Source organism: Lontra canadensis, unplaced genomic scaffold, assembly GCF_010015895.1.
Source record: "Lontra canadensis isolate GAN:19392208 unplaced genomic scaffold, GSC_riverotter_1.0 scaffold110, whole genome shotgun sequence".
Classification (NCBI taxonomy): Eukaryota; Metazoa; Chordata; class Mammalia; order Carnivora; family Mustelidae; genus Lontra; species Lontra canadensis.
This window is the reverse complement of record NW_022631104.1, coordinates 676,938-737,451: the sequence shown is the minus strand read 5'-3', so window position 1 is coordinate 737,451 and position 60,514 is coordinate 676,938. Positions and strand designations below refer to the sequence as shown.

The window sequence follows — 60,514 nt, the reverse complement described above, 5'->3', positions numbered from 1 at the left end:
GCGCCGCACGCTTCCGAGGGGAGGCCGCGTCCTGAATCCAAATTACTCAGACGCCGGGGACCCCGCAGCCCCCAGAGCGCACTCCCGATGCCTTGCGGGCAGTGCGCGGTCTGCGGCCAGGGGCGCGGTCGGGCGCTGTGTGCAGCCTCCAGAAGCGGCCGGGGCAGCGGGGTCCTCGTGTAGGCGGCTCCGTGTGGGCTGCCGCCCACGGCACGGTTCACGTGTCTCCACGCCCTGATGTTTCCACACTCTGGGAACAAGAACACTGTGATCATCAGAGTTCGAACTCCCATTCGAGCTGTCGGAAATAAAACTCGCAAGCCCCTCTCCGGCCCCTCCTCCCGCCTCCACCTCGGATGCCAGGAGCCTCCGCTGCCTCTTCCCCAGCCTTACTCAGTTCTGCAAATCCTGGGGCAGGACCTGACAGGGGCAGCACCATCTGCAGGGTCGGGGGATAGCAGGTGCGCACCAGACCCGGGACTCTGGGTGCAGAGCCGCTGACCCTGGTGACCCTGGTGACCCCAGTGACCCCGGTGAGACCCACCCCTGCTCTGCAGGAAAGGGGGCAGCAGACCTTCCTCCGTCCACTCTGGAGGAAGATGAGAGCAAGCCCCCTGCGGGGTCCCGCTCGGCCAACAGGCCGGGGAGCGCTATGGGGAGGGGCCTTCCCTCACCGGGCTTCCTGCCTCCCTGGGTCCACGGATTGTGAGCTGCTGAAACTGGAGCCCCATGCATATGTGTGCGTGCGTGTGTGTGCATGTGGTGTGTGTACATGTGTGTACGTGTGTGTACGTGTTTTCCTTCTGACCCCCAGGAGGCTCCGCACATCTCCCATCGCATGGAGCAGGTACACAGTCGTCACTGGAAGCTGACAGGGCCAGGAGGCCGCCGTGGACGGAGCTGGCCTCCAAGACCGTGCCCGCAGGGCCCTCAGCCTCCCACAGCCTCAGCCTCAGGATGCACCGTCCCGTGAGCCTCACGGTCCCCTCTGGGCCCTGGTCCTTGCTGGAGCCGCGATCCTGACCCACCCCTGCATCCCTCGCACACGTGTCACCGGCCGGCTTTCGTGAGCATGGACCGGGGGTGGCCGGCGTGCGGCAGGACCTCCCCGCGCAGATACGGAGGGAAGACCTGGATGCCGGAGCAGGGCTGAGTCTGGGGCTGATCACACTTCCCAGGGAGAGCAGACGTGGCCAGGGAATAGCGTGTCTGGGGCCTTACCGGTGCCGAGGGGACCATGGGGGTGGGGTCCTCCCACTCCATCACCCACACTAACCACACCACCTGTACCACATGGCCTGTGCACGTGTCCACGGCGGGCCTTGCCACGCTGCCCTCTCCTTCCCTCACCGCAGCCCCACCCATCTGTCAAGGTCTGGTTCCAAGGCTGCCTCCTCCATGAAGACCACCAAAATTGCAGCCCAGGCTCAGGAAAGAAGAATCAGCCCCTCGGCCCCCACCACAGCCCGTTCCCCTCTCTCGCCTTTGTGCTCAGGCCTCAAGGAGGGACAGCCTGTGCCCTCCCTGGGTCGCTGTGGCCGGCAGGGAGTTTGCAGGAACTGCCCGGTCTCGGGAGACACGGGGCTTTGGAGGCGTCCACGGGCAGGTCTGCCCCGGCCGCCAGCTGGTCCCGCAGCTCAGGCAGCAGAGCCTCGATGCCCCTTTCCCCTGGTCCATCCATGTGGCTGCAGGGGCCCGTGGCTGAGACCTGGCTGCCCAGAGCCCAGGGTTAAGTCAGGACAGGCTGGTTACAGACCAGGGAGCTGCCCCAAGTGGAAAGGAAGCTTTCAGGAGAAGGAAACCAGGGCAGGGCTCGGGGTGCAGCTGAGGCATGGGGCCACGGTGGGGTTGCAGCCCGGCACAGGGGGCAAGGCCACGGGGTGCCCGTTCCGGGGACACCAGGGCCCCGTGGACCACTGCATGCACCGCAGACGGTCACCTTCGGCTGCCCAGTCCCCATCCCACCCATGAAGGGGTCCACAGCCTCTGCTTCAGTGTTGGGCATGAGCCCCCAGGCACCCAGAGCACAGTGGGCACTCAGTGGCGGACAGTGGCTGCTGTTGTGGGTGGCTGCTGGGTCCAGCCCTGGTAGAGGGGCGGGGACAGGGCGGGGCCTGTCGGGAGGCCCAGGACGGAGCGGGGTGCCCAGCGCGGGGCAGGACCACCGTCAGCGATGATGGAGGCTCTGTTCGTAAGTGATGTCTGCTACGGTCTGTAGACCGTCCCCGCGTCATCTACTCGACAGTCAATCACAGGACACAGAACACACTGCCGCGGTGCCCGTAAGACCCCAGCAGGCCTCTCCCTGGTTCCGCGGCTCTGAAGCCTCCCGCACACAGTGGGACTGGCAGTATTTCCTCTCCTGCCCCGAGGATGTGGCCAGCACGGGAAGGCCTGCCAGCTTACAGAAACAGTGTACAGGGGCCCCGAGGGACGTCCGTCTGCAGCGGTTGGAGCCACCCCGTGCTGGCCTTGGGATCACAGGCAGGAAGAGCCCCTGGGGACAGAGGCCAGGAGACCAGCCCCAGGACAAGACGTTTGCATGGCTCACTTCCCCCAATCCTCCAGTAACCGGTGTCACAGACTGGGAAACCGAGGCACGGAGGTCCCATGGGACCTCACCTCTTGGCCCCCCACCCCCAGCCAACCGGTCCCCGCTGGCACACAGGGCCAGGTGGAGAGAGAGACACTCAGCGGGGTGGGGCAGCGGGGAGGGGGTTGAGGACCGCCTTCTCCCCTTCCCAGCCTCAGGGGGCCCTTCTCGACTTCTGCCTTCTTCAAGGGGCCAGGAAGGGGGACCCAGACCTCTGGGCCTGAGGGTCCCACCCAATGGGGCAGGGGCTTCTGAGGCCCACCCATGGCTCTGCGGCCCAGCCCCCGCCAAGGCCGAGGGAAGAGCCAGGCAGTATGGGAGGGGCAGGGGGCGGGTGGACTGGGGGTGGGAGGAGACCAGGGCTCACTCGGGTCCCCACAGGGGATTCCCGGGACCCTCACCAAGGACGCTTGGTCACACTCCTGAGGTCTGGAGGAAGCCCCACAGCCCAGCTCTAACCGGATCCCACGTCCGCCACGAGCAGGCCAGCCCCGGCAAGGGGACCCACCTGCCACTCACTGCCTTCCTGCTGCCAGAAAGGCTGGAAACTCACTGCCCCCGTCCCGAGGCCCTTCCTGTCCCACTGGCCCCGAGGGCTTCCCTGAGACCTTTCTTCCTCCTCGGCCCCTCGCAGGCGGGGACGAAGAAGACCCCCATCCCCTTCCCTCTGGGGCCCCAGTGCCGCCGGCAGAGGGAGGAGGAGGGTCCCGTCGGCTGCCGCATGCGGCACTTCTCCGACCACCCGGCATTCCCAGGGCAGCAGCGCCTCAGACGTGGCATCCTGCGTCGGGCCACCGAGGAGATGGGCTAGGCCCCCCGCCCCCGTACGAGCCCGTCCCGGGAGAGCGGTGCCACCCTCCACGCAGGAGTTCAGGACACACGGAGCGCCCAGCACACGGGAGGCAGGCGCGCGGGAGCAAACAGACCAGGGGCAGGTACGCGGGCAGGACGCACGGAGCGTATGTCCAACCCTCGCGTCACTACCGTTCCTTTCCACGGCCCTGCGCCCCATGAGACGCGGTCGGTTGGCGGCGTCTGCCGTGGGTGAGAGGGGGCATGGCCCATTTCAGACAGACACGCACGTACTGGAAAATCCTGAGTTTATTTCAAAATCAGCACAGTACAAACTGCCCCACAGACGAGTTCGAGCCACCGAGGCCACCGCCTGCTGACGTGGGCGCACGCGCGTGCCCCGCACGGGGACGACCTTTGGCCTCAGAGCCTTCTCGGTCCCGAGGCCACGCGAAATCGAGCAGAAGGCCAGCACCACCCCGGCCTAGGTGTGCGCGCAGCAGTGTGGCCAAGCCGCTCCCGCGGTCGCCTCAAACACACTCGCGCCGGAGAAAGTCCAGCTGTGACACCGACCGCGTCCTAAGGAGTCACATCATCCGCGGCGGAGCCAAGCCCAAGCCAGCCGGCGGAAGAACCTTCTTCCAGGAAGTGGCCTTATTTTCACGCACATTCCTTTTTTTCTGAAAAGCCAGAGGCACTTCTCGGTAAAACACAGCTTGGAGAGGACCAAACGAAAAGGCTGTGGCTCTCGGGTGTCTTCCTCTCCCGGGGGACCCGCCAGGCTTCCCGCATCCAGGAAGGTCCTCTGCTCTGGCCCAGTCCTCTCCTCCCGCCCGGTCTTCTGTGGGTCCACAGGCGTGGAATATGCGGGCCCAGAGAACAGGGATGCCAGCCAGGGACCCTCCCAACGGCCTCCGATGGCCCCCACGTGCTGACACAGTCTGGACATCAGAACACGGCCGCCAGGGCGAGACAAGGCTGCGGACCACGGTGCAGAGGACCGCCGGGGTGAGAACCGGCTGGCAGGACGCGGAGGGCTGGTGGGCTCCGTCTGCATGGCGTGGCGTCACGGGGACCAACAGAAGGGAGCTCTGGATGACGGGAGCACAGGAGCCACGGGCGCAGGTGGCTAGGCAGCAACGTGGACCCTCGGGAAATACACCTGCCAACACCTTTCCCGACGCTCCTGTCACCAGATTCAGTGGCAAAACAAACATGGGATTTCAATAGAGAAACTACACATTGAGAAACTATTATATTGTCATAATTCACAATTTCTGGGGGCTGAGAAACACCTTGCCCTTGGTCATTAACCACCAGAGCCATCACCACGACCATGAGAGGATGGAAAGGGGGCCCCCCCTCCGTGGGAGGCACCCAGGAGGCACAGAAGGGCAGCCGGGCTCAGGGGCTCCCGTGCACCCCAGGGAGGAGGTCCACTGCAGATGGAGCCCTCAGGTCGCAGCCTCCAGGAACTCCGAGGTGAACACAGCTTCTGCGTAGTCCTCGCACGCATCCTCCAGCTCCGCGGCCACAGCCCCCAGAGCTTCATCCACTAGCTCGTCGGAGAAGCTGAAGACAAACAACACAACTGTAGGGCACGGCCATGAGCACAGCCACGGGAGCCGGGACTCACCCAGCAGGCGGCCCCACTTGCCCGGACCCCACACCAGGCTGGGGCGGGGCCTGGTATCCACACGGATGCCCCACCACTGCCCGCCCCCACCCCCCGGGTACCTCCTCTGGGACAGTCACCCCCACACTGCCACTGACAGGACATGGGCTCACAGCCTCCAGGTTCCACACACCATCTACTCTGGGGCAGGATCCAACCCAGGCCAGCGCTGTTCTCCCCAAAATGTGCCCGAGCCCCTCGGGGAAATGGCCGGGTCTGGGTGCGGGGCTCGGAGTGGGCACGACAGCCGAACTGTCCCCCTGAGCTGCTGCCCGCTGCTTCTCCAGCTCCCCCGCAAGTCTGCGGCCAACCCCAGCCTCTCTCTCATAACCTGGACATTCTCCAAAAGAGCAAGGCCTTTATTCGTGGAATGTCCCCCAGTCCAGGCCTGTCTGATATTTCCTCGGGGCCCCTCGGGTCACACACCTGTGGAACCGAGGCCACAGAAGGGACACCGTGTCCCTCAGTGCATCCAGCCATCCCACGTGGCTTCCTGGGGTGCTGCGGGGACACGGCCAGCTCCCTGGCCGTGCCAGTCCCCCCCGGCAGGGGTGCCTCGCCGCAGGACTCGGGCACAGGTGCAGGACTGGCCACTGTCGGATCACTGCAGGGGGGCTCCCCTTCCCGGACTGACTTGCGTGCTCACCCCTCCTTCCCTCCTTCATTCCCAGCAGCGGGGCCTCGCAGGCCCTGACTGGCCCCGTCTGTAATCGATCCCAGGCATTTGTGCACACACTGCCCCTCTGATATCCGTGCCCCACACAGCCACGGGCGCCCACCCCCCAGCTGCTCCTGGGTCCCCCAGCTGCCCCCTGGTCCTCTGACCCCTCCTTCCTGGCTCAGGGGACAGTTCGGCTGTCGTGCCCACTCCAAGCCCCGCACACAGACCCGGCCATTTCCCCGAGGGGCTTGGGCACATTTTGGGGAGAATAGCACTCAGGAGCTGGGTGCTCTGTGTTCCTGGGGCTGCAGCATGGAGGCTCTCTCAGCAGACGGGCCAGACGGACACATGGACACCTGCCGCGTCCATCCCGTATCCGGCCTCCCCGTGTGGCACGCAGACGCACGCACTAATCTGATCGGCCCTCCTGAGTCCGCGCCAGACGCCCACCGAGCAGAAACACGTGTGGCCATGGCTCTCCGGGCTTCACTGAGGGCGCACAGGCCATGTCCAAGCTGCTCGGACCGAATGCTGTCTGCCCCTTTCCCTAGATCGTGTTACTGGTGGGAAATACTGGGAGGTTCGAGTTTCTGCACATTCCAAGCTGGGGGGCTTGGGGGGACAGGTGAGAAACATGAACGCGGGTCCCCCCAGCCGAGCCACAGCGCATGGCCGCCCCCACCAGGACGTGTGGAGCTTCTGTAGCTCTGACCGTCCTCCCCCAATGCATATGGTCTTCTCCACTCAACGCAACCCCGATGCATCAGAGCCCCTTGCTGCCAGCGAAGCGGGTACTTGCTCCTCGTCTGCTGGCTCCCTCCCCTCTCCTGCTCCACTCCGTGGGGATCTGTGGTATTTTTTCCTCTCTGCTCCCGTGGACATTGCACACACTGCTCCCACGTGCCCGAATGCTAAGCCTGACCGCGGACATTCTCGCCGTCTCCCCGGTGGCTCCCAGAGGCTCTGGAGCAGCCGTCATGCTGGTCTTGCCGTGACGTGGGCGGGCATCATCGTGTCCACGGACACCCACTGCCGCACGCGTCTGAGCTCCCCTCTCCTCTGGCCCTGCTCCTGATCTGCCCCAGAAACGCGCATTTGCCATTTCTCATGGCGAAGCGGCCGGTGACAAGCGTCCTCACTTTGCTTGTCGGAACCCCTCACCTCCGCGACGCACCCGTGCCAGAGTGGCAGCCCTCTCCCCTCTGCCCTAATGGGACGCTGCACACCCCAGCCTCTAGCGCTCTGCTTCCCGCTCTGCCCTTCTCCGAGTGATTTCCACTTTTCCTGTTATTTTTCAAGAAAACTGCGACATGCGCCTATGCGTGGATTTCTTCTCACTTTCTGTGTTTGGGGCTTGTAGACCTTCTGGAACTCACGGTCCGAGGCTCCAGCAGTGTGGACAGCACGCCCAGCCCCGTCCTGACACCCGGAGCGCTGCCCACAGGGTCCCAGTCCCTGCAAGGAGCGTTCCCAGGCTGCCGCGGCACATCCTGGGCTCTCACCCCTGGGCTCCATGTCCAAAGGTCCTCAAAAGGCCCCCGTGCCCCCTGGGCTGACCATCAGCTGGTGGCTTGTGGAGGCTCCGTCTGTCCTGAGCGGGAGGTGGTCCAGATTCCAGGGCCACCATGACCAGAATCACCCACTATGCTCTTGACATTCCTGGCCCTCACCACCCCAAACTACGAGACAGATGCAAAGGTGCCCCGGTGCCCTGGGTTAACAGCCCATTTCCTTCCTGTCTCCACCTTCCCACCGACCCTCCGTGGCCCTCCGTCCTCCCTCCACCAGGGCGGGTGCCCCCCACACCCACTCAATCGTTCCCCTCGTGTGATGGCTTCCCACGCCGGGGTCTCACTTCCTAAGTCCTGTCTTGCTTTCCTTGATGCCCACGCTGTTTTGGTGCCCCACGCCCCCAGGAACTCACTGAGCGCCACTGCCCGGCCACCGGGTTTCCGGGCGCTGCGTGTCACGGCAGAATTCCAGATGGCACCTTCACTCTGCCGTCTGGTTCAACAGCTTCGCCGAGCTCTGAGCTTGAGAGACTGCGGGACACTCGGACATCTTCTAGCAGAGTCGAGCTGAAAATGACATGCTGTTCTCCTGTCGGGTTCTTAAAGGGGCCTGCTGGACTCCCCGGGACCGTCTGTTGCCTGCCCCCCACACAGGACACCCACATGGCTTCCTGCAGTGACGGCCGAGGTATGTTCCGCCTGGTCTGTGCCGTTGCTCCTTGCGTACCCACTCGCCGCGGGCGGGCGGCCTCCGGGGCATCTCCCACGGCCCCTCCCCTGTTCTCACAGACACGGCTCCCACTGCCAGAGGCTGCTGCCACGGCCCAAACCTCCGTGTCCCCACAACAGAAGCCTGTCAAAGCCTCAGTCCCAGGGGGCGGACGGGCGCTCAGGCCCTGCAGGAAGGGGCCCCGGGGCCAGCCGCCATCTCCCCAGAGAGCAGACAGCTCGCACACAGGCCTCAGATGTCCCCGCCTCCAGAGCACGACCCACGGTCCAGCTGCTGAACCCACAGCTCCGGGACGTCTCCTAGACTCGTGACTCCTAGAACCAGCGGCGGATCTGTGAAGTCCTGTCTCTCCTGCCGTCTGCTCGCTCTGCTGCCCGCCTCGGGGGGGTCTGGCTTGGCTCTTGAACTCTCCGGTGACTCTGGCCTCGTAATTTCTGAGAACTCACTTCTCCTCCTCAGGAGCTCCTCTTTCAGTGTCCCGAGCTTGTGTCCCCGTGTGTCCGTGTCCTTCACTCCCGAGGACACGCATCCTGGTTGGTCCAGCTTGGGCCCTGCTCAGAGTCCACCCACCCCTCCCACTCACCCGCACCCACGCCTCCGCCCGCCGGCGCCCAGCTCCCCTCACCCCTGGCCTCCACGGCGCTCCCAGCGGCTGGGTCTCCTGCCGCCGGTCTGCGGCTCGACAGCCCCCCGATGCTCCAGCTCGTCCCCGCTGGCCGTCATCTACGGCTTCACACAGCCTTCAGGTGACATGGAGCACGACAGGGGTTCACGAAGGACGGGTAAGTTCGCGGCTCGCCCCGCCCATCCGGCCACAGGTCTCCGGGACCCCGTGAGTCTGCTCCCGCCAAGCGCGACACCGCCCCGGCCGCTGCCGCCAGCACCCTCCCGCCCGACTGCGCGTCGGCTCCTTTCCCACGTGGGAACGGCGCTGTTCTCGGGGCGGGCAGCAGAGGCGTGAAAAGCACGAGTAAAGCAGAGTGCACTCCCTTCTCCCCAGGGCTACTCCAGGACGTGGTGGACACGACCCTCGGCTCCGGAAGCCCGCAAGAGAACAAGACCGGAGCGGGAGCCCTTGGAGCTGGACGGCAGACGGAAGGCATCACGGGTCACGGGAAGACCGCTCGACGGACGGTCTGTCCTCGGCTCGTTCCAGATGTGCCGCAGGCCCATCAGCCTAACCGACCCAGGCAGGTCTGGGAGGAGGGAGCGTCCCACCGCGCGTGCGAGGGAACACACGAGGCCAGCAGGCTTCCCCGTCCTCCTCCCCAGAAAACAAACGGGCAGCGCACACAGAACAATCAAGAGGCCTGAGGGCACGGGAAAGGGAAGGCTCGGGGCGATGCAGGGGATGGACATGAGCCACCATCCTGGTCCCACTTCAGAGCAAGACAAGGAAATGGATCACAGACCTCGGCAGGAGACCGCGCACGACGTTAGTGCAGGAGAAACGCCGGAGACTGGGGAGGGCAAAGGGCAGGTACTGGAACCCCAAGGGGCCGCGTGAAGAAGGGAGAAACCCAGGGTCGGGGGGGAGAGGCCCACCGATGGACCCACTGAGCACAAAGGCCACCCCGGGTAGAGGTGGTTGGAGGGGAGGGCCAAGTGGGCAGGCGGGGCCCCCTGCACCCCCGCCAGGGAAGGAAGCTGCGAGCTCGGAACCAAGACACCCGTGATGGAAATGCAGCAGCCGCGAGTCTGCGGGGCAGACGGCACGAAGGGGCACAAATGCGGAGGGTCAGCCTGGCCTCCCTGCATGGGGCAGCACGTGCTCAGCAAACCAGAGAGGAGACCCCTGGGGAGGTGGGGTGGGGGCTGCTCGCACAGGTGCTGAGAGAGGGACGGCCCCGGACAAGAGCCGCCCCGCAGATCCGGAAAGCAGTCGGGCCCATTTGGGGGGGTGGAAGGAAAGAGGGTCTCAGGGGACAAGTGGGGCGTGGAGGCCAGAGACCCAACCTGAGGGGACAGTCTGTGCGGGCGAATGGGTGTGTTGGGCGAGCGTGCAGGGCAGGCGTGCAGGGCGTGGCGGGAAGGATTTCTTGGCACCGGCCCACAGTGGCCAGAGGAAGGGCCGGCCACAGCCCGGCACCCATTCAGGGACAGGGACGGCAGCCATCCGCAGGGCTGCGTCAGGTGCCAGCCAGGATCCCCATGTGCACCATAGTTCAAAGGAGCAAAGTTACACGTGCCTTTCAACGCACGGTTTACACTCCTTCTCCAAGTACCAGTAGCAGGAGGAACCCCAGGCAGCCACCGCTCTCGGGAGACACCGGCCCAGCTGGCTCTGGTCACGGGCCCGACAGGGAGGCCGCCCGGGGCTCCTGACACAGCGACAGGCACCTGCTTCGCCAGCTCCTCTGCCTGAGAAGGCAGGTTGCAGAGAAAGTCCGCCTAGGGAGCCCACATGCCGGCCTGTCCCTCTGCCAGCCTTCTGGGCACTCCTGCTCGGCGCCTGGCCCCGCCGCGCGGCCACGACATCAACATCGTACTGACCTCTCGGCCAACAGCCACGGGTTGAAGGCGCCCACAGCCTCGTGCGCGACCAGGCGGAGGTACCGCTCGAAGCGGCTACAGTAGTCGCCAATGCTGTGCCGCAGGCCTGGGGGGACGTGCAGCGTGGTCTGGCCGTCCTTCTGCGGACACTCTTCCGGGAGGCGCGCAAGGGGGGCCCTGCTCTTCTCAGACCTCTCATCCGTCCCCACGCTTTCGTCCAGGGAACTGAGGGAAGAAGGTGGTCAGGAAAGCGTCCAGCGCACCGTAGCAAGGCTGAATGGTTCCCTCCACCCGCCACGTGGATGGGCGAAGATCTCCCTCCCACCTAAACAGAGCCAGCACCCCCCCACTGCGCCCTGCTTGCCCTGCCTGTGGCGGGAGCCCCTGCGCTGGAGGCCAGAGTGCGCGCTCGAAGCAGGTCTGTCACAGAGATGAGCCGGGACAGTGGCGCTGCCCTCGGAGGCCTGCCTGCCCCGCGAGCATGCTACTTCCTGGGGCCTTCCCGGAGCTTCCCAGGGGCAAGCCAGCAGCCGGACGCAGGTCTGACGCAGGTCTCAGCGCCACTCACTTGGCATTCCTGGGTTCTTCCAACACGATGTTCACGTCGTGGTCTCTGCGAGCTGGAGTCTTTGTGATCCTGATTGGATGAGGAGAAAGAGGCCTTTCACTTACTGCTGGGGGTGCCTGCCCTAGAAGAGGAGAAGCAGACAGTGACTGAGCGGAGACACGCCGGTGGGCTTCCCAGAGCCGTCCTCGCAGCCGGGCTCGCGGCGAGGCCACACGCCCATCTCTCAAACCTAACCGGGGTCCGGCAGGGCAAGAATGCTCCGGTTTGCAAAGAAAAGGCGAACTTAAAGTCACAACGAGGCCTCAGCATTAAGACACGACGAGCCCGCTCAGGAGCCTCGGGAACCTGGAGGACGCTCCGCCAGAGGCTTGTGCGAAGCCCCAGGAGAGGCAGGCTCCTGTCGGGGCCAGCACTCGAGGAGGCTTGAGCACCTGGGTTCGTTGTTAACCTTGAGATGGTCTGATTACTGGGGAAGGAAAGAAGCACTCCCGTCGGAACGCTTAATTAGCTGGTTCAGTCTGTCTCTCGGCATCGCTGGGAGAGAGCTGCGACGGCGGTCAGGACACGGACTTACTAACGAGCCTGGAGCTTGACAGCCCTCTGAGCTCTGGGTCACTTGAAACTTGAAGAGTGTTTCACGTAGAGGCAGAAAACGTGTGCTGCTCTCTGGGAAGGAGCCCTGTGAGCCAGATTCACGCCGACACGCCTACAGCGTCCTTGTTGGAGACGCTACGTCCCTCAGTGTTTGCAAAAACACCACACGGGACAGCTGTCCACTGTTCCCACGAGCAGAGGACAAGAGAAGGAAAAACCACTCTCAGGCCGGTTCTGTGGTACAGCTGGGCACACAACCAGAGCGACACACACAGGACTCCGGGACTTCCCAGGCAAGGAGTGCTCGCTCTCGGGGTCGACCACGCTCGTCGGGGGCACGCCGAGCTTTTACGCGCTCAGAAGCAGCGACTGGCCTGAACTGTCCTTGAAACAAGAGCAGAGTCCTGCATACGGCCGGCTGCTGCACGCCGCGACCCGCCGCACGCGCACCGCCGGGCACCGACTCCGGCTGCTGCACGCCGCGACCCGCCGCACGCGCACCGCCGGGCACCGACTCCGGCTGCTGCACGCCGCGACCCGCCGCACACACACGGCAGGGCACCAACTCCAGCCTCAGCTCTGCAGCCTGGCTGAGAGGGGAGATCCCTCCACCAGCGACCCTGATGCACGACGGGCACGACGGGCACGACGGCCACAGGAGCTTGCAGGCGAGGGAGGGAGGGAGGAGTCAAGCTCCGGGAGGGGGGATGGCAGGAGCCCCGCACGGGTGGGGCCAGGGGACCCCAGCCTCCCAGAGCGGCTGCGCGGCTGTGGCACCTCACGGTGTCTGCTGGGGGGCGACACGCCACAAGCAGAGGGCAGGGGCTTGAGAACCACAGAACACACGGAAGGCCCAAGAGCGCTTAGACGGCTCACGTCCGTCGGCATGTGGCACGGCGCACGAGTCCTCCCTGATTCTAGAAAAGCAGCGGCCGCCCCCCCACCAACGCTCTGCACTCACACCCTGTGTGCGGCGCCTCCCCACGGCTATGAGGTGGCCACTGATGAGCGGCACTTCCGGCCACAGCCGTGACAGGAGCCAGCAACTGTGTCCACGTGCAGCAGGGGAGCGGGAAGCGGGCGTCTCCTCCATGGACGGCCGGGGCCTGCAGGGCTGTCCCTCGGGAGGAGAACCCAAACCAGACCCTCACCTCCACCTCACATCACAGGCCAACTTTCATTCGAGACGGACCCAACCGTATGCACAAAAGCTAAACCTGAAAAGCTTCTAGAAGAAAACAAGACACCCCCTTCGGAACTTGGGGGTAGGTAAAGGTTTCTTAGATCCAAAAAAAAAGGGAAAAAGTTGATGTTAGACTTTTTGAAGTCAGAAACGTCCCTACAACAAGCTACACCTGAGAACAAGCTTGGGAAACACTGGCCCGCGTCTGTCCGAGGAGACCCGCAGCCGTGAGAGCAGGGCCGGCGCGTGGGGACGATGCGTCCCGGGGTCCGGCAGCTCCGCAAACACACGGGAAACCGCCGAGCCACGCGCTCCAAAGGCCGAGTCTGAGGAAGGTGAGTTGCAGCTCACTAAAGCCGGCGTGAGGAGGACAACGGATGCAGTTGGCAAAGCACTTGTCTCAGAGCACAGAGGACCCTACGATTCCAGACAAAAGACTCCACGATGTTCAAAAACGTACGAAGCACCAGGAAGCCTCACGCAGACAGACGCCACGGCTGACGATCACAGAGACACGTTCTAAACGTCACTGTTCATCGAGGGCATGACACAAGCACGACGAGACACGAGGCCACGCCCGTCACCATGGCTGCAGTCCCAGACCGCCGGGCGCCCAGGCGCAGGCCCGGCAGTTTCCCCCAAAGTGAAGCACGGCCCTGTTCCGGGACCTGCCAGCGTCCGCACAGGTCACACACCAATGTGCTCACACTCGCTGGTCCCCAACAGCCCAGAACCCGCAGGCAGACAGATCGACAGGAGGCGTGTCCACGTGCAAGAAGCCCGCCGTGTACCAGTTTGCCACGACCCAGCTAAGGACACAATTAACATCCGTGCTTTTTATCACATGTAAGTTTAATCTCAAAAGGAAAAAGAGCCACAGAGAAACGCAACCCTCTAGCTGCAGACACACACGCTGCAACATTCAGGGTCACGCACGCCCACACCTGCCACGCTCTGACACGCACCCAGACACAGGGGACATGCGGGCGGGCGGCGCGAGCAGGCACGTGCATGTCCCCAAGGTCTGCAACGTTCCTGTGCGTCCGAAACCTTGCGGCATACGGTGTGGGGGAGCGTGGGGGGGACGCGGCAGGGGGACACTCACCCGTCTTTCCTTCCTGCCCCCACAGGTGAGGATCAGCATATACGATTTTACTGTATCTCTGGCAAACTGTCTCCCGGTATTTCTATAAAAAAAACAAGTTTAACATATGAACAATGAGCAGTTTCATTCCGCGCCAGAAGAGCTCACCGACACGATGCAGCGCACTGCCGGAAATGGGCAGCGAGGGCGTTCACGAGGCCAAGTCTAAAATTTAACGAGGAGTTCATCTGACCCATCTAACGGAGACCAGCACTGCCCATGAGAACCTGTCTTGACGGGTGACCTGTCCCACGGGCCGCTGACCACTTCAAACATGAGCCGTGGGCCCCAGCGGAACTGACGTTTCCATCGCCCCACGGGGCTAGAGCCGGCCGCTCTTGACGCTGCAGGCCGGACGGGTACCCCGGGAAGGGGAACTGTGTTAGCACGGGGGCGAATGACACATTTTATGTTTTTAAAAACCAAGAAAAGATGGTCTTCCTGTTTCTACTTAACAGCAAATCCAAACGGAGACTCGGTCATGGGCCCTTAGACGGGACCGGATGGCATGGGGGCCAGGAGGCCCAGCGCCCCAGAGCACCCCGGCAACCGTGGCTGCACCCTCCGCTCCCTCACCAGGCCTCAGTTCCCCACTCTGGACGCTCCAGGCCCCAGGCCGGGTGCTGCCGGAGGCGTAAGCTCGTAGGATGAAAGGTCCCAAAGTGGCGTCACGGCAAGTAAAGAAGAGAGATGCCGTGTGATCTGCGGGGAACCCGTGCCAGGGTGGGGGGGGGGGTAGTCCAGGCCCCGGCTCTGGTCCCAGGGGGGCTCCCAACACCGACCGATGACGCCATGTCCTGAGCTGTGTCCGGCACGGTGCTGACGTCTCACACCTGCTCTCATTTGCAAACACCCCTGACTTTTAGGGAGGGCAAGTGACTCTCCCAAGGCCCGATGCTGGCCGGAGTGGGGCCGGGACGAGCACCCGGGCTGCAGAAGCATGGGGGGGCAGCCCCGGACCTCACCTCCATTTCCTCCACCCGCAGCATCAGGCTCTCCAGATCCGGACTGCCTCTGCCGTCCCCCATGGGCGCTGAGGTTTCCGACTCCGAGCCCCCATGGTGGGTCATGGCCCAGGGCCCGTGGGCAGCGTTTTCCAAACAGTCCCCCAGCTGGTGAAGGCCGTGGGGTGCGCGGTCCAAAGCTGCAGCCTGTGAAGCGAGTGGGGGGCGGTGGAGAGGCAACGAAAGACCTAAAAGTGGCCGGCGGCCATCCCCTCCGTCGCACCCCTGCCATGCCAGCGAGCCAACAGCCACATCAGCACAGAGGCCACCAGCCGCTCAGATGCTGCCGCAAACCAGGCACACGACCAAGAGCAGCACCCACCAGCCAGCGAAGCACGCATCCTCCTGGTGCCGCACCCAGAGGAAAAGCCCGCTAGCCCACGGGTCGGGCCCAGGTGACAGGTTTGTTCTCGCGCAGTTCCAGGCTTTTGGAAGAACGTCTAATCATGACGTCAGGGGTTCCTCACGCTCTGTCCTCACTCCAGGCTCTCTACCCTTACCCGGGAGCACTTCGCCAGCTTCTCCTGACCCCGTGCCCGTTACGCCCCACAGCTCTCTACGGTCTGCGAAGCGTCTGCACGCTCTGGCTTTTCAGACTCGAGGATGTGTCTGTGACCTGCTCTGAGGGGTTCTACGAGGAACGTGTGCTGGGAAGCGACGGCATCAGGCTCCGGAAGGAGACATTCGTGGGGCGCACGGTCCTGGCGCTGCCCGCTGTGCCCACAAGCCCGAGCCTTGCTCTCACCCTCAGCAGAGAGACAGGGGCTGTCCTGCCTCGGAGCTGGAAGGGCTCGTGAGCACGGGCATGGGGACGTGACCCAGCAGTGCCCCCCGCAGCAACTCAAAAAACCTTCTAGCAGATCAGAAAAAATACGTGTTAGCAGCCAATAGAGAGAGGAACAAACACCCAACCTTAAATAAAAATCAGCCAAATAATCAGACAACGGAGTCACAGAAACATCTAGAGCAGAGGAACCCAGGAACACGGGTCCGTCAATGCAGACGCGTGTCTGCACGTGTCCCATTTCTCATCTACGGACGACAGGACGTCGGGAAGCCCGTGTGCCCTCAGAAAAGATGACGCTCCAACACGCTGATCAGAGGTCACCGGAGGTCACCGACACAGAAGGACAGAAGCCGGGTACCAAATGCCCCGGCGCTCCTGTGCAGGACGGTCTCACTTCTACACCACACTTGCGCCGAATGACTGCATTTTTAGCCACATGCACATACAGCTTTCAACTCGGAAAACTCTCGAGCATTTCGGAAAGGGACCCCTGAGGTGCTCATGTCGTGTTGTAAGCAAATGCGGCGAGAGTGCGACACGAACGTCTCCTTCCCTCTCGAGATGGGACTTGGAGAGTTTGCATGGAAGGGAAGGCCCCCGGTCCTACAGGGTCACAGCACACGCCTGTCCCCACGTCGCCGGGCCGACCTCAGTGATTCTTCATACGCACACCCTCCCGGGGCTGCCTGGGGACCTCCAGAGACGCCCACGTCGAGCCTGGGACACTAGCTGCTGACAGGGCTGCAGTCCTTGTCACTAACTCTCCTCGAGACCACCTAGTGCCACGATCTACACAGTCTAATTCTCACACACGAGGCTGGTAACCCTCTAACCCACAGCTGACGGCTCTGCTGACCGCCCTGCTGGTCCCTTGGGGACGCCACCCCGGCTAAGGCGCTTGGCCAGGAGGAAGGACCGCTTGGGGACCAGGCTGCAGAGGGCACATGGGGGCTGCACCGGGTGCACGGGTCACGCTCTCAGCTTCTGGCCTCAGAAGGGGTGGAACCTGAGACTCATCACAAGAGGCTGGGACAGTGAGGTGGGAGCCGCACCCACCAGGCTCTCAGGAGGCAGCCAGGCACCACCCGAGCAGCAGCGTGGGACACGCCCTCGCAATCCGCACTCCTCCTGACCCCGTGTCACCGGCCTCTAGGCTTGGTCCCACTTCCCCAAGCCTGGGCCTGCACATCGGCTCAGCCCCATGTCCGGGCGCAGACAGCCACGGCTGGTTTCCAGCCTGGCGGAGGCCCACGCCCACCCCCACCCCCACAGCCCAAGCCCCCGCCGGGCAACAATGCTCCCGCACAGGCCAGACACAGGTCCTCTGGGGGGACATGCAAGGGCACCTGGCCACAGCACGTGCTCTCATGCTCCCCAAATCATACCGACCCCTCCCTGCCCAGTCCCGGGCGCCGTCTGGCACTCAGTGAGCGAGCCTGCCGAGCAGTGAGCATGGGACCCTCAGCACAGAGGACGTCAGGCCCGTTGCGAGCAAAGCCAGGCTGCATGGCAGGATGAGACAATGGCTGTTTTGGGGCAGCAAGCCGCCGGCACTCAGGGCCACGTGCCACAGCCACATCCTGTCCTCAGGAGAGGACAGCGCCACGGACAGCACCCTGTGGCTCCTGAGATCCCGCTGTAAGCGTCAGCAAGCCAAGAGGAACCGTCCCCTCCCCCTCCCGGGGCAGGATCCCCAGCGCTCTCGGGAACCTGTGTACTTCCCCCTGCGGCCTGGGACGCCCTCACAACACAACGGCAGTGTCGGCAGGACGCCACCGCGCACTCACCTCCTCCGCGGGCTGGCCGGTTGCCACGTCCGCTGACGGCCAGTCCCTTGGCTGACGATCTGCTTCCTGAGAAGAGCTGACCCTCTGTGCAAATAGACAAGCGTGACCCGTGAGCTGTCGCGATCCATGGCCCGTGAGCTGTCGCGATCTCTGGAGTTGGCTGTGGCTCCGTCAGGCTCCGCGGCAGGTCCCGGCTCGTGTCTTCGGGAACAGAAAGGCCACGTGCTGCTCTTGGCTTTCTGCCCCTTTTCCTCCTCCGACTTTGGACACGGCCAGAGTGGCCGTGTGCCTTTCGGCAGCTCCTCCGCGTCTCTGTGCCAGTTCACTCAGCAAGGAGACAAGGAGGCGGCCGGCAGGGCCAGGGCCAGCTGTCCCTCCACTCTGCCCTGAGATGTCCCGGGACTCTCGAGATGACTACGCGCTTCTTACACTGGAGGTACAGACTGCAATGGCTGTTCAGGGCCCCAGAACACTGTTTGTTCCACGTGAGATTATGACACTCCCCGTGGCCCCCATATCCACACAGACAAGACTATTTCCACGACCCGTGCCCTGCCGGCCGGCGCTTCCGGCTCACTGCCCACAGGAGGATGGCGGTTGCCGGTGACACTGCATGACACCTCCTCCTTGAGAGGGAGGGGCAGTCTGCGCACAGGCCTGGGCCCGTGGGAAATTGCGCCGACCATCCCGCCCATGGAGGTGAGCGCACCCAGGACTCGCGCAGACGCAGAGGCACCGACACCACTGCAGATCTCATCAACAACGGAGCCTGGAGCCTCAGCTCATTCCCTAAACTGAAAGCTCCCCTTTCTCAGATGTGGCACTCTCTCTTCCCGTCTCGGTCCCTTACGTGCACTGCAGACCCACCCGTGGACGCCGTGGGGCCGGGCAGCGCCGCAGGCGGACCACGTAGCACAATGTGGCCCAGCAGCCGCGAGGCCTCACAGAGGGCCGCCTTTCAGTCTGGCGCTTCCAAGGGCAAGCGACGGTGTTACCTGGGCCGTGACCAGAAGAGGCTTCAAACGCTCCAGGACCGCCTTCTCTACCTTGTCTGCTAGCTGGGTGTCCAACACGCTATGTGGAAATAAAATCCAAAATTAAGATCCGAGGCAAGAAAACATCCTAGTCTGTATATTTAGGTACCGCTCCGGGTGGAGGAAAATGAAACGAGTGTAAAACCATGGAGCTGCTCTAATCTTGACAGCCATGCGATGTCCCAGTGGTCTCATTAAAGAGCAGACCCGCAGTTGGCCGGGATACAGCCTTTCCAGCAAGCGCCCTGCAGCCGTGCACCACCGGTCTGGGACCCGCTGAGGCCACTTCTGACGTCTCAACGGGTACGCGAGGTTCTCGGTACATTTCCAAAGAGAAATGGCCGCCTTTCAACAACTCGAGAGCACAGAAGACTGAACAAGTCAAACTGATTTTGTTCCTTCTCCAAACCCCGCTATCCCAGAGTCAGACACAAACCCACAGAGAGGAAGCAAAATGCTTCTGGAAAACAGGACAGCGTGGTAACCAACCGCATCCAGCAGCCGAGCTCAACTCTGGATGAGTCATGGGGAAAGCGGAGGGGCCGCGCACGGCCCTGCTGACTTCATGGCACAGGGCTGGTGGGAGCAGGCAGGTGGGGGCCTGGGGGCGGCCTAAACATGGGAGACAGGAGCCTGGGGGCCCCTCTCCGACTGGCAGGGAAGTCTGGCTGCCCCTTCGGGAGCATCTCTGGACCCACAGGCACGCTGGACGCTCCTGGGACACTGGCCACCAGAGGCTGAGTGTCCGGACGCTCTGACCCGCCCCGAGGGAAGGACTAACGACAATTGAGGCTCCCTCACCAGCCGGGCAGCTGCTCGCCCCGGAGTAAAGCTCAGCCCAGCAGCCCTCCCAGCAGACAGCACTAGAACGGCACGTCTCCGCGGGGACAGAGACGCACGGAGCCACATCTGGTGTCACGCATGGACGCCAGCTCACAGCAGGCCGCAAACGGAGAACACAGCACAGCGGCAGAGCACTTGGTGGAGAGCACAGACGATCTGCGGGGCCATCCGACAGAACGCTGGCAAACTCCTCTCCGTCAGGACCCGAAACTGCTTCTTCGTCAAGACCCCATCGGGAAGCTCGCTCGCAGGCAAGCCCCCGTTGCTGCACGCGCATCTGCACCAGCTCACGCCCGGACACGGAGAGCCTCACGGCCGGCACGACAGCACACAGCCTCAGCCGACGCGAGGAGGCGCACAGCAAAACCACAGGTGCCACCGCACGCTCACCCCAGGGGCCAGAATTAGCAGACAGCGGTAGATGTCAGCGAGGTCGGGGGACGGAATGGAGCCCCACACTGAACACGGAACCCCGCCCTGACGACACCTCCCTGACACGTATGCGGGACTTGCCTGTGACCTGGCCCATGACCTGGCCCGCCGACGGCCTGGGCCGGACGTGTGGGTCTGCCAGGAGCCAGACACTGCGCTGCCCGGGCCACGCTCCTCGCAGTGGCAGCACCTCAGCCCTGCACAGCAAACCGTCAGGGATACGGTCGTTGGGGGCAGACTCACGGGTGAGGGCGATGGGAAGACGAACGGAGGAGTCGGGACGGTGGTTTGCTCCGGTGGGGGAGGAGTGACCGAGGAGGAACCAGGAGGGACTGAGGATGGACGGTCAGCGGGGGCCCACACCCATGAGAGCTGCTGTCGCAGGGACCTCCCGTCCCTATTACTCTGAGCCGCGTGTGTGCGTTTCTCACAGACGACCGCCCAAAGGGATGATAGGGTCCAGTGGGCTGCCGTCCTGCTCCCTGGCCGAAGGACAGCGGGTAGGGTCCCAGGGCTGCTCCTGAAGGCTAGGAGGCGGAGGAAGGGACTGCCTCAGCGGGGCCGTCCCATCGCAGATGCCGTGTGCGACCGCGTGGGCAGGTTGGCCGAGTGAGGCCCTTCCAATCCCACGGCTCTGTGGTTATGCACCTGCTCCGTTCTGTCCATCCGAGAGAGACCGCACGAGCGAGTGGGCGGGAGGGACGGAGGGAGGGCGAGAACCCCAGGCAGACTCCGCCCCGAGCAAGGAGCCCGAGGCAGCCTCGATCCCGGACCCCGGGGACTAGGACCAAGCTGAAACCAAGTCGGCCACGCCCCCCACACGCGCCTCTGCCACGGGGTAGCTTGAACCCTCGACCACAGACAAGAGAGAAGGGCCAGAGCCTGCCAGCCCCGGCACGAGCATGTCGTGAGGGCTGACAGCACACACAGTGTGAGGGCGGCCGCAGGGTGAGCTGTGATCAGAGGCAGGAAGCAGCCTGGTGGGCCCCAGAGCGCCAGCGACCCCTCCGACTGCCAGCGTCCGGCTGGGCGCTAACTCCCTCCACTCAAGTCGACCCTGAAGCAGAGAGCCCACACACCACCCGTGGACCAGACGCCAAGAGCAGAGCGCCCGGGGGCGGGGGACAAGCAGAGGCGAGGCTGACCTCTCAGCTTTCCCAGCCCCCCGACGACGTTCGGCATCTCTGCCCAGGAGGGACATTTGGTAGCAAAGACCACACATGCGGTCACTCGGGTACATGTCCATGTGGCACGGCCAGGCCACGGCGGTCCTGGGGGCACAAGTGTGCAGACAAGCCCTCACAACTCCCGCTCAGACGCAAACCCCCGCCTCCATGCCAGCTTCCTGCCCGTTCCAGCAGCCTTGAGCCCCACCGGTCCCTCTGTCCTGCCGGGGTCCACAGCGAGCAGAGCGGACCTCGGAGACAGCACAGAGGCCCAGCGGCCATCCGGTCCCACCCACGCCCCACTGGGGGCTGCCGAGGTATACAGAGCCCCTGCCCGCGGGGAGTGGCCGCAGCGCTCCGCCTGGGGCACGGGCACTCACCCCTGCCTCCGTGTCTCGTCCGAGGCCCCGGCTTTCAGTTCCTCCAGCTCCTTCACGGTTTTGGAAGTTTCGGCATCAAGCCAAGCGAGCCTGCTAGGCAATAAGCGGTGTCAGACCACCCTGCCTCACCCCGCACGCTGCCAGGGCCAGGGCTGGGGCTCCACGGGGGACCCCACCTCTGCCGTGGGAGCTCCTCACGGGCGGCTCTGGGCACACGCACTCCCAGTGAGCGTGGACAGCCACCCAAACCACCCACGCACACTCAAGAACAAGGGCTGTCGCACGGGGGCTCTGTGTCCTTCGGTTTCGGACACGGGACTAGCATCCAATGACACAACAGTCCATAAGGCAAGAGCAGTCTTGGCCACGTGAACGCAGAGCCCCACCATCACCACTCCTTCCAGAACGTTCTCATCTCACGCCCGAGTGGAGCCGGTCTCTCTGCACCAGAAGCAGCCCGTCCCCTTCCACCCACCATTCTTCACCCTCCACCTCCACCGCAGGTCGGTTGGAACCGGCCCCTCCTGCAACTGTAAATAACAGAGACTGGGATTCACTCTTCCAACCGTTTCTGGAAGTCTCCATAGAGCTCACCGCTGCACCGCACACAGACAAGCAGCCGGTGACAAAGCACCCACCGCGGCAAGGAACAGAGGGAAAGGGGTCGCTGTGCCCATGCGGCCGTCGGGCGGCAGAGCGCGGCGGCCGGCACAGGACGGAACCGGCATAGCGCGCACCAGAGAGAGGGTCCGCTCCAGACCCTGGGTGCCGGGGCCCCTCCTTTCCCAGAGGTGGAAAACCAGCTGCACATACCTCACGGCTTCCTGCGTGACGGCGTCCCTCCGCGGACTCTCGTCCCGAGCCTCATCCTGCCGCGGCCAAGCTTCCTTTGCAGCACTCTTGGGGCTCGGCTTCACCTTCAGCCAGGCAGCGCTGCAAACGCGGGAGAGCACCACTGGGAGAGCATGGCCGGCGCGGCCGCCGGCTCCCACATCGCCTCCCGCCCGCACCCGGCATGCCCCCCCACCCCACCTCGGGGCCGCAGCAGCGTCTACCCACGGAGGTCCGCACAAGCCTCCAGCGGAACCCGTGTCTTTATTCCAGCCCGCGCGGGAAAGCACACGCTTCAGAGCGGAGGAGTCGTGAAACGAGGCCTGACGGCGGATCCAGCCCTGCTGCGTAAGCAAGACCTTCAACGTCCGAGTCGCCGCCACGTCGGCTCCGAGCGCTGACCAGAAGGCACAACCTCACACTCGGCCCGGCCTGCCGGGCTGTTCCCCGCCACCTGCCGGGCCCCCGTGGCCCCCGCCGTCCCTGCTCCGTGGGATGGGCCATGCCCCCGCACGTGCTAACGCAGACACAGATGGTAAAGTCCGCTTCCTCCTCACTGCGCCCGGTGGCGGCAAGAGCCCCATGGTTTTAGGATTCACAGTCTCGTCTTGAGATTAGGATTCTCTTTAAATACTCATCCCCCAGCAAGGACCGACTGCAGGGCCCCCAAGACCGTCAGGGCTGAGGCCCCGCGCCAGCATGGAACACTCCACACAAGGAAGGCACAGCTCCCGGCACTGGGCCATGAGGTCCCCTGTGCGACACAGGTCGGCACACACCTGCAACCCCCACACAGAACCACACGCCCACAGCGGTTTGGCAGCCACGGGAGGCTCCCGCCCCCGTCGGAAGGATAAAGGCACCAAGAGGCTTCTGGACAAACATTTTCCTGTATTTCTCAGCCTCAGACACTTCTGTGCTTAGCGGAACCCGGGCTGCTGCTGTCCGTCAACCCTAAGCGACAGGCACCCGCCCTGCAGAGTACATACCCCACCACGTACCACTTGGGAGATGCTGGCGGGGACGTGGGGTTCGGAGGCACCCAAGGGGCTCTGCTGTCCTTCACAGGCTGCTGGCTCACTTTCAGTCTGGAGGACACTGTCGTGCGCTGCAGTCGGCTTCTGCTCTGGGACCGGGTCGGTCCTCCTCTTCCAGCTCTGTGCAGTCTCTGCAGGAGACAGGCACATGCTCGAGAGCCACACGGGTATCAGGGAAGCTCGCCTAAGGCTTCGGGAGTCCCCACACTGCACCAGAAGCCGGCGTGGAGAGCACGCAAAACCTGGGGGCAGGCGTGCCTCACGCCGAGCGTCCCTCACGCCGAGCGCTCCTATACTGAACATACACGCTGTACTCCGCACCCCCCGGCGGTGATGGGGGTCAGGGAAGGGGTGAATCTGGACACCCTGCATTTACCACCCTTTTACATGTACATAAATATACACATAAAATATACTTATCCTTATGTTTCTCCTTAAAGAAAAAAAAAAACCTGCATGACGATCTTGGTTGAGATGCGTCATGCCTCATCTGTGCGCCGGGACAGACCTCTTCCCGTGCTTCCAGAAGGCTGAATGGGCTCATGGCCCAGGACCAGTCCCGCCTGCCCGATGACGCCCCATGAGGCAGAGCCAAGCCAGGACCCCAGTCCCAGTGACCAGCGCTCCACGCCATGCCGGGGGCCACCTGACAACATGCAGGCCCACCAGCGCCAAGCACGCCGAGGGTGTCTGGACCAGGAGGCCGTCTTCCAGCAGGTTCTCTGCTGCAGTCACACCACAAACAGAAGCTTAGAGTCTAACGCAGCTTCAAGCCAGCTGCCTCCCAAACCCACAGCAGCGGCCCTGTGAGGCCTTTTCATACCGAGGGATGAGTTACCTATGTTTATGCTCAGCAGGAAGCAGACCTCAATCCCCTCCAATCCCGCACTTCCGAAGCAGAAGCAGCGGAATGTGAGGACAGCCTGCCCGATGAAGGCTGCGGTGTCAAATCCACACGCATCTCTTCAACCAGGACAACAGAGATGTCCGGTGCTGGGAGCAGTATTAAAAACTCTTATTTTTCCTTAGAAAGTCAAACACTAGGAGTGCCTGGGAGGCTCAGTCGTTAAAACCTCTGCCTTCGGCTCAGGTCATGATCCCGGGGTCCTGGGATCGAGCCCCGCGTTGGGTTCCCGGCTCAGCGGGGAGCCTGCTTCCCCCTCTCTCTCCCCCTGCTTGTGTTCCCTCTCTCACTGCGTCTCTGTCAAATAAATAAAATCTCTAAGGAAAAAAAACAAACCCAAACACTACCCGGAGCCGAGCTAAGTCAGCGGTGTCGGACAGTGGGCCCAGCTGGTGGACCGTGGGCTCAGCCGGCAACCAGGGACACGGGCCGCAGAAGGGGCCGCTCCGCACCTGAGGTGGCCTCGCCGGCGCCCGGGCCTCCTCCTTCCGGAGCACCACACTCCTGGTCGTGGGCCTCCCTGCCACCACTCCAGCTCTCTCCAGGGCCAGTGGATCCCCCGAGAAGCTGGCACTATGGTCTGGAGCGGACGGGGCTTCTTCCAGAAGGATCTCTGCACCCATCATATCCAGCCCGTTCTCCAACCTCCAGGTCGCAGCAGGCGCTGCCCCACTGGGAGAGTGATCTGTAGGACATTTCAGAAGGACAGACAAGCTGCAGACACCTGGCCGAGCCTGCCAGCAGAGACCCGTTTTACTGCCAAAGTCCCTCCCCACCCTGTGACTCCCAGAGGGACCCACAGGCAGAGACCCGCATGCCATGGCTGACACCCAGGCTCCCCTCCCACGCGTGCTCCTTCGCCGTCCCTCGGACCCCAGCCCTGACCGCCCCTACCAGCCGGGGCAGACGTGTGCTATCCCATGACTGTGAGAACAGCGCCTCCTGACCCATCCCTTCTTCGTCTGCGGTCACCCCGCCTGGTACCAAATGTGTTTTTTCTAAGATGTAAATATTCAAACTGTGGTTTCTTAAAACCTCTATCCATCCACGCCATTCAATTTGCAGCGGGAAAAGAAATAAAATGGTCTTTGATTAGAGAGGAGATGTTTTCCATATAGGAAATCCAAGAGGATCTATACAGAATTAAATGAGGAAGAGGGTTTCTGGATAAGAAAAAAAATACATGAAAATCTGTATCACTCCCACATATCAAGATGACCAGAGAGAATATAAGAAAAAACATCCCGTCAGTGTCAGCAGCAAGAACTCTCAGGCACTCAGGAAGAAAACTAACAAAGACGCGTTCACAGTTATTCTAAAGACAGGAGAGAAGATCCTAGTAAGTCGCTTCTGTGCAGGTGCGAGCCCTCCCCTCGGAAGCCCGCCATTTCGAGCGCAAATTCAGCTGGCATCCCAGCAGGCCTCTCACTGGGTCCCAGCAGGATAGCCCGGGGTGTTTCACACAACCCCAGGCCGCCTGACAGTGCCTGAGAAGCACAGCCTTCTTCCCCGGGAGGGGACAGACCCCCAGGGCTTCCCCCGCCCCCTGACCCCAAGGCTGCGCCCAGCACAGGGGCCAGCGGCCAGCCCATGGGGACAAAATGAAACATGTGCAGGGCTGCACCCTCTGACTTAGGGTCCAAGATTGGGTCTGTCCCTTCCACTCAGGGACAGGGGAACGGCTCCACAGAAACCCATTTCCCTGGCAACGCAGGCCTGCTCACTCCTCCACAACCTGATCACTGTATTATTTTAGAAATGGACAAAATTCATTTTTAGGGGCACCTGGGTGTCTCAGTGGGTTAAGCCTCTGCCTTCGGCTAGGGTCATGGTCCCAGGGTCCTGGGATCGAGCCCAGCATCGGGCTCCCTGCTCAGTGGGGAGCCTGCTTCCCCCTCTCCCTCTGCCTGACTCTCTGCCTACTTGTGATCTCTCTGTCACATAAATAAATAAAATCTTTTTAAAAAAAATTCATTTTTAATGGCTACCAAAGACCTGTTTCCTCAGCTACCATCTGCCTATCACAACCTGCCCCTCCCGCGGTAGCTTGAGATTGTGGTGAGGAACTAAAAACACCTGCCACGTTTAGGGCGCTTCGGGATTATCTGATGTGCCACTTACACCCGGGTCTGTCCCGCACGATAAGGACTAGTGTCCTCGCTTCACAGACGGAAAAACGAAGGCTGAGAGACGACGTCCTCCGCCCGGGGTCACGACGTGTGTCCGCGCTCCCGCTCTGCATGTCGGTTCTGCAGGAGCTGCAAGCCGGCAGCTCTCCGCCCGCTGCCCCCGAAGCAGGCGCTCACTTCCCCACCTCGGCTGCGGGCACCTGCGCTCTTCTAACCCAGCTAGGAGACGCGTCTGCGCAGGCCCGGGAAGCTGTCCTTGTCGCCCCCCAGCACCCGGACCGCAGCATACCGCACAGCTGGCCAGGAGCCTTCCCCACCTCGGACACACTGCCTCCGGGAGCCTGTCTCGCGGGCGTGGGAAGGAGAGGCGCAGCGACCTGGGGCTGCGTTCTACCGCGTAGCCGTGAGGGGGAGGGAGAACCACACTGCGTGACGTGCACATCTAACCGCTCTCCGGCAAGTTCGGAGACATCCACGCCAGGGCAGTGCACAGCATCGGCGGCAGACTGGGACACAGGTCAGGTGCACGGCGACACACAAGCTCCAACCCAGCAGAGGAAACAGTGACCCAAGAAGCTGCTGATGAGCACAGGAGAGTCCAGCACAGGCAGAGAAAACATCGGCAGAGGAGACTCAGGAACCAAGGCTGAACGTTCAAGGGAGTCCTGCACCTTGGACACCAGAGCGAGTTAACCACGCTACAGTCAGCTACTCACAGGAGACGCTCCAAGCCTGGCAGCGGAGGCCAGAGCTCTGGGACAGGGGCGTGAGACTCGGTGAGCTCCACGCGACCTCACACGAGCACCACCCAAAGGGCTGGCCCCGAGGTTCTGACAGGAACGATGTCACGGCCCTGACGGCCGAGCGTCTCACGGCTCAGGTTCCAAGCAGACGAAGAGGAAGCCCAAGGAGAGCGCGAGTCTCGCGCTGCACAAGACACTCGAACCGTCGACAGATCATGTGCGAAGCCACAAGAGCACAGGAGAAAAGGCAAGAAAGGAGCAAAGGCTGGAGTGAGCCGGGGTCGTTCACGATTCCACACACAGCAGAGCACAACCTGCTGACAAAGAGGTAAGAAAACAGGAGCGTCTGCAGGTCAGCCAGACGTCTGCACGTCCGCAAGCATGTCAGGAGTCAGAGGGCTTCCAGGATGCCACGCAAGGGCATGCCACAGAGTAAATGCAGTGAAAGCTGCGTGAGAGGATCTGAGGACAACTGAGTCGCAAGCCCTGTCTGTGAATCGGGACCTCAGGAGGCATTAACTCGTCAGAATCCCAGGACACTATCGGCTGTCAGTTATCGGTTATCGGCTGTCCAAAAGACGTACAGGAAAACAGTGCAGCATCGGACCCCAGCGAATGACCGATTCTGTCCGTCCCAGCACCGCTGCCGTGGCAGAAGCTGCAGTATCGTCCCAGTGTGTGTGTACAGCACAGAACACTGAGGCAGGGCCCACACGCAGAGCAGTCCTACAAAGAACTCCTATAAATCCAATTCTGGGAACCAAAAAAAAAAAAAAAAAAAGGAAAGGAAGGAAGAGAAGGAGAACGTGAAAGAGGGAGGGAGGGCGGCAAGGAACCTGCACCGGCACCGCCCAGCAGGAGGCGTGCGAACAGGGCATAAACACAAGAAAACACACTGTCACTCACACAGAAAATGTAAATCCGAGCCGGAATGAGGGGCGCCGGGGCGGCTCAGTGGGTTAAGCGTCGCACTCTTGATTTTGGCTCAGGTCTGATCTCAGGGTCCTGGGGTCAAACCCTGTGTCGGGCTCCGCATGCAGCAGCGTCCGCCCCCTGCCGCCTCCCGCTCTCATCAAGTCAATCAATCTTTGAACACAAAACCAGACGGTCTACACACCAAGCAGGGGCTACACTTACAAAAACTGACAAGTGTGGGCAAGGATGGGTGGCAGCGGATCCCACACGCTGCTGGTCAGCGTAAAACCGGTAAAACCACTTTGAAGAGAACCTTCGCTATTACGGTGGAACCAGCCGCGACGCCCCAACCGGGACGCCTGGGAACACACCCAACACAAACACACGTGCACACACACCGAAACACACGGGAGAAGAGCCTTCTCGGTATCGTCCAGACCTGGGAAGCCCCAACGGTGAGGACCACGGAGCCGTGCTACGCTCCTATGGTGGGACACAGCCGCGAGCGCCAGCAGGTCCCAGCCACACAAACGCGAGCAGAGAGAGGCCCGTCCCGCGAAAATACCGATCATGCACCTCCATTCCTAAAGAGCTCACAAAGTTCCAGGTCCGACAGAAACCAAAGTCCAGCAAAAAACGGGAAGAACAGTGCATTTTGGGGAGGGGAGGAGACGAGGCGTGGAGACTGGAGGGAACTTCTCAGTGCTTGGAATGTTCGAGTCCCTGACGCAGGTAGCGGCTCCACAGAGGTTTGTTTTCTGACAGCAAATGCAGTTGCACACCCACGCTTTGTGCGCTCGTCCAACTCTACGTTCTACTCCAACTGAAACAGGAAAATAAGTTCACTGGGTTCATCCACACCGACACCAATGGCCCATTAAAAAATTCAGTATTAAAATCTTGGAATTACTTTAAAACACTATCAATGTATACCTCTATCGGTTTAACTTAAAAAAGGAAAAAGTAGAGGAAAAGAAAATCTCTTCACAAAGCTGGAAGAAGAAACAGAAGATTATTTCCCCCACTTTGCATGCGGACATGTGCGACCCTGACAGCAAGCATGGCATGGAAACGGACCCCACGAAACCCGGGGCGGCGGGGTCCCCACTGCAGCTGTCACCCAGTGTTATTCTGAACTAAATTCTGTCCAGTAAAGGAGAAAGAGAAGAATGAAACGGTATAAAAATCGCAAAGAGAGAAGCAGAACTTTACTTATTTGTCGGTGATCTTGTGTATCCAGAAAAACACAGAAGAATTAACTAACTCATCAAATCTAAAACATCGAGTATAAGACATGCCCTTATTTTATGCACCAACAACAAATTTTAAAACATGACCAATTACTTGTAAGGTATCATCAACCTAAGACTGCATCCTGATTTCAGGAAAGTCCCACTGCATCCCTCAGAACCAACAAGAGGCAGTGTGGTCGCCACCCGGTTGTCTGGAAAGCGTTCCAGGGCTCTGCCGCAAGGAGCTAGAACCCATTTCAACATGCAGTGAAAAGACAATCCCGTTCACAGCAGGAATAAAAAATCATAAAATGAGAAAACTGGAAACGACCTAACAAGGAACCCAGGAATTCCTACTAACCCTACGTCAGGAATTCTCCTTGGCCAAAGACTGTGCCCTTCACCTGCGGGAGTGGACAAAGGGCAGGATGATGTCGTCCCCCCAGGCCAGCCCGTGAGCTCAGGGGCCCATCACCAGCCCCACGGCCTCTGCCCCAGAACCTGACAAGCACCTTCTGCTCTGAAGACACATCGTCGCCGTCAGCCTACTGTGAAGAACAAGGAGGAAGAGCCTCCCGACAGAGGAAAACATGTGAGAACACAGGCTCCGTGCACCAGATGCAGGTCTCCCCATACCAGGAGAGGTGTCGCAAACCAAGCGAAAAGCAAGTGACTGAGAGAGAGACCCACCACCACCCGTGTAAACCCACAGAGGAGGCCCAGAGCGCAGGAAGAAAGTCTCCACGCCCACGAGCACGACGCCAGCCCCCGGAGGGTGGAGGGCGCCCAGAGGAGGGAGCACACGTCTGGGAGAACCAATGACCTTCCTCCCCGGAGACAGGATAGGACAGGACCAACAGGAAGGACTATTTCCATCCAGACACTGGAAAAGTCTCAGTTTCACGACATAAGGTACTTGGCAAGGATGTGGGAAACCTACTCTGTTGCTCACTGTTCCCCACAACATCCCTGTAGGCCCAGGTTCAAGGCCAGCACTCCAGCTCTGGGGACGAGTCATTACCTGCACTAAACACACACATCCGTCACGCGGGTGTCTGTGTGTGCGTGTGCCTATCATTAAAATCTAAACAAACATGCGTTTAAAAAGCGGGGTTCTCACTTCCAGCTCTTCAGGAATCTCCTTTAGGGGACCCGAGCACGACGGTGTGGGAACCTGACATTCCCCACCCTCCTCTATAGGGACCCTCCTCTACGGGAGACCTTCTTCTACGGGGGGACCCTCCCTCTAGGAGGAGCCTTCCTCTATGGGGGGGACTTCTCCTCTATGGAGGGACATTTCCTCTGCAGGGGGACCCTCCAGCCTCCCACCCAAGGACGTACTCTGGTTGCGACTTGCTTCTCTGGGTTCGGGTGCACCTGCTACGGAGCAGGTTTTAAATCCTGACCTTGCCCCGCGCAGCGTCTGTGTCAACCAGACGGCCTCGAGGAACCAGACACCACACTGTGAACGTCTCAGGACACATACCAGCCAGGAGCGTCTTCGCCCCCGAAGGCCACCTTGCTTCCTCGGGAAACGTCTCCTTCGCTACGAGGGGTCTCCTCTCGCTCTTGGGCGAAGGACCCTGCCATCTCTCTAAGGCCCCGTGGCCACCAACAGGAAACCTGCTCTGAATTTCCGTGAAACTTTTCTTCTTTTTCGGTGACAGTTTCTTTTCCAGGAGGGATTCCAAAGCCTACAATGAGATAGTCCATTACCATCTTAGATTACCTCACTGAAGCCTGACTGCTGATCACAAACCCGAAAATCGGGCCCCTGGAGACACGTGTCGCTAGCACGGCCTTGTCTAGTGGCCAACGGCTGTCGTTTAGCTGGGAAACGCCATTACTGAGGACATTGCATCATTAATAAAAGAAATGTGCACGTTATTTACACATCTAGTTCGCTGAAACCAACAGCACAAAGCTCAAGAACGGGACGTCTGAAGGCTCCGCATCCACATGTCAGAAACTAACCACGGTCCGCAGAGCTCCGCCTGCATGCTTTTTAGAAGTCTTAATTCTCAATCAAAATCCCACGCACTCAAACGGCCTTTCAGTGGGCAAAGTAACCACGTGTAACATACATTTTCATAAACCACGCAGCATGCCCAGGGCCTTGGCCGCCCGGCCCCGCACGGCCCCCGTTCCCACAGGACACAGCCCTCACTCATCAGCGGGCAGCGAGGGCCTGGCTTCCAGCGGGTCCGTGCAAACCGACACTTACTCTGGGGACAAGGAGGCACGAGGACAGCAAGCCCTGGCAGCTGCAGCCCGTCAACGGGACTGAGTTCCTCGCATTACTGACAGACACATATAAGAAACTTCACCTTTCAGGTGCTCCTGCTCGGACTCTGGGGACAGGCTCGATAAGCCCTTGAGATCTTTCCAGGACCATGAGGATGTGCCCACACTGTCTATGACAGGCAAGTGCCCAGAGCACCAGGTGCCCCGCCACACTGTCGTGGGGGGGGTCTGTGCCCGATGACATTCCCGGGCTGTGTCCTCCAGGCCCTGGTGCGCCCTGCACCTGCCCCCGACACACCGCACCAGCAATGGTCAAGGCAGAGGGGCCACGGGGGCCGCCGAGGGCTAGTCAACGCCCAGAAGGCTCCCTCTGGCGCACCTGTCCTCCTCTGTCTCACCAATACAAAGGTCGCCTTCCGTCCGTGGACGGATGGGGGTGGAGCTAACTCCGGAGACAGAGTCGGGGGGACAGCGTGTGAGGAAAGTGGCCGTGGCGCGCTGGTAAGAAAGCCTATGCGGCTGCCGGCACAGAAGCAGGGCCAGGACGGCACAGATGAGGGCACCCTGTTCTTGCTGGCTCTGTCCTGACTAGTACCTGCCGGGGGACGGCCAGACATCTCCAGCCATCACACCAGACTGGAGGCTATGCTCCCTCAGGACTTCAAGCACCTCTTCTTCCCAGAAGCCCGCCGGGACCACACTCTGGCACTCCCATGCAAGCACTAAACGAGAGTGCTTTACTGCTCTCCTTTTCTGTGCTAACAGGCTCTCTCTCGAGCGGCACTGTCAGGGGACGGAATGTTCTGCTGAGTCAGCGGACCTGGGTAAGAGCCGACGTGGGTGCTACACCCAAGCCGCCCGTTCTCAAACGAGTGAGTTACAACGTTACAGACCCGACTCCGAAAGTGATGACATGAAAACAAGGGACACCCTGTGTCCTCTGCGAAGCTGGAGTTCCCCAGGTGGCAGCTTCATCCTGTCTTCCCTTCAATCCCAGCCAATCCAGGCCACAGCACGCGTGGCCTTCCTGTTCAGACACAGCACTCTGAGCAAAACCCGGAGCCCACTCTGTACCTCAATCTGTCGCAGGATGTCCGCAACCACGTCAGGGACGGAGGGGTCGGCGTGCAGCTTGGCGGAGCAGAGAGAGAGCTGGCGGATGAGGCCACCCAGCTCCCGGCAGCGCGCAGGGACCGGGTGCTCCCCGCGGTCTGTAAGCTGCGTCACCAACACCTGTAAGGCCCGGATGGCTCCTCGGTGGGCAGCCGCCAGCCGCGACATGGCCCATGACTGGTGAGGAAGGACAGGGGGGAGCAGGTGAGGCCTCACAACTTCTCCATGGCGGTCCCACCCGCACCAGCTCTTGTGGCCTTGCTTCTTTACAGACAACCTCATACCCTGACACTGTTTCACGGTAAGGCGATCACGAAGTTGAGAGGTTTTCTCCGACAAAGAGCTTTTACCTTCCTATCGTTTCTTTTTTTTTTTTTTAAGATTTTTATTATTTATTTGACAGACACGGAGAGAGGGAGCCTAAGCTGGGGGAGGGGCAGAGGGAGAGGCAGACTCCCTGCTGAGCAGGGAGCCCGATGTGGGACTCGATCCCAGGACCCTGGGACCATGACCCCAGTGGAAAGCAGGAGCTCCCCCAACCGAGTGCCCCAGCACCCCCTACTCTGACACCAACAGCAATAGAATCTATTTTCAGAGTCTGCGCCCTGGAGGGCCACCCCAAATGCAGGATATGTACGTGGCTCGTGTCCCCCTAGACACATTTCTGTAAGAGCCGCGCACCCATTACTGTGGAGAAGCCACGCACACAGTCCCCCCCGTACGCTGGAAATGCAACTTATCGACAAGCAGTACTCATGGTGGCAGAACTGCGCCAGCACCTTCTTCGTGTGTCTGGTCTCACGTGGGCTCAATTTATCCAACTCTTCCTGGATCTCCTTCACCTGTTCCGTAAAGGGGGAAAGTGAAGGCCTCAGACCCGTCCGCAGACCTGTCTTGCTCAAATATAACCACTATTTAATTCAAGTCACTTGGAATGAGACAAGGCCCTCCACTCGTGACCCGAAACACAGTCCCCGGCTTCCAGTTCGAGACAGTGAACGGAGCACGGTGTTCCCCTCCCATCCTTGGTCCCAGTGTCACGGGAACATCCCAGGAGGGAGTAAAGGTAAAAGTAAAGGTAAAGTAAAGTAAAAGTAAAGGCAGCGCTGGGAAGGGGGGAGGCCACGCTGGGGCGTGGGCTGTACTGTGTCCAGAGAGCCCTGACAGGGTCAGGTGCGTGTTCTGGAACGACTGCAGGGGCAGACATGTGGACAAGCCCAGGACAATACGGAATAAAGTCTAACTCAGGTAATTCCCTTCAAATGAAAACATTTGGCTTTCGGTTCAAGCAATAAAGCCAACATGTGATTTAAGTGACAGGAAAGGAGTCAAAAGTGAGTTCGTGAGGAAGGCACCACAGTCAGCACAGACTTGTAGAAGCATTGCAACATAAGCAACGTGAGTGTCTGTTCACGAGCCAAGAAACAAGACCCTCAGCACGCCTCCGCCGTCGCCAGGAGAGGAGATAGCCACGTGACCCACAGTACTCGGTGTCCGGCCCCACACGGACAGGAGGCAAGTGTGCAAGTGACGAGGCCCCGTCCCTCTAACCCTGGGAGCCAGCCGGGCCTGGGGGCTTCAGGGTCCCCAAGCCACTGTCCACCAGACTCTGCCCAGAAACAGGTGCTGTACCAGCACCACTTTCCGGAGGACTCACACAGGTTCGCAAGAACCTATGACCCCATGAAACCAAAAACCACCTTGAAGGATGTCACCCCATACCTGCCGTACACAGATGCACGTGACGGCAGACGACAGAAGAGGGACCGCAGGGCCACACATTCAGGAAACTGAGTGTCCACAGTGCAGCAGAAGTCACACGGGACACTGTGCTTGTGCCACTGCGACGGGGCCCCCCACGCCAGTGGCCGCTCCCCCGCTCCCCATACCTGCTGCTGCAGGACATACAGCATCCGGGCCGAGCTCACGGCCTGTTCCTGCCTCCTGACGCGGGCGCGCCGCTCCTCATCAGGGTCCAAAGCCACTTGCAACCTGTCTGAAAACAGCGTTTCCCCAAAAGTGGATTACACGCTACATATGGAAATGCACGAAAATGTCCATTATTCCGAGACATCATGAAGTTGAAGAGCTCTAGTTCTATTTAAAAAAAAAAAAAAAAAAATGGGGCCCCCACCACAAATTCTCCACCAGCCAAGAAGGGAGGAAGGAACGGGCCAGAGTGGACTCGGTGGGAAGATGCAAGGACCTCCAGCTGAGCTCCCGCCGCTCTGGTCCGGGAACCAGACCCCCAGGGGACAGCCTCGGCCACTGCCAAGCGCCGCCCACCACTCTGAAGTTCTTTCTACTGAGCCCAAACCAGTGATGCTTTCTATTTTTTTCAGAAACCCTTTACTGCCCTATTTACTGTTCAGCAAGATTTCTCTGATACTTTCTTATTCTGAGTCCGACAGAGAAATCCTTTCCTAACGCATTAAGATTGCTCAAATGTCCGAAGCCCTGCGTGTCTGTCAGGGAGACCCTCACACGTGGTTCACAGAACACGCACTGGGAGAAGCCATTTCTGGGGGACTCAGCTGCGCAGGCTCCCGTCGCCGAGGCAGTGGTTTTCCAATACATTTATCCCGAAAAGGGTCTGATGCAAAATTCCAGGATACAAGTCAGGAAAAGCCGTGTTTTATTAGTGCAAGTGTATTTTATAATTACAAATATTTAACATTTATTCATTAAGAAGCCAAATTATGGGGGTAAAAAAGAAAGAAAAAAAAAAAAAGAAAGAAGCCAAATGATGAAATAATCTTTTTCATCAAAAAAGCAACACACTGAGATCAGGAGTTGTGGGTACAGACACCGGGTCATGGAGCGACAAGCCAGACCTGCGTCTCACGTCAGCCATGCACCGTGGAGAGATGCGGGCGCCGCACATATGCACAAATGTCACGGATGCTGGCTCTGACGGGACTCCGAGCTGCCGCCTTGCAGGCAGTTCTCAGACAGCCGGTCCACGGAGCCACCCCCGGGGAGCACCCCTGGGCACGTCAGGGTCCCCGGAGGGTGGTCCGCAGAGGGGCCGCGGCAAACTGTGCCCAGCCCACGAAAACTAAGCGCAGAAATGTACAGTGTGCACGACGGGTTTTTACAGCTACTTGCCACTGTGGTGACACTTCCCGCTACAGTTCAGAACGTATGGGTTTGGGACAAACTGAAATTTTAAACTAAAAAATAAACAAACGGGGGGGTGCCTGGGCGGATGGGCTGGTTTCGCCTCCGATTCCTGATTCTGGCTACAGTCAAGCTCCTCACAGTCCCAGGACCGAGCCCCGTGCTCAGCCAGGAGTCTGCTTGCCACTCTCTCTCCCTCTGCCCCTTCTCTGCCCTCACATGTGCACACGCACTCTCTCTAAAATAAAGTCTTGAAAGACAAAATAAACGAGAAATCACCCAAGCCGGTCCTGCCCCAGAGAGTTTGAGGAGCTCTCTGGAAAGGTCCCGGGTCAGGCCACATCGTCAGAGTGGGGGTCCCCGTGGCTCCGTCCCCGGACAGCACAGCTTCCAGCACAGGAGGCCACGGGGTGACCCGGCGGCCCACAACAAGGAACGGCATTAGACACAAGCCGCGACACTCCTGCCACCACCATGACATTGCACGACACACTCACCAGGAAGACAGGGGACAAAGCTCTTTCTCAGCCAGCCGTGCTGTTTCAGACCTTGTGAACTCTGCAGCAACCCCCTCGTCCCCTCAGCCGGCCGCTCGGAAGCGCAGACACAAGTCCAGTCTGCCCCGTGCCGCCATACCCTCGCCTGCGTTCTGCGGTCGTGCTGTTGGGCCACATCTATCTCGGGAAGGCAGCATAAACTCCCCGTGGCACCTGCATGTGTCTGCAGAGGGTCCCCACAGACCTGGGGGGTCCTAGTCGTGGTCCCCAGGGCTGCTCAGCCCCCCGCTCCTTGCAGCTGGGAAGCTGGGCTCCTCTCTCCGAACCACCAGCCTAACCCAAACCCGCCACCAGGAGATGGGGAAACACAGGGCAGAGCGCACTGAGCAACTGTGGGGAACGGTGTTGAGAACCACGCACCGCCCTTGTGCTTGGAGGTCAGATGCCCCCCCATGCCCTTGGTCCCCGTCCCAGGTCCATCCAAACGCTGCCACCGTGCAAACGGCTTTATCGAAGCATGCACACACGATGCTCCTTTCTGGACAAGCTAAAGATCATTCTCCAGAGCAGAACACGGCAGGAGGGTCTGCGTTCGGGAGCCATCGGACCCGAGGTTGACAGCAGGTGCCCGACGGCGAGGCGTCACCAGCCGATGTGGCAGCCTGCAGAACAGGGCGGTGTCGGGCACCTCTGCCTGACGGGGGCCAGGGCAAGGCCAACTCCCAGGAGGACAGACTCCGGTCAGACCCTTGGGCCACCTGCCCTGTGGGCCCTGCTCGCCGCAGGGAGGGGGTGGACTAACCCGGACGAGCGTGCTGGGCCGTCCCGCACCCGCAGAGTCTGGCTGCTCTCACCTTTCTTCGTGACCTCTTCCATCTTGTGGATGCAAGCGCTCAGCTCCCTCCGGAGCCGCTGCACGTCCAGCAGCTGCTGATGGCTGCCGAGCTTGGGGCGGGGCTCCAGGCCTGGGTCACGGGTGGGGGGCGAGTGGGGCACAGCCAGGTGGGCCTGGGCCGGACGAGGTGTGTACAGATACACCTTGGCACCCGCGCAGGACGTTCCCACCGTGGACGGCTGGTGGCCGCAAGGACACATGTCCCGGCTCCCCGGTTCCTTCCTCTGCACGCTGGGCTCGGGGACCTTGTGCGGACGAGAGAGCCGGGGCTCCCCGCCGAGCCGGCACCGCCCGACACGCTCCTCCAGCTGCCTGCGCTTCACGTCCCTCTTGGCCAGGTGCACGGCGTAGCTGAGCCGCTCCTCCGAGATGACGGAGAACGAGGCCGAGCCGCTCCCGTGGCCACCGCCATGCCAGCCCGCATCCTCACGGCCGTAAGACTCGCGGTACGAGTGCTTCAGCTTCTCGATCCGGATGGCGTGCGGGCAGGAGTAGCGCACGGCCAGGGTACCGGCGTGCTCGGGCATGCTCCTGCTGAACTGCAGCTGGTTCTTTAAACAAAACAGACGAGTGCAAGAGCCCATGAGCAAAGTGCGTCCCACATGCTGTGCGTCTGAGGCCCCATTTCCAACTTCCCTGCACGACCCTTAGTGCTAAGACGCACTCTCCTGTGGGGACCGGGGCAGCCACTCTTGGACACCCCTGACCTCATCACATGCCTGCGGTCCCTGCTCACGTCCCCAGGCCACGGTCCCACCCTGCCCCTCCCAGCAGCACACGGGCTGCTCCTCCGAAAGGCAACCTGCAGAGCTTCACACAGTGGCCCGTGGGGACCCCTGCCCCTCACCCCCCATTACCAACCCCATATGGTCTCAAAAGGTCAGGCTCTGGCAGAGACAACGCAGGTGGCATGAGCTCTGCAGACACAGCCCCCGGACACCCCGCCACACAGGAGCTGCCATCAGATGATGCTGGCTCCACCATGACCTTGACCCCGCACCCGAGGGCATCCCGCACCCCCAGGTCCACATACCCCTTCCCACGCAGACCTCAAGCTTTGTCCTTTTAACTATAATAGGTATAAGTTTTGTTTGGTTTTTCCCTTAAGAAGCAGAGGCGTGTTTCCAAAGGCTAACATTGTCATTTTTCATGGCGGCTTTTTCCAAAATCCCACAAATGGCCCTCAACCTTCTTAAGCACTTAGATAGTTCCAGGTTTCCACTAACAGAAATAGGACTTAAAATAATATCTCCACGCATTCAGCTGTTTTCTCATTTTTTTTTAAGTTTTGTTTTGTTTTAATTACTTGACAAAGATCACAAGCAGGCAGAGAGGCAGACATAGAGAGACTGGAGGAAGCGGGGCTGGATCCCAGGACCCTGAGATCATGACCTGAGCCGAAGGTAGAGGCTTAACCCACTGAGCCCCCCAGACCCCCCTTTTTTTCTCATTTTAAAGAATTTCTTTAGGATGGAGTACCCGTTCCGGGATTACAAGTCAAGGACAAGGAGCGAGTTTATGACTGCGGGCCCAATGGCTGGTCAGCAGCCCAAGTCCCTGCCTCCACTGCAAGCCCTTTGCCCCGTGGACGGCCTCCCGAGCCTTGTAATAAAGGGTGTTTTTGCGTCACATGACGAAGGGTCCATTTAAAATGAACCCGCTGTGGTCAGACTTCAGGAAAGTATTTCGGACACAACTTTAAGGCCTCCCTGGAGATTCTGAGAGAAGAAACAAAGGGTCATCGTCTAAAGGGCGCGGACTGACGGACATCCCGTGAGAGGTACAGCCTTGTCTGGACAACGTCTAACCTGCAAAAGTAAAAATAACCAGAATGCCTTGGGGGGTGGGGAAGAGCCCAAGCTCGTGTGTGCATGGGTGTGTGTGTATGTGTGAGCACGTGTCCCATGGGTGCGTGTGTACGTGACTGCATGCTTGCACGTGTGTGTATGTGTTAGCACGTCTTCACATGGGTGCATTGTATGTGTGAGTGCATGTGTGCACTGGGGTGCGTATGTGAGTGCTCACGTGTGCATAGCTTGTGTGTACGTGTGAGCGCACGTGTGTGCATAGGTGCGTATGTGTGAACGCATGTGTGCACATGTGTGCATGTGTACATGAGTGCACATGTGTGTGGTGCGTGTGTACGTGAGAGCACATGTGTGCCCATGGGTGCGTGTGTACATGAGCACACGTGTGCACATGTGTGCATGTACATGTAAGCACATGTGTGTGCCTGTGGATGCCTATGTCCGTGTGAGCACACGAGTGCATATACGTGTAAGCGCATGTGTGTACAGAAAGACAGAGACACAGGGGAGACGAAGGGGAAATGTACTTGGAGGGCTGACACTTGGGGAGTCTGCAAGAAGCGTACCCAGGAATTCCGCATACCACTGCTGTATCTTGTCAGTCTCAAACTACATCAATATTCTTCCTCAATTTTCTTGGTAAACTACAACGAGACATTCCTTCACACCCAGCAGAAGGGCCCTAATTTAAAAAACCAACCCAGGCTGGCAAAGACACGGAGCAACTGGGGCACTCGGTCATTGTCAGTAGGGACGGGTGATGGCACAGCCCCAGGAAGAAGGTCTGCTGGTTTCTTAAACTAAACACATGCCGTCCCACGTCCCGGCAACTTCACTCGCCGGTATGCGCCTGAGATGTGAAAACACCTTTACAAACAGAGATGTACCAGGAACACATGCCATCCCACGTCCCAGCGACTTCACTCGCCGGTATGCACCTGAGATGTGAAAACACCTTTACAAACAGAGATGTACCAGGAAGCCCCCAGTGGCTGCATCTGCAGGAACCCAAACCAGCAGCCAGAGAACAAATAGCCGGAGCTCCTACCGGGGACACCGCTCGGTGGTCCAGAGCAGCCGCGCTGGCAGAGCTCCAGACGTCACGCCCAAAGCAGCCTGACACACGAGATCCCGTGGCACAGTATTCCATTCACAGGAAGGCCTGGAACAGGCAGAACCCATCTACGGTGCAAAGAATCCCAATGCTAGTGGCCACGGGAGGGCAGGAAGGGGCGGGGGAGACCTCTCTGGGGAAACGGCAAAGACCCTGCCTGACGGAGGAACATGCAACACTTCTTATGCGTTCGTCAAAACTCAGTAAATGTGACAACACGCGTACATTCTGGTGTATTCATTTCAGATGTGAAGTTTGTGTCAGAAGAAAAAGCTGAAATTCTCAGAACGAGCTCCAAGAACAAATTCTAGCATGTAATGTGCATACCAAGGCATGCCGGGTGCCTGTGTCTGCACCGGACGCCCACGTGTACTGGGGCAAGATGGGCTGACGGACGGACTCTGGAGGGCAGACGCGCGATGAGACAAGCACAACGCAATCATCCCGCAACTTGGGCGTTCGCTGCAGAATCCAGCGTTGTTGTGGGAAGATTTTCATACATTCAGTGTTGGGGGAAAACCCTTTTTGGGGACAACTGGGTGAAGCGGAGGGAAAATGGGCTATTAGATTGTATCAGGGAATGGTTTTGGGTCCACTTTGTTAGGTGCGATATTGGTTAGGCAAGAGAGCTCACTTTTAGGCCTATCCTAAAACACCTGAGTATTCCAGAACATCTAGAAAGGAAGCGCCGTGACTCCTGCAGCCGCCTCAGGAGCGGGTCTGCAAGCACCCAAGAGAAAACACCACCACTGAATCTTGAAGGTGGCTTAAATGGTGTTCACTGCCCATTTCTTCCCACTTTTGTTCAAAATGTTTCACGACAGAAATCTGAAGACCACAAGGCAAGAGAACTACCTGGGCCTGGAGGGTCCTGGGGTCGCTGCTCCCATGTAGCTGGACGCAGGCTGCCAGGTGAGCCCCGGCAGCGGCTGGCCTGCCCGGGCCCATCCGGTCAGAGCGCTCGGGGCGCTGCAGAGAGCCCAACCGCCGGCCGGCCCTGCTCTCCCCAGGTCATCACCTACAACGAGAGAAAGCTGCTTCAGAGCCGCAGCACGAGGAGGCCAACGCGGCACCGAGCCCGTGCAACGACATTCCGGAGACGCCCACAGCGGCCTCACGAGTGGCAGCGAGGGCTCCAGGACTGGCACCAAAGCATGTTCCCTTTGGGAATCCTCCTCTCTGAGAGAATATGGGCACAGTGTTCTAACGACTCAATGCTGAGCCGCTCCAGGTGTCAGATCTCAAGGGTCACCCAGAAGACCGGAGCTGCAGCTCAGCGGGCAAGCACCCTCCCGCACGGCGTCTCACCGACACACGGTCCGCGTGCACACGAGCCCGGAGTGCTAGTAAGACAGCGCCAGCTCCGCACGCCCAGGCAGCTCCCGGGACTGTGCAGGACTCGGAGAAGGCCTGCTGGGGGTCTGCGGAGTGAGCTGGAACCCCTTGCCCACAGCGGGCAGAGACAGGAAGGCAGTCTGGGAGCTGGCGTGGGCTGGGCCCCCCACCCCCAGACACCACGGCACCCCTGCGCTCAGCACGAGCTCATCACCCTCTCGCCTCACGCTGTTATTTACCTACGCCGCAGGGTCAGTCCCATCTTCCCGGCTAGACAAGGCTCCCGGAGGGGAAGGACCTGTCCTGCTCTTCTCTGGTATTTCCCACAACACTGTGCTTGGAGCGTGACAGACACGTGAACTCAACACGTGTTGAATTAAGCTGATTTTCCACAAACTGACTAGTTTTCAATGTACTGGGGTATTTGTTCTGTCAAAGAACCCTATGGTAAATCAGTAGGGAAATCCAGGTCTTAAGAAAAAACCCCTAATTTCAGCTTTTGAGTAAACCCAAGGTTCACAGACAGGATTTGCTTCCAAAGAGACACATCGGCAGGAACATCAAGGCAGCTGTTCGAGACCCCCGATTCCTAGAGCTGTCGAGATGGGAGGGGCAGGTGAGCGAGCGACCCCGCTGCTGGCTGACCCCACCACAGTCCAGGGGCTGTAGCCACAGAGTCACGTGGCCCGCAGAGGCGGATGAGCCTGTCCGCAAGTCTGACGAGGTTGGCCCCTTCCCACTCTCCGCCAGGAAACACTAGGTGATACTGAGTGACGCCACACACGCACATACACAAACACAAAGTCCAGGGACACCCACCCCCACGCTGACCCCCTGTACAAATGCCCGGGACACCCCTCTCTTTGCAACCTGTTCCCTCTCTGCCACTCCAGGAAACCTCCCGGTATGTCACCCAACATCCCCTAGGACATCTCTACGAAGCCTCTCGCTCCAATCCTGAGACACCCCGACAAGCTGTGTCTCAGTCCATATCCCAGGCCAGACCTCCCCCCACCTGTCCCCTCCCGCAGAGCCCAGGACCCCCCCCACTTGCTCCCTAACGTGCTACTGGAAGGCCCCCTCAACCGGCCCTCCCCCACAAGGTGCTCTCCCAGAGGGCTCCCCCTCCCCCTGGCTCCAGATGCTCCTCTGGCCTGGCCCCCCCACCCTGCTGCGGGGGAACCCTGAAACGGCTGATGCCTGTTTCCGGCCTTGAAACTAGGGGCGCCCCCACCGCGTCAGGCACCCCCACGGCAGTTCTAGTCCCAGATGCGAAGCACATGCTCTCGTGGTCGGCCTCTCCCCCGCCAGGCCTCGGGCAGCTCCACAACCTGGTCCCACAGCCATGGGTGCGAGACACCCCCGCCGCCTGGCTCCCTGGGGCCAGCTCCACATTTCTGCCTCCTACCTCCTCCCCCGAAGCTCCCTCCATGGACTGTCTCCTCGGCGCCGGGAGGCCCGAGGCAGCCGCAGCGGTTTCTTCTCCCGTACACCCTGTCACCCACACCGCGGCAGGCGCGCGTCCCGTCACAGGAACCCCTATAGCTGCGAGCATCCCTAAAGACACAGGCACCCGCACAGCCTCAGTGGCTGGTCCGCTGGGTCTCCTCCTCCACGGGCCCAAGACCCCATCGGAGCCAGTCGCCCCACCGGCAGCTCCTGCAGCCCTGGCAGCAGTGGGCGTGTCCGTCACCAGTCTCTGTCCCCACATACCTGAGAAGTCCCCAGAGCAGGAATCAGCCATCATCGGCCCATAGGCGCCCACAGCCACGGAAGGGCCAGCAGCCGTGGGCATCTCAGCAGCCCGTTTCCCTCCCAACAAGCCTGAGGGGCCACCAGGCCCCAGACTTTCCCCCGTGGGCACGGGCATCCTGGCGGTGCTGGGCACCCGCATCCTTGTGGGAGCCCAGGCGTCCGCAGGTCCTCCTGCTGTCTCCCTCTCCCCCCACAGGCCTGCAACACTTCTGGCAGTGGACTCCTCCAGGACAGGCCTGGGTGTGCTGGGGGCCACGGGCGCCCCACCAGCTGTGGACACCTCTGCAGTCTGCCTCCTTCCTGGCAAGCCGGTCTCCATCCCCAGAGGACCAGACACCCTGGCAGCTGTGGGCACCTCGGCAGTCCCAGGCACCCTGGCACTCGGTCTCCTTCCCCAAAATCTCGGGACACCCCTGGGGCCTGTCTCCTCCCTGAGCCCAGGTGCTTCAGGAACCCCAACATCCTGTCTCCTTCCCCACGACCCGGGGAAACCCGCAGAGCCAGCGTCCTCCCGCACAGACCACAGTTCCTCAGGAGCTGCAGGGACCCCTGCTGCCACCGGTGCTGCAGGGCTCTGAACCCTCTCCCTCAGGTTCAAGACCTCTCCAGAGCTGCCTTCCTGCCACGCAGGGCCAGACACCCACACCGCGGCAGGCACCCTGGCAGGCCCCCTTCCAGGCCCAGGCATACCCACCGCTGGGGGCACCCCTGCCGGGGCACACCTGTGCTTGGGCAAAACTGCAGCCTCAGGCATCCCCTGCAGGTCAGGCCACCCCACAGCCTGTCTCCTTCTGCACAGACAGGGGTCGTCGCCACAGCCGGCCTCCTGATCCGCGGGCCCAGGAACCCCTGAAGCTATAGGCACCAGCGCCTCTTGCTCCCCCACAGCCGGCCTCTCCCACAGGCTCACGACGTTCCTGGACCCTGTATCCTCCCCATCGATCCCAGGCACTGCGTCAGCCAGAGGCACCCCCAGAGCCTGCTGCCTCTCCCACAGGCCAGGGACACCTCCATAGCTCTCCTGTTCTCCCAGGATTCCTGGTGGTACCACCACAGCCTGCGACACCCCCACAGGCTGCTCGGTCCCCCAGAGACCCGGTACATTCCCAAAGCCTGTCTCCTTCCCCAGAGTCGGAGGTACCCCCATTCCCGGCCCTATACCCCACAGGCCTGGAGCACCCCCAGGGCCTACCTCCTGCTCATCACGGCCACTGACCTCTACGGTCTGTGCAGCTGCCCACGGCCCCGGGTCACCTCCAGACCCGGTCTCTACCCACACGCCCTGTCCCCTCTCCCTGAATCCTGGGTCACCCTCACATCTGGCTTCCTCTTCCATAGCACAAGGCACCCCAACAGGCTGTCCAACACCCCATATGCCAGGAACACCCCCAGAGCCCATCCCCTCCACGGCCTGCCTCCTCTGCCACGTGCCCAAGGCACCCACAGAGGCTGCTTCCTCCTCCATGCCTCTGTGTGCCCCCATAGCATCAGGCATCCTCGCAGCCTGTCCCCTTCCCCACAGGCCCGGGGTGTCCCCACAGACCGCTTCTCGGGCCAGTGCCCCCGGCACCTGCGCCCGCTGCCCCCCGTCCCACAGATCCGGAGCAGCCCCACAGTCCACCACTCTCTGCACAGCCTCAGGCCACCCCATGGCTCCAGGCACCCCCAAAGCCTGTCCTCTCCTCAGCAGGTATGGGATAATCCCGGAACTTGTCCCCAGGGCTGCAGGCACACCCCGGGGAAGCAGGCCCATGGCCTGTCCCTGCCCACACGAGCCCGAGGCCATCGCACAAACTGCCCCTAGCCCCACAGCTGCAGATCCTCCCGGGGCCCCGGGGGCTGCCCTGGCCTGCCCTTCCACCCAGGGCCCTGTGAGGCCAGCCGGGCTTGTTTCCACCCAGGAAGCCCGGCCAGGGACACCCCTTTCCACGGGACCCTCCCCCGCAGACACCGGGTGGAGCTCCACCCTGCTTCCCTCCCCGCGGCCCGAGGCTGCCCTCATGGCGCGCACCTTCAGCCACAGCTCCAGGATGCTCTCGTGCCCCGCGGAGCCCGGGCGGCCTTTCCGCTCACAGCCCCGGGGGCTGTAGTCAAGCACGCCCTCCTCCTCCCGCCCGGCGCCGGTCACCCACACTGACCCGACGGGCCCCACCACCTGCGGCTCCCCCACGGCCCCGTCCACCCACACGGCCCCAGGGTCCCCCGCCGCCTCGGCCGGGCCCGCAGCCCCAGGGGTCCCGCCAGCCCCCCGCTCGTTGGCGCCCGCGGCCCTGGCCTCGGCTCTCCTCCCCCGCGGCCGCCGCCAGTCCCGCAGGCGGTCGGCGCTCACGCAGCGCGTCTCCCAGGCCGCGGGGGGCGGCCGGCGCCCGGCTCCCCGGCCTCTGGGCGTCCCCGCGGCGCACCTCCTTCCCCACGGCCACCCGCGCCCGCGCCCCGGCCGGCTGGGCCCCACGCAGCTGTCGGCCGCCCCATTCATGGCTGCAGCCCTGCGCGCGCCTCCCCGCCCGCCACCGCGGCCGCCGCGCACACGCACGCACGCACTCGCGCTCCGGCCGCCGCGGCCCGACTCCAGCTCGGCCCCCGCCCGGCCCCCCGGGAGCGCCCGCGGCCGCCGCAGGAGCGCGAGTGACGGGGACGGCGGCGGGGACGGCCCCGGCTCCGGCTCTCCCGGGCCCCGGGTCCGCGGCTGCGGGCACGGCTACCCAGAAACCCCCCAGCCCCGGCCCGAGCCCACCTGGCCTGGGACGCGGCGCGGCTACCGGGAGGCGGGCGGGGGACCCGCTAGGCCGCGCTTCCGGCCGCTCGCCCGGTCGCCATGGCAACGGCGCAGGGCGGCCTGGGAGCCGTTAGGGCGCCCGAGCCGCCAGGGGTCCCGGGGCTGCGCGGCGGCAGGCTGGGCGGCCGGCGCTCATGGGGCCGCGGCCGGGGCCGGGGCGGCTCCGGCAGAGGCTCGGCGGCCTGCGCAGGGCCGGCGCGGACGGCGCGGACAAGCGAGCGCGGACGGGCGGCGCCGACGCGGTGTGGCCGCCCGAGGCCCCCGTAGCGCCGCGGAGCCCCGGGCCCCGCCCCGCCGCCAGCCCGGCCGGAAGCAGCCGCGCCCCGCCCCGCACGGGGCCCCGCCCCGAGACCGCGGCCGCGCCCCCCGAGATCCCGGCCGGCGGAGCGATGGCGGGCCGCGAGGAGCTGAGCGTGCGCGGCTTCGAGGAGTTCAGCCAGGCCGTGGAGCGGCACCGCGACAAAACCATCTTCGCCTACTTCACCGGCTCCAAGGACGCGGGCGGGCAGAGCTGGTGCCCCGACTGCGTGCAGGGTGAGGCGGGCTCGCGGGCGGCCACGGGCCCGGCGGGGGCAGGGAAGCGGCGGACGAGGGGGCCCGGCGCGCCTCCGGGTCCCCGCCGGAGCCCGCGCACCGCGCCAGGCCCCGAGCGCTCACTCGCGCAGGGGATCGGTGTTCGCCCGGAACGGGCTCCGGACCCGCCTGCCGCCCCCTGCAGCGGACGGGCTCTCGGTGCCGGCTGCCCCGGCGCGTCGGGGCTTATCTTAGGTCTTTTCCGTTTCCAGCTGAACCGGTCGTTCGAGAGGGGCTGAAGCACATGAGTGAGGGGTGTGTGTTCATCTACTGCCAGGTGGGAGAGAAACCCTAGTAAGTGCCGATTCCCTGTTCCAGACGCGCACTAGACATGCGCAGCTCAGGTGTGCAGGGCCTCGGGACAGAGGTCTCGGTTCTCGGTGTAGTCGGTAAGTCCCGCTGTTAGGAGTGATTAAAGACAAATTCTGAGTACTTAGCCATTGCAGGTGATGCAATGCGTCTGGCCTGGTTTTAGTCCAGAACCTAACTGTCTTTACCTTTATTTTATGTTGTTTTCACGCTCTTAAGGAAAACTGTGCAGAGTCGCAAACAAAGTCAGTCCTCAAGGCTCGATAAACGTTTGCAACAAAAGCAATGAGTTCTAACAGACTAGATGTAGGAATGTATCAAATATTAAGTAACCTGTGAGAAACCTGATCACCTCTTCTTTTCAAAATAGTTGGAAAGATCCAAATAACGACTTCAGAAAAAATCTGAAAGTGACAGCAGTGCCTACACTACTTAAATACGGAACAGTAAGTGTCTTTCCTTTCATTGTGCTGGGGTCTCAGCTCACCCTCGTTAGAAGAGATCTTGACATTTTCATCCCAAGTAGCACATTGGTGTTCAGAGTGCATGAAAAATACACCACCTGGCTGTCCATCCCTATGGCCAACCCCAACAAACTGTTAATAACGCACGTATCTAGGTAGTCAGTCTCTGTCATGGTTTCTGAAAGCCAGTCCATTTTAAAACTCTTGAAGCACGGCTCAGCATTCCTTACAACACCAGCAGTTGCTTTCCACTTAACCCAGAATTCTGGTCAAAAAGAAGGGGCACCTCCTCTAGGTTAGCCATGGCCCTGGCATCCTAAATTAAAAACTTGAGGGGAAGGGAATGGCACTGGACTTGCTGTCTCTCGTTGTAGTCTGCAGAGACAAGTGATTCATCTTAAGGCAAACAGCTTAACTATTTCCGAAGACCTGTTACAACTAGTTGATAGCTTCTGAATGGCATGGCTTCTCTGCTGTAAGATTTGTGTCACTCACGGCAGAACGCCACTTGTCCTCCTAATACCATGTTTGTAGCTGTGGCTTAAGATTAGACCATTCTTCTCTTACAGCCCCAAAAACTGGTGGAATCTGAGTGTCTTCAGGCCAACCTCGTGGAGATGTTGTTCTCCGAAGATTAAGATTTGATGATGGCAACTGTGTCTTGATGTCCTGATTTGCTCTAGTATGAAGGCAACTGCATACCTGCTTTGAATTCATGTTAGCAATAAAGAAATGATGATGTGAAACAAACTGGTTTCTGTCTAAATATAAAGTGCTATTAGGGACACCTGGGTGGCTCAGTTGTTAAGCTTCTAACTTTGGCTCAGGTCAAGACCCCAGGGTCCTGGGATCGAGCCCCGCATTGGGCTCCCTGCTCAGCAGGAAGCCTGCTTCTCCCTCTCCCGCTCCCCCTACTTCTGTTCCCTCTCTCGCTGTGTCTCTGTCAAATAAATGAACATAATCTTTAAAAAAAAAATGCCCACGAACTCTTCTGTTTGCTTGTAGTATGTGGGAATCTTTAAGATACAGGTAAGCTAAGTCTACAGCAGTGACAGTAATAGCACAAGGGCATGCATTACTAGAGGGGACAAAAGTATCTAAAAGCCCCTACCAGTGCAAAAAGCAAATTCCAAATCACAAAAGGAGTTCAGATCTTTTACCTTCAATGCCATGAACTGCCAAAGCGCGTTTGTCCTATAGCATCTTCTTTGGCTTTAGAACGTAGATGCTAGTGTGACCCGTTGAAGGAGAGCAGGGTGCCTCTAACCCAGCCTCTGCCCCCCACAGGCAGTGCAGTTCACTCTCTCAACGTGCTTCCCACTCTGGGTGAGGCCAGTGGTAGAGAGCGGTCAGAGCCCAGAGAACCCAGTGGTGGCAGGAGCCCCAGCCCAGGAGTCGGTGCCACTGATCACCAGTTCCTAGCTGTGTAACAGGAGGCAAGTTTCATAACCAGTCTATACCTCAGTTTCCTCCTTCACAGACAAGGCTGGTTCTGCCAGCGAGATGTGAATGGGACGACGCATGGATCGTAGCCCCTACCACGTAAATGTCAGCGGTGCTGGGTGACTGCACCTGGGTGAGGCTCCTCATCTTTATTCCGGTCCAAGGTCAAGAGTCCAGTTGGACATTAACCACCATCTTCCCCGCCATCACTAGGTCAGTGACCTAGCCATGTCCGGTCCTTGAAGCCCCCCCCTCCGCACAGCAAGCGGTTTCATAGGTGAGTCCTTCTGCGGGTCCTGTCTCTGGCCGAAGGAAATCACGGACTCCCTTGCACTCATTCTGTAGGTGAGAGGGGTAGGGCAGTTCACTGAGGGACAGAAGGTCGGAGGAGACGGACTTGCCCAGGCCCCACTGTACGTGAGGAACAGAGCTAGGCTTGGAGTTCGGGACATGTGGGGGCCCTCCCCGTGCCCCATCCCTCACTGCAGCCTTCCAGTGGTTTAAAGCACCTGACGTGTGTCTTTATTCAGTTGGTTGAGCTAATAATAACTTACAAACCCGCAGGAAACCAAAGTACAACTGTGTGACAGCAGCAGCCCACGAACAATACAAAGGGAGCTGGAGGGAGGGAGCCGGAGGCAAGGGCCCTCGCAGCTTCGGGTGCCCCCCCACACAAAGGGAGCCGGAGAGTCCGTGGCGGCGCCTCACTTCCCCGCGGCACTGTTCTGCTGCTGCTGCTCGGCCAGCGCCTGCTGCAGGCGCATGCGCTTCCGGGAGTAGTGCTGCCAGTGCAGGATCTGCTGCTCGTCGATGAACTTGGCGCACTGCGCGTTCACCAGCTCCTTGCGGAAGTGCTCGTACTGCAGCAGCTCCAACATGTGCAGACACTGAGGGTACCTGGTTCAGGGCCACAAGCTAATCACCAACACGGTTCAGGTCAGAAACGCCCAGCTGCAATCCAGACACTCACTCAGAAACGAAGGGCCGCCTACCAGTTCTACAACACTAACTCGGCTCACTTTGGGAGTACGGGGTTCTGCGCGTCCTGCTTCTGCCGGTCATCCCAAGTCAGCATGAAGCCACAGTTTCAAACGTGAGAAAACTTCAGTTCAGGGAGATTCAATACTGCCCAAGACCACACAGGAACGGGTAAGCAGAGTCAAACTCTGGGGGCAAACTCTGCTCTTCTAGTGGTGTCCAAGGTCAGGAATATGTACACTTTGGAACTTTAGTAATCATCTTTTTAATTGGTAACTACTGGTTTTCCATCAATAGTGACAAGGACAACTTCTATTCAAAATTGAGTCTGTTTTACAAAGAACTATGCATGGATCCTGTGTTCTAGTCTTACGCAGTGACTTACTTCTCATATACTCTTAAGACTGAGCAACCGAGTCGGTAAGTGCAGTGTAAAGAGAGCCAACTTTCCAACCATCAGAAAAGGAGTGCCAAGGAAGGGGGGAGGCTAGAATGGACCCTGTGTTACGGAACTACAACTGAAAACATCAGCATGAACCCCTGGCTTATCGCACAGAGACAAAGAAACAGACGAGGATTAGAAGCAGACACAGTGTATACACACACACACATACACACTCTCCCCTTCATGGCTGTGTGTGCCAAAAAGGGCCTAGAAGCAATGACCGTGGTGCCAATGAGCACATTCTGTGCCCAGATCATGGGTTTTTCAACAGCATTTTCCAGGGTTTCTTGGGGGAAATGGCTAATTCCTGGGCTAATGCAGGGAAAGTACGAGGTGAACCAGGAACATTATGTAGCACCAGAAAGTCAAGTGCTCAAAAAACTATGGGGATATGTCCCAAGCACTCAGGAGCCAATCTGAGGGGCCAAATCTGGAATCATTAGAACAAGAAAACACATAATTATATTCCAAAAAATAAAAATAAGAATCCATGCTAATATAACTCCTTTAAACAAATAATTAAGGAATAAGAGAATGCTCCTTCGTTAAACCTAAATTACAACTAGTAAGTGTAGAAAGAATGCTAGAAAATCACAGTAAAAATTGTTTCAGGCAAGTATCAACAGATGCTAAAATTAGTGGGTAAAAGTACGATATGAAACAAAGTATTTACATAGTCTCAAAGTATGTCCTCACAAGATACTTACTAAATGCAAGGGAAAACTAGTAACTTGATGTGGAGAAACCTGGCAGCCATCACCTCAACCAAGTGAGCAAAATGAACATCACCAGTAGTAGGTCAGAGACGACGACTCCGACGGGATACACCAAGAAGCCTATAGCACCACTTCTGGGTCACAGTCACAAGGCAGGGGCAGGGAAGGATCAAGAAACTCAGATTAAAGACTAAGAAGACACAAAGACAAAATGTAGCATAGTGGCCTAGACTGCATACTGTCCCAGACACAGGACATTAATGAGCCACTGGACATAATCAGAATGAGATCTGCAGACTAGATAATGTTCCCAGGAAGATGTGAACATTTACAATATCTGGGTGAAGAATATATACCTTCCTGTTTTCTAAGAGACATTATTTCAAATAGAAAAGACAAAATCCGAGTAAGTCGATTAAAAAGCTTCTACAGAGAGCGCCCAGAGCCAAAACTGTGAAGCAGGACACAAATGCCTAAAGTGTGAAAACAGTTCCTAGGGCCGGTGATGCACTCCCTAAATGCAGGGTCTGACTTAGTGGGTCTGCGTGGGGCCCGAGATCTACATTGCCAAACGAGCCCGCCAGTGACAGCAGCACTGCTGGCCTGAGGACCACACTGCACAGCGGGGCTGGTCCCAATGCCATCGCTCTGACAAAGGTGCGCTGTTTACACTCCGAAGACACAGCTGCCTGGGGCCGTGGCAGCTTCCCCTGAAATGCCCTGCTCACACCTAACCTGGCTCTTTCTTCCCTTTCCATGCGGGCACCGGGAGTTAAAAAGCCCTGGGCTTGAGGGGTGCCTGGGGGGCTGAGAAAATGCTCAGTGTATACTAAATGACAGAGTAGGAACTGGTAAATACTTGGACCAGCTACAATGACAGCATCAACCAACAAGAGGAAAGAAATGAGACGTAAATGGAGAATTCAGCGGCATGGCGAAATACTGAAGGGTTCGAGTGGGCATAAAATTCTCAGTGAGTCAGCAATATGCAGCCTTGTCCCTTCCCCCTGCAAAAAATTGTAACGAACTCAAGTTACACTTCTCGAAGGGTGATGCCCACATGCAGAAAAGAAAGGTATCAGCTCCAGCACACCCTGACCACTCTCAGGGTCTTGACTGAACAGGGAAAGGCACAACTGCAAAAACATCCACGGGGGGCGCCCGAGAAGCAGCTGAGGGGAGCCGAGAAGAGCGGACAGAAGCCGCCCCCCACAGGTGCGGGGCCTCGGTCCCGCTGGAGCGGGTGTGTCTGCGCACCGCAGCCCCTCATACCAGCCAGGCACTGACTTGGAGGCTCAAGGACCTGCAGTGTTTGGCTTTTCCAGGGTTCGGATCAGGGTAAGAGACCTCCCAATCTTCCAGCGGCAGAGACTACCACACAAACTCTGTGCAGACAGTGCAGACTGTATGCCCGCGGGGTCAACCCGCAACCTCTCCTGAATGTGCGTATCGGAAGGGCAGTTGCCTCCAGAGGGCATGGACTGGCTCGGGGTTCATTCAGGGACAAAACCGGAAACATGGGTTAAAGCTACACAGGGATGTGTTAAATCCCAAAATAAAGAAACTTTCCAGCATCCGGCTAACGGCGGAATCGGCTGTCCCTGAGTGGAGCAACAGGGGATGACTTGGTCCCCGGCCAAAGTGCAGGCAGCCACCCCAGCAACACTGTGGGGGAGACGTGAATTTGACTGTGCCTGTGGCTCCTTGTCCACAGACAGTCTCCAAGTCCACATACACACAACACCTAAGAAAGTCCTCTCTGGACTATTAGAGGAGCAAGTGACCGGTGATAAGGGACCAGGAAGGGTGCAAGGGTCCTGCTGGCTTTGTGAATCAGCAGACACCGATCAAAAAAGTGGCTTGAATAAAGGACAAGTTTGAATCATTTTCCTACCAAACACGGTTGTTTTAAAAAAAGAAAAAAGACAAGATGTTTCACTATTGTTTCCTGAGCACCTACTTAATACACAGCAGAGCTGAGAGTTCAAGGTTTAAACGAGTACAGTGCTTGGCACCGAGGTGGCCCTAAAAAAAGACAGCAGCTACAGACATCCTGGCTTGGTTTTGTTTTTTGGGTTTTCTGTTTACAAACTAAAGGTTTGTGGCAACCCTTCATCGAGCAAGTCTACAGGCACCATTTTTCCAACCACATTTGCTCACTTCATGTCTCTGGGTCATATTTTGATAATTCTCACATTTCAAACTTTTCAATATTGTATTCGTTATGGGGATCTGTGGTCATGACTCCCTAAAAGCTCAGACTACGGTTAGAGTTTTTTAACAAGATTTTTTTGAGGTACGTCCCCTTTTTTTGACTTAATACTATGGCACACTTAATAGCCTGTGGAGTAGTGTTAACATCACCTTTAAATGCACTGGGAAAACAAAAAACTCATTTGGCTCACTTTGGTAAAAGACTCCCTTTCCTGCACGGTCTGCAAGCAAACCCGCGCTCTCGGAGGTGTGCCTGTACTGAGAGTCAGGTAAGGCCACCTCCTCCAGAAAATCTTCCTTGTGAGCACCCCATGTCCTTTAATCTCCAGGCCCAGGCAATGCCCCTGAGTCTATAGATGGTGGGCTCCTTAGGGTCAGAAACCAGCTGAAACAAAGTAATTAACTGGCTTTTGTTTGTGTTTCAAACCAAGCAGCTACCTTGTTGATGCTAAGACTCTTACCCAGTACCCCCAGCCCCACACACACAGGGAAAGGTAAAGTCAAGGAACAGAGCCAGATCGCAGAGTTCTTCCAGGGAAAAAGACAGGACCTTGTTCTGCATGCAGTGGGAAGCCACTGAAGGGCTCTAAGCAAGAAAGGGTTGTGTCGTAATTTACACTTCTGAAAGATCGAGCTGGCTTCTGTGTAGAAAACTGTTCTGCTTGGTTTGGCCTGGGGGAGGGAGGACCTAGGAGGACGGAAGGAACAGAAGCAGGGACAACCAGGGAGTGGACCCGCAGTAATCCAAGCTGGAGATGAGAACATCCTGTATTAAGATGGAGGCGACTGAAACAAGTGGAGATTCAGAATGTATTTTTCCAATGTGAACCGAGAACACATGTGAGCTATCCATGTTCTGGAATACAACAAACTACACATATTAGGACTATAAAAAGCAAACTTACTTTAGATACTTGGCATATTCTGGTTCTTTCCAGTAAAGCAAGTACTTAAGATAGTTAACAAAAGCTTTGTCTTTGAAGTAACCTCTTTGGGCCAGAACTGAAAAGCATAAAAAAAAAAAGTCTGTAGAGCAAACCAACCCGGACGGCCGATGCGCGACCCCTACCGCAAAGCCTCCGCTCCGCAACCCCCCCACCGCCCACACACCCAAGTCAAAGCCCGAGCCCAGCCTGTTCAGCACGCACGCATGCGCCCGCACGTGTGCGCGTGGCTGTGACCCCCGGACCGCGTGTACATGGAAACAGGCACCGCAAGAGCCGCGACGCCTCCGCAGAGCACACTGGAAGCCGCCGGTGGCACAAGGGCTCAAGCACTTACAGTTCAGGTAGTTGGGGTTGGCTAAGCACTGCACGAACTCCAGTTCCAGCTGAAAGCGAAGTCGGTTCCCGGCATCGTCTAGAGGAAAACAGCCCAGACCGGCCGGAGTCAGGGTCACGGTCTGTCCCCCCGCGTGGCGAAGACAAGGGCAGCAAGAGCCGAGGAGCGCTCAGGTGTGCTTCCGCAGGGCTCCCCAGCGAGGACACAAGTGCCCCCACCGGGCAGGGTATTCACCCCTGGGGGCCACTGCTCCCAGGAGAGGCTGGGGGAGTCGAGCAGGGGCGTCAGGAGGCCAGGTGAGGGGGGGTGTCGGGAGGCTGGGGGGTCAGGAGGCCGGGGGGGGTCGAGAGGCTGGGGGAGTCGGGCCCGGGGGTCAGGAGGTTGGGGGGGGGTCGGGAGGCTGGGGGAGTCGGGCCCGGGGCGGGGGCGGGGCCGGGTGGCCGGGGAGCCGAGGGTTCAGGAGGCCGGAGGGGGTCGGCGTCTCTCGACGCCAGTGAGGTGAGGAGGACGGAGCCGCGGACAGGAAGCCCGGGGAGCGGGACAAGGCGTCTGGCCCGGGGCAGCGGTGTCTGCGAGCGCTCCGGGCGCCACTTACCCGTCTCCATAGCGACGGCCGCGGCCATCGCGAGCTAAGGCGCTAAGCCGTCACCGGCCCAAACAGCGACCGCCCTGAAGTTCCGGAAGCCACGCCCCCCTTCCTGTCGCGGGGCAGTGTGGGATGCGGGGCGGGGCGGGCCCGCGCATGCCCCGCAGGCGCCGAAGGGGCAAGAGGCGAAGTGGGTGTCCCCGAGCGCGGGAGGGGCGGAACCCCTGCGCGTGGAGCCGGGTCCGCGCTACCGCAGCCCCGCGATGCTTCCATCCTGGTGCCTGCGGTGACCGCACCCGGATGGCGTCACCCTCACCCTGGGGCTCCCCCGCGCGTCGGGAGCGCCTGCAGCGGGGACACGGCCCCCAGCTGTGTTGGGGGCCCCCAGCCGCGCTCACGGAGCCCGACCCCCGCCCCGAGACTCCCCGACCTGGGCCCGGGCGCAGGTGCGCGAGGTCGGGATGCGGCCGGCACCGTCCACCGCGCGGCGCCCGGGGCCGCCCCGCCACGGACCCCCAGAACCGCCTTCCGTGGGGGCCGGTGCAGGAGGCTCCGAGGCTCAGAGGCTGCAGCACCTGAGCTCACGGACAGGGAGGCTGCGGGCGGCTCCGATCCTGGGGACAGGGACCCACCGAAGCGGTGGCTGGCGGAGGGTACAACCCCAAACGCCTAGAGGCCGTTACCCCGCTGACGGGCCGGTCGGTGTCTCCGCCGAGCGCCCGCTGGGCTCGTGCGAGGTCCGCGGACCGCACCCCGGCCCCGCGTTCGTAGGTCAGCGGCGGGTGAAAGTGACACATCGCTCCAGCGACACCCGGACGCGGAGCAACCCCGGAAGGTCTCGGCAGGGGAGGGAGGTCTCCGCTGCCGCTTGGGCTGTGGACCGGGCAGCCGGGGCCCCGAGACCCCAGACTCTCAGTCCGCCGAAGGGGCCACGACGGCGCGGAAAGACGTTTTCCGTTGTGCGGAGCAGCTGGGAGGGAAACAAGCGGGTCATGGGCAGAACGGAGACGAGGGGCTTCTTGCGTGGAAGGGTCAGGGAAGGGCCCGCCCACTCGCGGACCTTTGACCTGAGGTTTTGTGTGGGTGAACAGGGAGCCAGGCGGGGTCTGGGGAGAGTTCCTGCCGCAGAGGGAGCGCGGATGGGAGCAGGCTGGGATGCTCCAGGAACAGAGAGACCCGTGGGAGACCCGTGCGCCTGGAGCCCAGGGAGGGGCAGCGAGGCCCAGAAGAGAGGACGTTGGAGAAGAGGCAGAGGCACGTTCATGGAGGGTCTTGGAAGCCACAGTAAGGAGCCTGGGCTTTACAAGGCCGATGGGAAGACGTTGGAGGGTTTTCCGCAGGTGATTGGCGCGATGCAATTCACACTTTTAGAAATATCCTGGCCTGTGTGTGCAGGATGTAGGACCGTGGTTCTTGGCCAGAGGGGATCTTGTCCCCCAGGGGACATTCAGCAATATCTGGAGATATTTTTGCTGCAATCTGAGGGGTGATGGTGACGGTGTCTGTGGGTGGAGCCCAGGGATGCCGCTGGACATCCTACAATGCACAAGACAGCCCTCTTCCCCAAGCAAAATGTCAGTGGGGTGAGGCCAGGGACACCCTGATTTGGGAGCAGGAAGTGGCTGGCAGGAGAGGATAGCGGCTCACACTAAGAGGGCAGAGGGCGTGCGAGACAAGACAGCAGACAGGGACGTGTGCTGGAGGTAGAGCTGACCTGACGGAAGACTGGAAAGTGACGGAAAGGAACGGGAGAACAGAGGAGGGCTTGCAAGTTTGGACCTGAGCGGTTTGGTTCACGGTGCTGCCACATCCTGCTGGGACAAGCCTGTCAGATGCCCACTTGGAGACACTGAGCGGCAGCGGAATGCACGGTGCTGGCTACCGCAAAAGGCGAAGGAGGCTTGAAGTGAAAAAATGAGGGTCGTCGGTGCATGTAGGGCATTGAAAGACATGGGATCAGGTGTCACCTGCCAGTCTGTCTCTTTGGTTTATGCCACGTGAATGAATGTAAAGGTTGTTTAAAGAGTACCAGCCGACTAAACACCGCTTCTCCTCTCCCCCGCCCCCCACAGTGACCTGCCGAAATTTCCCTTGTCTGAAGTCTTCTGGCGGCCACCAACAAGGGAGAAAGTTTGCACTAAAACGGTGGATGAATCTTGGCTTTCACAGGCAACTGCCCCTGGGAAGGTCTTAAACATCCATGTCTTGGGGTTTTTTTGGGGGGAGGGGGTGCATGGATAGTAACACATGGTCCTAGTCCCAGGTCCTCGTGGGACAGTAGATGAACTTGTGAACTTAACAGTGGTTCTCACCTGGGGCCCTTTTGCCCCACAGGGGACACTTGGCCATGTCCGGAGATATTTTCATCACAGCTGTGGGGGGTGGATGCTCCCGGCATCTGGTGGATGCAGAGATGCCGCTGACTGTCCTGCAATGCGCAGGTTGTCTCCCCACCCTGCCCCAGACAACAAAGGATCAGTCAGCCCAAAATATCAGTAGTACCAAGGTTGAAAATTCTGAAGATTTTAGCAGCTTTAAAAGGCTAGAGCCTGGTCAGCGGGGTTGGGAGGGGAGCCCCCCACTTCGTAGCAGAATTTGCTAAGGGAGAGAGTTAGATGTAGGTAGTGAGTGAGTTCTGCCAAAGGTTAGGACAGGAGCGCTCAGAGAGGGAGAAGTTGATTTCAAGGAGACCTTACGTCCTTGCTGCCAATAACTTGTGGGATATCCACCACCAGAGGCAAGGTGTAAGTGACCTTGATTCTGCGGGATCTCAAGGTGGGGGGGGAGAGGGGCACATGCTCCAGCCACTGCACTAAATCATTACCCACAAATTTTCACTTAATTACTGGGCAGTGCCCTGGGCTGCCCAGCGAAACGGGCTCAGGCCAGAGGGAGGTTATAAAACCCCAGAGGCTACTGGAAGGCTTCTGACTCATCAAACTTCTGCTGTAAACTAATAATTAGGGTTCAGAATTTAGTCTGTGTGCGCTTAGGAATTCTTTTTAACATGACAGACCATGGACATTATATCCAAACACTCTCCTACACCATGTTGTTGCTGTTTTTTAATGAACAGAGTAGCTGTTTTCTTTAACAGTGTTTCTTTTTTTTAACAGTGTTTCTTATTAACACTTTTATTACAAAGGTGATAATGTGATAATGTAACATGAAATAATTGCAAAATGTGTAAAGGAAAATTTAATAATGTGTTACCATTCCTTTCCATTCCATCCCATGGAAACATTTAATGTCAGTAGCCTGGGGCATATCCTTCCAGACCTTTCTGCGGCCCCTGCTTCTGTCCCCCTTTTTCATAGCACCTGGAAGACTGGTTGGAAGATGACATGGAAAAGCCAAAGGCTTGCTTTCCAGACGACTGATTCTCTTGAAAGGATACGGGCTTCTGGTAGCTTCCTTCTGTGTGTCACACCCGTTCCATAAGAAAGATTTTACATAGGTTTGTCCCTCCCAATTTCATTTATCTGTGTTTCAAAGCTGAAGTCCAGAGAGGCATACCTACAGCAAGAAAGTGTCCAAAAAAAAAAAGAGACAGGAGTCGTGAAGGAAAAGGATGTCATGTGATATTGGTCACATACACTCCACATATCCAATTCCACAGCTTTGAAATGACCCCACGTGTTAAAGAAGTTTCTGTCTGTCCTAACTTTCAGGGCACCTGCTCCGTGCCACACACGTGTGCTCTGGGAGCTCCCCCACAGCACCACGCTTCTGTGCTGCAATGTGGCATCTAAGGCTGAGCCGAGCTTACACACAAGAAAGCAAAGAGGGACGATTCCCTAGCCAGGAAAGCCTTTCATGGCCCCAGCCACGAATCCCTTAGATTTCTCGAGCCAGGTAATAGCCGTGACTTGCCTTTGGTTCTTGCCAACCAGGTTGGTTTGGAACTAAAGATGTACAAATCAGCACCTGTCATCCTCAAAATCCATCTTATTTGTATAGAAGCCGAGAGCAGCTTTCAAATTCAGCGTGCATGTGTCTCGCTGTCAGCTGGGTTGAAAATACTTGAGAGGCAAGAATGCCTTTCACACAATACTCTTTCCCAGATTGCATGAGCCACAGGAGGAATCTGTGAGGCACCAAGCCCAAGCCCCCGTGTGGATCCCCCGGGATCCCTGACCCTCCCATAGTGGCTGGTCCAAATGCCTGCGCTGGGTACGTGAGCCAGCTTCTAGGGGCCTCCACGGGCTACAGCCTGGAGAAAGAGTTCAGGACTTAAAAACATTTCTGGTGGGGGTGGGACCTGAGGGGGCTCATCAGTTAGGCATCCGACTTTCTTTTTTTAATTATTTTTTTAAGATTTTATTTCAGAGAGACAGCACAAGCAGGGGGAGTGGCAGAGGGAGAAGCAGACTCCTCGTGGAACGGGGAGCCTGATGCGGGGCTCGATCCCAGGACCCTGGGACCACAACCTGAGCCAAAGGCAGATGTTCAACCGACAGCCACCCAGGGGCCCCTCAGCATCTAACTCTTGGTTTCGGCTTGTGTCACGGTCTCAGGGCTATGCGATGGATCCCTGTGTCCGCCTGTATGCTGGGCGTGGACCCTGCTTAAGGTTCTCCCTCTCCCTCTCTGAAAAACCCCATCGCTGTTGGTCTTCACGGTACGGATGGAAAAGCTGAAGCTCACAGAAGCCAAAACTAGTTTGGCCAGGAGCACAGGTTCTGAGAGGGGCCGCCCCCTGCCTCCCAGAAGGGTTTCTCATGAGAGCCAAGGAAAGGTGAGTGCGGGGTCCCTGAGTGTAACTTACAGGGAACCGTGGACATTGGTAAAACTAGAGGAACAAGAGAGCCCCGAGTAACGTTTAGAGGGAACTCTGTGGAACGCTCGTGCCCCGCCGACTCCGAAGACCTCGCGTTAAGTTTTCAGAGGTGTCATTCGGTGCACACAGGTCACCGTGTCTGCTGGATGAATCAGCCCTTTCCCGTTACGAGATGACTGTCTTTCCCTCAGCAAGATTCTCTGCTCTGGACCGTATCTTCCTGGTACGAACACACCGCACGGCTTCTCCTCCGCATCGCCAGGACCGCGCAGCTCTCCATGCCCTCACTTCCAGCCCATTTGCAACGTCATTATTCCTGGCGGACCTGTTGTACTCTGCATGCAGCTGGACCTTGTGTTTTCCTAACATAGTCATTGCTGCTTTTTAATCAAGATGTTTATCGACAGTGCGTATTTTCTGTAACGATTGACAGGGTTGGGTTGAAATCTACCGCCTTCCATGCTTACTCGCTTGGCCATTGAGTGTGTTTTAAAGAAGTGGCACAGCTCCCGAAGGTTCTTCCCATTAACGCCCATCATCCTCGGGCGGGCGGGTGGGCGGTGACGCAGATTCCCGTCTGCTCGAGCTCGCACTTCCTTCCTCCTCCCCGGACCCCTCCCTCCGCCGTTTCCCGCAGCGCTGTTTTGCTGCAGAAAAATTCTTTACATTTTTGTACCTTCCATAAAGTTTGTCCTCACGTTTGAAATGCATTTTTTTTCTGGGCCAAGAATTCTTATTTTTCTTTTTCTCTCAGTATTTTAAAAGTGTAATTTCCCTCCCTCTGACTTGCATTTCCTCCAGCTGGAAAGCTGCTCTGCCCCAGCCTTCTCTCCTCTGCACAGAGATGTCTCCTACTCTTTCTCCTTCATTCAAGCAACTGGGTTGTGGCGTGCCTGAGGG

General features: G+C 59.6%; 4 protein-coding genes across 4 annotated transcripts; 2 read left to right on the top strand and 2 right to left on the bottom strand.

Annotated features, from left to right (window-relative positions):
• Nucleotides 1–4,729: 4,729 nt before the first annotated feature.
• On the bottom strand, nt 4,730–45,952 carry KIAA0753 (KIAA0753 ortholog). The gene is made up of 18 exons (XM_032839817.1): nt 45,784–45,952; nt 40,815–40,977; nt 36,997–37,588; nt 34,415–34,521; nt 33,305–33,367; nt 32,487–32,702; nt 30,642–30,862; nt 24,602–24,821; nt 23,210–23,376; nt 22,191–22,310; nt 21,378–21,467; nt 18,518–18,596; nt 17,523–17,606; nt 14,910–15,095; nt 13,906–13,987; nt 11,024–11,144; nt 10,456–10,680; nt 4,730–4,957 (listed from the first exon to the last, which is right to left on the bottom strand). The coding sequence occupies exons 2-18, from the start codon at nt 40,905–40,907 to the stop codon at nt 4,840–4,842; spliced, it is 2,784 nt and encodes a 927-aa protein (XP_032695708.1). The 5' UTR covers nt 40,908–40,977; nt 45,784–45,952; the 3' UTR covers nt 4,730–4,839.
• On the top strand, nt 42,725–43,627 carry LOC116856436 (uncharacterized protein Rv2082-like). The gene is given in 1 exon segment (XM_032839818.1): nt 42,725–43,627. A coding segment is annotated over 1 exon segment (903 nt).
• On the top strand, nt 45,945–47,921 carry TXNDC17 (thioredoxin domain containing 17). Its single transcript, XM_032839819.1, has 4 exons — nt 45,945–46,359; nt 46,611–46,692; nt 47,078–47,153; nt 47,741–47,921. The coding sequence occupies exons 1-4, from the start codon at nt 45,960–45,962 to the stop codon at nt 47,807–47,809; spliced, it is 627 nt and encodes a 208-aa protein (XP_032695710.1). The 5' UTR covers nt 45,945–45,959; the 3' UTR covers nt 47,810–47,921.
• A 1,387-nt stretch (nt 47,922–49,308) lies between these two features.
• Nucleotides 49,309–54,932, bottom strand: MED31 (mediator complex subunit 31). Its single transcript, XM_032839963.1, has 4 exons — nt 54,844–54,932; nt 54,249–54,326; nt 53,873–53,969; nt 49,309–49,511 (listed from the first exon to the last, which is right to left on the bottom strand). The coding sequence occupies exons 1-4, from the start codon at nt 54,869–54,871 to the stop codon at nt 49,319–49,321; spliced, it is 396 nt and encodes a 131-aa protein (XP_032695854.1). The 5' UTR covers nt 54,872–54,932; the 3' UTR covers nt 49,309–49,318.
• Between the last annotated feature and the right edge of the window lie 5,582 nt (nt 54,933–60,514).

Excerpts from the sequence above, each read along its gene's own strand:
- TXNDC17 (XM_032839819.1), top strand. The coding sequence starts at position 45,960 with ATGGGGCCGCGGCCGGGGCCGGGGCGGCTCCGGCAGAGGCTCGGCGGC. Across the intron at positions 46,360-46,610 it reads GTGCCCCGACTGCGTGCAGG|CTGAACCGGTCGTTCGAGAG; the intron begins GTGAGGCGGGCT and ends TTCCGTTTCCAG. Across the intron at positions 47,154-47,740 it reads CACTACTTAAATACGGAACA|CCCCAAAAACTGGTGGAATC; the intron begins GTAAGTGTCTTT and ends CTTCTCTTACAG.
- MED31 (XM_032839963.1), bottom strand. The coding sequence starts at position 54,871 with ATGGCCGCGGCCGTCGCTATGGAGACGG. Across the intron at positions 54,327-54,843 it reads GGCCGTCGCTATGGAGACGG|ACGATGCCGGGAACCGACTT; the intron begins GTAAGTGGCGCC and ends GTTTTCCTCTAG. Across the intron at positions 53,970-54,248 it reads CAACCCCAACTACCTGAACT|TTCTGGCCCAAAGAGGTTAC; the intron begins GTAAGTGCTTGA and ends TATGCTTTTCAG.
- KIAA0753 (XM_032839817.1), bottom strand. The coding sequence starts at position 40,907 with ATGGGCCCGGGCAGGCCAGCCGCTGCCGGGGCTCACCTGGCAGCCTGC. Across the intron at positions 23,377-24,601 it reads CGCCGGCGAGGCCACCTCAG|AGACTGCACAGAGCTGGAAG; the intron begins GTGCGGAGCGGC and ends TGTCTCCTGCAG. Across the intron at positions 22,311-23,209 it reads CCGCCAGCATCTCCCAAGTG|CGCTGCCTGGCTGAAGGTGA; the intron begins GTACGTGGTGGG and ends CCGCGTTTGCAG.